Source organism: Coffea arabica, chromosome 2e, assembly GCF_036785885.1.
Source record: "Coffea arabica cultivar ET-39 chromosome 2e, Coffea Arabica ET-39 HiFi, whole genome shotgun sequence".
In the NCBI taxonomy this organism is placed as follows: Eukaryota; Viridiplantae; Streptophyta; class Magnoliopsida; order Gentianales; family Rubiaceae; genus Coffea; species Coffea arabica.
The window spans coordinates 33,983,525-34,044,472 of record NC_092313.1 but is presented as its reverse complement, the minus strand read 5'-3'; the positions used below and the strand labels follow the sequence as shown (position 1 = coordinate 34,044,472).

Below are 60,948 nucleotides of genomic sequence, written 5' to 3'. Positions count from 1 at the left end.
ATATTTTGATCGTACAGGGTAGGTCAAAATTATGATGGAAGTTGTAAAGTTTAAAGTTTAAAATTTAATAAATTTATTTAATTTTAATTTTTGTATATACTTTAAACAACTAGAGAAATATAATATGGATGGTTTTGATTTTTAAAAATAATATTATAATTATGTTTATTAAGGTATAATGGAGAGAAAATCCTCTTAAGGAGTCTAACTTGATAATTACTGAATAACTAACCGAACCACCAATAAAAAGAAAAAACACTACTCAACCCACCAACAACATATACCTTACAATCCAACAAAAAGGTCCCAAAATGCTACTTTCAGCTAGCCAACCATAAGCAAAAAAAAATAATAATAATAAAAATCCATTTCTATTTCCAGCAAAACAGAACAGTCAATCGCACAAAATCATAAAGCCCAAGGGCCTAAGGCCACTCATACATGAAATACTAGCTCAACATGCCCCCTCGATCCCAACAAGGCAGGCACTACCCTTCTCCACATGGTACCAAAATGGTTGCCAAGAGAAACTTACGAGAACAAGAACTATGGATCTAGTGGGTGAAAATCTAGCAAATTGGGGTAAGCATGGCCAACATGGTTGAGCCCCGGGAGAGTCCGAAGCTCTAGAGAAGAAATACAGATGGTAACCAACTTGATGGAATGAATCATAACCAGTAGTGGAGCTAGGATCTGTGGACTGTAGTTGGGGTGGAGGGAAGGGGGCAATGTAGAGTTAATGTATACTCTTATACATTAAATTTTCGGTATGGATGATTGGATACTCTTATACTTAAATTATTGTTTTAGATTTATAATTAACACCATAGTTATATTTAAACTAAAAAAGGATAATTTTTTCTATAAAGCAAATCTTTTCTAATTAAAAAGGATAATTTTTTTTTTCTAAAAAAATAAGCAGATATAGAAAGTTGAGTTGTTGAAATCTATTAAACTGTAAATATCTTTGGATTTCCTCCATTTTTCAATTTGAACCAAAGGTAGAAGATTTGGGAGTTACATAATGCAATACAGTCAAAACATAGTATTTTAGGAAGAAAAGATACTTTACGAGTGAGTATAAACTTATAAATCGGTTTCTATCCTCTCCTTTTTCTAATTTAGTCATTTTTAGTCTATTTTATCGGATACCAAGATGGTTAGAACTCTTTTATACTTTTAGCATATAATAAACAAATATTTAAAATTTTTTTGGGCTAAACGAGTATTTTACATTTTTGTGTCACTCAAATAGATTTATTTATTTTGCTAAATTTTATCAAAAATTTTGTCGCTGCATCATAAATATATACGCTTTCAATCATATTTTTATATTTTCAACAACAGTTTTACTTCACATACATTGAAGCATAAAAATGTACTATAGCATTATTTTAAATTTTTTTTCCAAATAATCTTCTAGCTAAATAAACCCCGTAAAACAGGACGGAAATGACAGTTGGGTCAAAATGATTCATTTTAAATATGTGACAGCCCAAAATACATTATTTGAAATGTGGAGGACTGACAAAGGATAACAAGAAGACATAAAGGGTCTATTTTTGCTATTTTCACTTGTTCGAATTTCTGCAAATCCAAATAACTTTTGCAAATTGCCACTCTCAATCACTCGAAATCTCTAAATTCATTTTTCCCCTCCTTTCAAACTTCAAATGGTACTCAATGAAATCCATGCTCTCTCTTTTTTTCCCCTCTCCTGCTAATTTGCTTGCATTTACGTTCTTAGATGACTGAAATTTTGGTTGCGTTGGAAATTTTGTGGTCAACTTCAATTTCGTAGTTGATAGAGGATGAAACTTTTTGTGTGTGCTTGTAATCTGTTTGTGAAAATGCCTGAATGAAATGGAGGTATCAGTTAAGGCTTTATTCAGATTAAAAATCTATATCTTGTTTCACATATATCGTAAAGCATGAAATATACGGTATTACTGTACCTCCATTTTCCATTTTAGGAATTATGGCCTATGAATGTGTTAGCAGACGTTTTGGAGCATCTTGATAAGAGTAGTGTTTTCTGTATGCAGGGGTTTTCTTAAGCTGATTGATGGACTAAAGTCTTAAAACTTTTGGGCTATAAGAGAGTTTTCTATGAGTGCATCTCAGAGGTAAGTTCGAGTTTTCTATGAGTGCTTTATTGGTAATCTCAGAGGTAAGTTCTTGATATGTTTGCAAAATGAGAATCTGTATTGTCTACCCAAAACTGCAATGCACTGTGCCTCTTCAGTTTGCTCGTCCTTTGTTGGTTCAGTTAATTCCCCTCATTATTTTCATAGGTGATATTTTCTTTTTTTTTTTTGACTTTTTACATCTTAGTTCTTCATATACGTCTAAGCTGAACATTATGAATTGTAGAAGGTTATCCATTTCTTGTTCCTGCAAGTTTTCAGTACCTTAAAAATTCATGTGTTCTCTCTCTCTCTCTCTCTTACTGTTTTTGTGGTTGTATGTGCTCTTTGAGACTCAGAAGACGGGTTTTTATGAATGATCTTGTAACTTGAAAGTTCAAGCTGTCCCAATATTGGCCACCGGCATTGCTGCAGGTTTTTGACCAAAACTGGTTGACAATTGGAATCTTAAATATGTAAAGTCGAGTTTTATGAATGTATGTACTTCATGTGGTATATACTAAATGTTGTACTTATCAAATTTGTATTTGTCTATTGGTATCTTAAACTCGTCTCATGTTGTATAACCCATTGCGAACCAAATAGATGCAAATGGCTCTGGTTGACAATGGTTCCTACTCCAAATCCATTTGGAAGCATTGCTCACCAACAACTGACCACTTATTTGGAAACATCTGGTTGTTTTCATCTTGATTTGATTCACTTATTTTTCTTCATCTTACTGTATGTTCAGGTGATCGTGATCAGGGAGTTTCAAGATGATCTCTTCAAGCCTTTGTCCTCAATTTGTCTGGGTTTGACTGTCTGCCCTGAATGATTAGATGTGATGCTAATTGGGTGATGCTGATGGGTGATGGATGAAGTTATCACTAGTAGTACTACTATCATAGTTGTTTTATTCACCTCATGAGAAGAAGAGGCAAGAGTATATTTCAATGGCACTACTTTTGAATTTGGGCCGATCCTTTTCAATGCAGATGAACATTTTTCTCCCCAAACTCTTGCCTACTTATTCTTTTTCTTCATTTTCTGACTCTGAACACCGGCTACCACCACCACCGCAAATATGGCACTTGGAGACTGAGCCCAAACCCATACTTCCAACAATTGAACCATCAAAAAATGCTGATTTAATATCCCAAATCATTCTCCAACACCACAACCCTTTCCACGCCACAGAATCCTCTTTCCAGCTCAATGGAATCACTCTCACAACCTCCTTAGTCCACCAAATTCTCCTTCGCCTTCATCACTCTTCAAAAGTTGCCCTTGCCTTTTTCCAATATTGTCAGTTCCACCATCCTTCCTATTGCCATGACACCACCGCTTTCAACCTCCTCGTGGATAGTCTCTGCAAAGTCCGCCAGTTTGATGTTGCTTGGCAACTCATTGTCCAGATGGACCAGGAAAGCAACAATCTTAGGCCTAATTTTACCACATTTTATATCCTGATTAGAAGGTTGATTTCTGCTGGTCTCACACGGCAGGCTATTCGGGCTTTCGATGAAATGCATATTTTTATAGACGAAGAAAATAGTGGAAGTTTTTCACAGTTCCGGTTTTGTTTTCTTCTTGATACTCTATGTAAATATGGGTATGTTAAGGTAGCTAATGAGTTGTTTAATAAAGAGAAGTGGAGGCTTGAGTTGAATGCGAAGATTTACACAATTTTGATATATGGGTGGTTTAAGGTGAAGAAAATCGAAATGGCTGAGAAGTTTTTTAAGGAGATGGTGCAGAAGGGAATTGAGCCAAATGTGGTAACTTATAATGTGATGTTAAATGGGATCTGTAGGAAGGCGAGTTTGCACCCGGATGAACGGTTTGAGAAGGTGATAAGGAATGCGGAGAAGGTGTTTGTGGAAATGCGTGATAGAGGTGTAGAGCCTGATGTTACGAGTTATTCCATTTTGCTTCATGTTTATAGTAGAGCACATAAACCTGCATTATCGCTTGAGAAGTTGAAGATGATGAAGGACAGAGGGATTTGCCCTAATGTGGCAACATATACCTCAGTTGTTAAATGTCTTTGTTCTTGTGGAAGAATAGAGGATGCTGAGGTGTTGTTGGATGAGATGGTGTCAAATGGGGTTAATCCTGCAACTGCAACTTACAATTGCTTTTTTGAGGAGTATAGAGGGAGGAAAGATACAGAAGGAGCCATGAGGTTGTACAGAAAAATGAAGGAAGATGGTTCTTTCTGTTCACCAAGCATACATACTTATAACATACTGTTGGGGATGTTCACGAAGGTAAATAAGATGGGACTTGCAATGGAGATTTGGGAGGATATGAAGGCTAGCAGGATTGGACCAGACTTGGACACATATACATTGTTAATTCATGGATTGTGTGCGAGAAGGAATTGGAGGGTTGCTTGTGAGCTTTTCATGGAGATGATAGAGAAAGGATATCTTCCACAGAAGATCACATTTCAGACGCTGTATAAAGGCTTAATTCAATCTGATATGTTGAGAACTTGGAGAAGGTTGAAAAAGAAACTCGAGGAAGAATCAATAACATTTGGTTCAGAATTTGAAACTTTGCACCTCAAGCCTTATAGAAGGTGACAAGTTTACCAAAAGTTTTTGTGAGGTAACCTTAAGATATTATGTATTCACATTTATGCTTAAGTTAATCAAAAATTATGATATTGATGATATTTGTTAATATTCAACAAAGAAATCAACTTCTACAGTATAGATGCTGCTTATGGAGAAAAGATAGGTTATTATTATTATTATTATTATTACTCCTCTCACACACACACACACACTCTCTCTCTCTGTGTCTTGTCTGTTCCTTAGGCGGCGATGGTTTTAGTTAAGAAAGTTTGGAAAGAATAGCACTTGTTTATAAGTGTAAATGAATGCACATCTGTGGTGAAGAAATAAGACAATAAACAAGCAAACATGGTAAACTGGAACAGGTAGTCTGATAGGAATTGCGCCAAATGTTGTTTTCAACAGAAGCTCATGGCTGGCCATTACAAGGCCTTCTGAGGCTTTGAAGGAACTGGAAATTTATGCAAAACAAACTCTTTTCATCAGATAATGATTATGTGATGTAATAACATGTTTAGTCACCTGTAGGATTACCCTAGTTATGGTCCCTGAATGAAAGTTCCATACTAGTAAGCTGAAGTCCAAACACAAATCAGGCAAATAATTAGCTCTTTGAAGTGAAAGGCACAAGATGAGTGAACTCCAAGTGGCTCTGTATAAATTTTTTTAAGTCCAAATTGTTCCATAATACTGGGACTTTGATAGTGTCAAAAGGGGAACATACCCCTCACTAGACAACATTAAATTTCAAAATGAATCCCGACCATTTGAAGTATGTGAGATTTGTTAGAGCTGTGGATAACATTCTCTCTGTTTAATGCCAAATGCTGGACAACTTCACAATGATTTTACGGGCTAGGGTTAAAAATGGAAAATGATAATCTGAAGATGGAGATCATTAACTTAAATAGTAAATCAAGGACAAAATACAAAACAACACAAAACAAACAAAGAAAGCTATGTTAGTTTGAAAGTTCTCCAAAACCAAACACTCATCTCTCTCTGTGTCTCCCTCTTCCTCTCCCTCTTCCCCTATTTGTTTATTTACTAAAATTAACCCACAGAACACAGTATGGGCTGTACGAGGGTGAATATGGTGGAGTGAAAGGAATTTGAGTTGAAGGTGTTTGATGAAAGGGCTCAAAGAAATAATCTTGATGAAGGATCTGACAGGGGTCCAAAGAACTTTCTGTGATACCGTTTTCTCAAGGCTTAGATTGTGCGTTATAAAATACTCAAAGATGCTTGAGGTGGCTCAGTTCCATTATTGCTAAGGGTCTTGCTGGTAATAGAGGTATCCGTTTATGTGTAATAAGTTTTCAACTAATAATTTGAATGGTTCAATTTCTATATTTTATAGTGTTGTGAATGTTGCAGTCAACTTTCTCATGGTGATTTTCTCCAAGAAAGAAACTTAAGCAGGTGATACCTTAGTCATTTTTGGTTCTATCAAGTATTTTAAGTGTAAAGTAAAATGTTGCATGGGCTTTTCCCGAGAAGTGCAAGGTTTTGGTTCACAATCTTGTCCATAAGCAATTTGAATGAGTCAATGAACTATGTTGAAAGTAAAACATACTGATTACGAAAAATCTTTGTTGACCAGCAAAAAGATTATCCAAGTCAGCATATACATCAAAGTTCACCCAATAAGGATATCAAATACAAAAATACTGCAGTGCCATTACTCTTGACTTCATTGAGATATCTATAATTATCTGTAATGATTATATCGAATTTTCTTTAATCTGTAAGCTGCATGATTGGAATCTGTAATATTGTCACTCCACCTTTGGCACTTCAATTACTTCACGATCATTTGTCAAAGTTAAAAAGTGTATGGAGTGAGAGTTAGAAAAATAGAGTGCCAATATCTATATCCAAATGTATATGCAGGTTTGTACAAATTATGTCAACTGGTAACCAGTTCTTATAATTCAATACTCAGTTTAAATAAGTCAAATTCTTCCACCACATTAATGCCAGTGGCAAACAAACGATTTTTAACCAGTTAATTCAATTGACCAAGACAAAACTCGTACTTCATGTCCTTTTTTTTTGGGGGGAGGGCCGGGGGAGGGGGGGGTGGAGGGGAAGAGAGGAGTGGAATCCGTCTCTGAATGATTTTTGCTCTGCCGAAATATACTAACCCCATATTGAGGTGAAGTTTTTTGGATGTCGTAAGTAGGTTATGCCTGAATCTTGCTAGAGCTAAATTCTGAATTTTGCTATATTAAGTAGTAGTGGGGTGAGTTCTTAGAACTAATTTTTTTCGCATTTTGGGCTAATCAAGTATAAGATAATGGTTGGCCCTGTGGATTTGGGGAAGTATGGTTTAATAGTTCATGCAAGTCTGAAAGCCTGAATCTTGCTAGAACTAAATTCTCAACTTTGCTGTATTAGGTAGTAGTGGGGTGAGTTCTTAGAACAAATTGTTTTTGCATTTCAGGCTAATCAAGAATTCTAAGAGAAAAGTTGGACTAGTGGATTTCACAGGGGAAGCATGGTTTAATAGTTCATGAAAGTCTGAAGAGTAATTTGCCCGTGTCATGAAGAGAGAGGGAGTATTTTGGTTGATATGTTCTAATCAAGATGGACAACAGCACCTGTTAAGCCAAATGATTGAAAATGTCTGATAATGTGTTGATAGTATACAGATATTGTACCTTATTTGGTTTGGAAGTAAATGATAAGAATCTTTATTAAATGTGGAATAAATAATGCTTATCTTTATTAATATGCGGATTTGCTTATGTCTATTGGTGAGAAATTGAAAGCTTTCTGGTCAAGACATTTTGCCATGGAGTTGAAGAACATCTCACTTGTAACTTCTTTGAGAGTGAATGCTGGAGAAACTGGTAGCTTCATATGACAAGCTACTGTGCTAAGATGAAAATAAGCAGCAGAGTTAAACATCAAAGGAACACCTGTATGTTCCTGTCTTGCTTCTATCACAGTATGCCAACTGAAGCAACAAATCTGTTAAGACATCCTTGAGACCTTTTCTGAATCCTTCGCAGCTTCAGCTGCTGCAAATGATTTAGTTTCTGCCTCAGCCATCGTATGCAACGCGTAAAGTTGCTTGTTCAACTATATATCCACATTCTTATCCTGCAGGCTTCATATTTTTTCACTTTTGGAACAGGTTTCAACCCTGGAGGGTACCTTCTAGATTCTGCAATTGCTTTGAGCTTTTGCCAGGAATGGCAACACGCAAACGAGCAATCCCTCTTTCTAATTCTGCTTTTTAGGCATAAAACAACTGTCGTGCATATCCATTAGTCTGTTGTGAAATCAGGAGGCATGGAAGGCTTGGGACTCGTTAAAATGGACCTTTCTCTTTCATTTGTCTGCCGATTCAGCTGACCATACGAAGTACCTACCTCACTTAGTATCTTCAAAGGAATTTTCTCCATATATCCATGTAATGCTGTTCATTATGCCTAAGACAACACTACATGTCAGTGCCAAAATTCAGTTTTCTATGGTTAGCTTATGGAAATTCAGACTTAGATGCATTGGAAATCTGTATTTAACTGATAATCAAAACTCTAATTGCGAAACCATTTGGCCTAGTCATCACACTGTTAGGCATCAACTGAAAGCAATCTAAACTAACCACGGATTTTGCAATATAGACTAGGCAGTACAGGAAGATAAGCTAACTCAGAAGAGGAAATATGAATAATGAAATTGAATACCAGAAAACTCACGTCATATAAAATTTCCACTAAAGTAAGATGACAAACCAGTAGATGATGTTAATAATCAATTAGCTCAATTTAGCAAGTTTTTCTGGTGTAACTAGCCTTCTGAGCCTTGCACCTGTAAGCATTCTGAGATTTGTGGACCTCATAGCTTTGCTGCATACAATCATGCTAAGAATGAAATTTACAAGTCTCTGTGTAATTTTTCATGGCTAGTGCGATAGTTGTGCAAATAATGTTTTACTGTCGTATTCTTTAACTTTTTTGCTTCTCCTCATATATGGTTTTTCTATTTGGAATTTAATTGTTCAAAGTAATGTTTTGTTCTGGTTTATTTGCTTGTTTCTGAGTATCGAATAAGATTTTCTTCCACTGGAAAAGGATGGGAACCTTTTCTTTCTTTATCAATAATTTTACAATTACAAAACAAGAAAAAAAAAATCCAATTTCTTTCCAGCTCTTAGGTCATCTGATTGAGAACCTTGCTTATTAAGCCAAAATTTAATAGGGTTTTATGATTGTTGGAGCTCTAAGCCAGAAATTCCCCCTTCAAAAGGCCATACTTTTTCATCTTTGACTGCTTTGAAATCTGTTCTTCATGCTTATCAGAGATATGGAATTCATTATTTAGTTTACTCTAAATAACGACACTTAAATTCCTCAAATATTTGTTCTTATGTCAAATGACATTTTCATGATTTTTTTTTTCACGACTGTTCTACAAGTTTGAACAGTTTTTTTACTAATAAAGTTCTGAATTCTTTTATAAAGATTTAAACCTTGTAAACTTGGTTAGAAATTTGTACTCAGCTTTAAAATTCCTGCGCTCAGGTTATGATCAAGAACAAGACAAAGCAAAAACTAGTCCCGTCTGAGCAGAGTTGTAACGTCTTGAAGGGCATGCAAGCAAAGGAACAAGCTTTGGTGGATTGGATTTCATAATTGTGCGAGTGAATGATGTTTAGTGGCTTATTAGTTGTATTTGGGTTTACGGAATGGCTTATGTTGTGCCTGAGATTCTCCTTCGAGGCATTTATATTATGCAGTCTGTGATTTCTCATGGATTAGTTTATAGCTTCTGTTTATGAACCTGAATTTCAAAGCTTTATGATAAGAAAGGACGAAAAAAGGAACTTGGGCCCCGTTTGGAACCTGAGTTTTTTGAAAATTTGTCTAAAACTTTACTGTAGTGCACTGTTAAAGTTTTCGGAAAAATTTTTTAAGATGAAAAACTTTTTTTTCCTTTTCTTTCTTTTTCTTTTTCTTTTTCTTTCTTTCCTTTTTCTTTTCTTTCCTCTCTTCTTCTTCTTCTTCCTTCCCCCTCCTCCTTCCCCGTTACCTCTGCCTCCCCAGCAGCCATGGTCCTACCAATATTTTTTTTCTTTTCTTTCTTTTTCTCTTTCTTTCTTTCCTTTTTCTTTTCTTTCCTCTCTTCATCATCTTCTTCTTCTTCCTTCCCCCTCCCTCTTCCCTCCCCCGCCACCTCTGCCTCGTTGAAGAACCAGCAGCCTGCACGCTCAAATTTTTTTTTCTTTTTCTTTTCCCCTCTCCCCTTTCTCTGCTCCCCTCTCCCCCTCTACTCCCCTTCACCCTTCCCCTCCCCCTCCCGAAGCCAGAAACCAGCAGTGGAAGTTTTTTCAAATATTTTTTTTTTGCTTTTCTCTCTCCCTCTTCTCCATCTCCCTCTCCCCCTTTTGCCCAATCTGGTTGCGCGACCAGATCGCAGTTAGGGGAAGGGGGAGGGTGGCCAGGGAGGGGAGGGAGAGAAGAAGGGAAGGAGAGAGGGAGAGGGAGAGGGAGAAAGGAAGGAAAAAAAAAAAGGGAACGCCGGCGTAGGCAGGCGCCGGAAGCGGCGGCGGAGGTGGTGGCCGGCGATGAAGGTGTGGTGGATCTGGATGGGGGAGAAAGAAGAAGAAAAAAGGAAGTTTTTTGTGTATTAGATATTTTGGTGTGTAGGTTAAAAAATTTGTTAAGTTTTTTGGGTTCCTGTAGCTAAAGTTGTTAAAAAACTAGTAGTTAAAAAACTTGATCAAAAAACTCGGTTCCAATCTCATGCCCTACTTTGCAACGAAACAAATCTTGCATTTTTTTTTAAAAAAAAATAATCCGTGAAATATGGTGGTGCTAAAAGTAAATGGGATAATTTTAGAAACCTCCCCTGAGAATTGTAACGATTTCACTAGCCTCCCTCCAAGTTTTGAAAATTATACTAATCTTCATTGAAGTTTATTATCTTGTAACATCTAGGTTTAGCCAAAAATTAAAAGGTGATATTAGGATAGAGAAGATAATATGATTCCACCATTGTCTCTTATTTATTAAATTGTTTAATTAATTTAATACCAATCCAAACATAAAAGAAAATATTAGAATTTGCTGTTTATCATGAGGGATGAAATCACATATAATATCAAAAATAGTATATCATTATATATACTTCACTTAATGTAAGATCCAAAGTGCTCTTTTTAGTTACAAATTCATTGTTAAGCGTGGTCAATAATAAATAATCAAAAAATCTATAACCAATATATTACAAAGAGCTAGTTTTAAGACAATAATAATTTAGGCAATCACATATAATATTATAATATCAAAAATAGTATATCATTATATATACTTCACTTAATGTAAGATCCAAAGTGCTCTTTTTAGTTACAAATTCATTGTTAAACGTGGTCAATAATAAATAATCAAAAAATCTATAACCAATATATTACAAAGAGCTAGTTTTAAGACAATAATAATTTAGGCAACTAACCATAACATGTTGACAAGAATATTTATGTGGTTAAAATTCGGCCTCATTGCAAATTTTTGATTATTAGTTATTGAATATGTTTTGTTTTTGGTTGCCCGCCCGGTATCCGAAACTTTGCCCCGACTAATCCGGACCCGACTCACGTCGCGCACCTGGCTATGGTGGGTAAGTCTCCCAACAGGGGTGTTTGCGTACACTAGGACTCGAACACGAGACCTGCTTAAGCGAATCCGAACCGCTTACCACTCGGACCAACCCCTGTTGGTGTTATTGAATATGTTTGATAATGAGTATGTAAGTGAAAAGATTAAGTCGGATCTTCCATTAAGTGGAAAAATATAAAATGATATACTATTTTTTTAATATTATATGTGATTTGATCCCTAATGATAAACAACAAATTTTAGTATTTTTCTTTAATGTGTGGGTTAGTATTAAATTAATTAAATAAATTAGTAAATGACGGGCAATGATGAAATCATATTATTTTTTCTCTCATAATATCACTTTTTAATTATTGATTGGGCTTAAATGTTACAAGCTAATAAATCTCAAAGGAGGTTAGTGTAATTTTTGAAACTTAGAGGGAGGCTTATGTAGTAGTTAGAAACCAAAAGGGAGGTTAGTGTAATTTTCAAAACTTGGAGGGAGGCTAGTGAAGTAGTTAGAAACCACAAGGTAGGTTTCTGAAATTATCCCAAAGTAAATTCCAAAGTTTCTGATGTGGAAGGTGTAGTTTAATTCGTTGGATGCAATTCAGCTGTATCTGAACGCGTTAGTTCTAGGCACTTACGGTACCACGCAAACTAGGGGTGTGCAAAGTCGAAAAATTTCGATTTCGAATTTAATTCGGAATTTCGAAATCGAAATTTCGGTAATTCGGAAGTTAATTCGGTAATTCCGATTTCGAATTGGTCGAAATCGGATCGAATTCGAAAATATAATTTTTGAAATCGGAATTACCGATTTCGAATTGGGTAATTCGAAATAGGAATTTGAAATCGAAAATTCGAAATCGAATTCGAATAATAATATGTATATATAATATAATAGTTTTTAACAATACATATAATATAATACAGTAGTTTTTAACAAAAACCCTAATCTATTAACTCACCTCACTACCTCAGGACTCTTCCACCGCCTGACTCCGCTATCTCACAGACTCACACTCTCACTCACCTTCCTTCGTCCTTCCTAGTTCCTCTGCCTCCAACTCAGCTTTGCCGCTTCTTCCTTCCTCTCACCTTCCTTCTTTCGGCCCTTCCACTGGGGTGCTTTGCCGCCTAATGTGCTGAACCTCCATAACCCGCTGCCCCAATTTCTCCCACCCAGCAAAACAGTCCAAGGCACTGAAGGCAGAAAGCCAAGAACTAAAGCAAAAAATTTAGCTAATCTCCACAGAGTTTGCAAAGGAGGCAATAGCTTGGCTTCTTCTGAAGAATACAGCCTAAAGCGGCAAGGCGGAGACCAGAGACTGATGGGTTTTCATATACTCCCATGTTTCTGCAGCCACAAAACAAAAGTGAAACAAACAATATTATACTAATATCAATTTCTCCGACCTTTTTCTTCTTTTTTTGGCCAGCAGAATAAATTTTTTTTTTTTAAGGAGGAAGAGAACTGTAAGTGACAATTAATTTCACTGATTATTTTGCTAGCTCGATTTTCTTCTGGAGAACAATTCATCCAATCATTTATTCTTATTGGCTGGTCATTTACCTCCTAGTTGAAAACAACGAAATACGACAATTTTTCTGGTAGAAGAAGCCAAGAAGGGAGGATAGCAAAGAAATCGGTGAATTCGGAAGTAACCGAATTCTGAATTCAATTCGGTATCGAATTCGAAATCGGAATTAATCATTTTGAAATCGAATTCAGTCGAAAAAATTTCAGTCAAAATTTCAAAAATTTTCGATTTCAAACTATCGAATTATCGCTTTCGATTTCGATGCACACCCCTAACGCAAACTGAGTTCCTCCAAGGACATAAACAATCAAGTAATGATCCTATGGTACGAAAATAAAATTCTTGAAATTCAGAAAACATAGTAATAAATGCTCACTAAAGTTACAGTTTCAAGCAATTCCAATTTTTTTTCTCGTTTTGTTTGTGCATAAGTTGGCCAAAACATTTTGTTGTAGTCATCATTAACACGTTAAGCTTTAGAACTTCGGGGCCTTTTTCTGCTATCAAATGTTTTACTGTTTTAAACTTTAGGATAGGTAATACTTAACAGTTAACACTTTTCCATACATATGAATTAGATTATACTTTCTTTTTTTTTTTGGTCAACACAGGGATGTCCGAGTCAATCCTTACGGGGCCCGACTAATCCCCTGCGCCTGGAGTACCCTGCCCCCCAAGAGCACCCAGGCGGTATGTGGAGCCAGACTCGAACCGGTGCCACCACGAGGAAGACCCCATGGGCTCACCAGCTGAGCTGACCCCGAGGGGCGAATTAGATTATACATTACTTGCTATATTAAAGAATCTTTGGCTGATCGAGCAATTCATAGGGATGACAATAGAGGTAAGTGCTCGCAAATAATGGGATGAGGGTTGGGGCAGGAGTGGAGGGATTTTTTTCTTCCCTCCCCCAGCGTTAGATAAATCTATATAAAAATTATGAATTTAACCTAATAATTGTGAATTAGTTCGAATTAGTAGTAATGGACCATTACCCTACTAATATGGACCAGTAGTGATTGTAGCAGAGCGATAAATTTAGCAATATCAGTAATGACTGTATAAACATTTGCATAACATGTAATAAGTAGTTTGAGTGCATGTCAAATAGTAAAAAGCTAGCAAAACTTTTGAGTGCATGTCAAATAATTTTAACTTTCATGTGGAAGAAATTTCTATGATGGTCAATTCATCTCTTGTAATAAAAGGTCATTCAAGATATCAATAAAAAAATTGGTTGAGACACAGGAGCATAAAATATAGATCCTCCTCCCTTTGTAAAAGATTTCGTATATGTACACACCACAGATTACTGCCAACACAAAAATAACATTAACCAAAGAGTTCTTAAACTAACCAAAATGAATCAAATAGTGGTAATTAAGTGGCTTCTTACCTGGATGCATCAACCAATTTGGATGACAAATGCTTGAGGAAGTTTCAAGTTTTTTATAGTTCTTTTTGCAAAGCCTGCCGCCACCTATAACTAAAATTTTCATAAAGTAAGATACAAAAGTAGCAAAAAAAAAAAAAGATACAAAAGTAGCAAACTTTAAAAACGAAATTATAAAGATGATAAATTTAAACGTAATAATGATAGAGAACAGAAGTTGCAAATTTCTTGGGCTTAAATTCATCCATACTTTTTATGCTGAATGGAACAATGGCTTCTTGAAGTCATAATTGGAGTATTTGAGAGTCCTAGAGCTCATTACAACATAAATCTTTTTTTTTTTTAAGTCTTCCTGTATGGTGGCTTGTATATCTATATCTAAATAGTTCCATGTTATTATAAAACAAACCTCGCTTTGCTTGCTTTACTGCTTTCATTTTTCATATCTTTCTTGAAAGATTATGGTAGGTTCTTAAATTTTTACTGCAATTCAACACATGATTATTTTTCCTAAATTACTTATAAAGAAGAATGCATGAAATGAACAATCTACAAAAGGAGTACAGCATATTTGGCGTGGACAACTAAAGTTTTCCACAAAACATAATTGTGAGCTTTTTTTTTTTACGAAAATAGAATTTAACTCCAATTTGACTAAAGATTTATGAGAACAATTAGTTTGAACAAATAAAATACTTCATAGTATAAATAGATTAAGGAGTGCAGCGTAAATTCAAATTATCTAAAATGCAATCCCATGTGACTAGAACCAAAACTAAAGATTACAACAAACACTACTAGCCAATCAACCAACAATGGCTACTGACTTAAGTAACCAATTAATACTATCCTGATTTAGTTATTTTTCTAACGTTGATCCATAGTAGTCCATAGACTCCTTATGGCAAAAATATTGTTTTAGTTGTTTTGTAGTGGAATGATCTACTCGTCAAAGAGAAATAGTGATGTGCTCGGATTAATTTTTTTATTTGGTGATTAAGATATAGGTGAACAAACAAGTAAATCAACATAAGCATATGAGCAGATTAATAAAGAATCCAAACCCTATAACATTATGAAAAACAAAAAGAAACATACTGCTCTTTTCCCACTAAATTTATCACCCTTGTTGCTGTTTGCCCCTAGAATATTATTTTTTATATTGATCTCTAAACATTTCAAAAACACAATTTCACACTGTTGAAGATTTGTTGAATCAAATGATTATATAATATTTCCACAAAAAGGAGTAAAAAAATGTATATAGAATAAAGCTCCAACATATGACAACTTTTGTCCCTCAAAATGGTCATTATCATTAAGTATTGATTACTTGGAAATGGAAACGACAGATATGCACTTTCAAAACATTTTGAGAGCTTTTCGCTTTTCGCGATTTGAATTTTATCTAGTTTCTTAAAAACCCTTTTCTCTTTTGAATATATTTCTTGTTATTCAAGTATGGGGAAAAAGGGAAGTTACAACATTCCTTTCCTTCTTTTCTTTTTCATCACATAAAATTCAAATATACTATTTAAATGTCTTCTCTTCCTCTAAGTCCTCTCTCTTCTCATCTCGTATTTGCTTCATTCAGAATAAGTTTTATAGAGATATAATTGGGATATTTGAGACAACAGATTCTGTAGATTAAAGAGTTGGAACTATTACAAAATAAAGCAAAATAATAGTGATGAAAGGTAATGGACAGGCGTGCATGCATGTCTGTATCAAAGAGAACTCAAATATCATGATTTTGTTTTAAGCAAATGTTGTTATTTATGTTCCTACAGCTGAAATCAACTGAATCTTGTCAATTGAAGAAACTTCTCACTGCAGTTATATATTGGCCTAAATATTAAACCTAATTTCCTTGAATTATGACAATAATGTCGGCATAGTGAATAATTAATTCAGTTGTATTTAATAGATAATCAAGTGCAGATAAAGCTCTAGAGTGATCATTTCAATGCCACTAGTTTAATGGTAAATTTGTGTTCACAATAAATGTACTAGTTCTTAACGTGGGTGGATTTAAAGGAAAAAAAAAGGGTGCATTCTTCTAAAAATATCAACCACTGATTACCGGAAAAGACCCCAAACTAGGAAAAATCAATCTATCACTTTTATTCATACAAATCCATATTAGCTAGGACAATTGAAAATTAGATATTTCTTACATGAACCACAGGATTATTCAGTTCTTCAATCTCACGTATGAGACAAGATTCATAAGAAGGCATCACATCACACCTATAGGACTCTATTTAAGGGCTGAAATTTTCTGCAGCAAAGAAAGGGTACATGTGGTCCCTCTCAAAACTAGCCACTTCTTCTTCAAGCATGTTCACCCATGCTTCTATTCCCTCCCCACAACTTGTACTCATCAATACAACCGAGTTCTTCAAGGGAAAGGTGGTAGTGCACACCCATGTCGGCTTTCCCCAACCATAATTGTGACAGCCCCACCTTCCCCTAAGGCGAACCAAAAGGGTTAGCGGACTGCCTGCCCAACTCTCGTCAGGACTAACGGTTCAGTTCACATCGATCTAATACGTTCCGGAACATACAAACGCGCGTAAACAAGTCAAAATGTCAAAATAAAAAAAAATGAAACCGGAGTCGGCCATGAATAGTAACCGACACGTCAAAACCCAACCAAACATCAAGCAAATATCTACATGTTGAAATTAAGCATATACAATCCAAAGTAGCATACAAAAGTTATTCAAAAGTGGATACATGTACGGTTTGCCAAATCAAAAGAGAAACGGACCCAAAAGTACATTTAGGGTTTCAATCAAGGAGCTATACAAAAGATATGTCCATCTAACTCAATTCGGCAACCAACTATCAAATCCAGTCCAAAAGTATTTATTTTCCTGTAAGGAAAACAAAAGGGAATAGAGTGAGCTTAAGCCCAGTGAGATAATACCACTCAAGCAGCAAAGTTCACATAAACATAAAGCTTTTCATTCCAATTCATCAAAAGTAAGCAAAGGCACACATCAATAGTGATGATAAAAGGATACGGGCGGCTCTCAAGAGCCCTTTTCCTCGTTTGCATTCTTGATCGAACCTCATTGACCCTCCGTCAATGTTTAAGAGTAACCAACCGTAGGCTCCACTTTACTTCCATTCCTTCCACCCAACATACCCCTACCGGGCCCGAACTCCAAACAGTAGAAATTTGGTAATACTCGAGTATACCGGAATCAAGAGTCTCACTACTACAAGATTCCATATAACAGTCCCCATGGCTCGTCAATTTTCACGACCAAACCCTCGCCGGCTCGATCCAATCGACTACCAATGGGGTTGAGCTCAGTCGTATCAGTAATGGTCGTTGGATACTCGTCCAAGCGACACCAAATTCATGAACCAATTCAGTATTTCATGTATCATTCAATCATTACAGTAAAACAGTAGACAGTCATATGAGATACCAAATGGGTGAGGGCGATCAAGTACACCCTCACTCAATTAAGTTCAACGGAGCAAATAAGCCTTCAAGGTATCAAGTTCACATATACCAAAGCCACATTGTAAACAACAAGTGAGTGGTACACTCACCAATCAAGCAAATGATATTTCATGCACTTCCGCCTAAGAGTGTCTTGCACCACCGTCACGGCCTAGAACATTCAAATAAGCATAATAAGACTCAATTACAAGTCATAACCAATGCCAAATACCACCAAAATAAGGTTCCACTAGAATGTATAAGCACTAGAGTAAACCAGGAAAATCCGGAAATGGCATTAAGCTCTAACAAAAAAAAAACAGTTTTTTGACATCAGTTTGCGGTTTTGGCACCATTGGCACTACGATTATCAGATGGAGGTGCAAGATACACCGTTTCGAAACTAAGAGATAGGGTTACAATGTTGAAGAAGGCTACTCTATCCAGTTTCGAGTGTAACCAGGTCAAAAATGTAATATACTACACCAGAACCGTAAAAACAGGTTCACAAACCACATTCTGGTTCAAACATCATAAGTCAGGCTACCTAAGTCCAAATCAAGTAATTCCAAAGCCATCCAAAAGCTAAGATACATGGATACAATTCATCAGAAGACCTCAACAACCAATTCTGAAGTATTCCTAACCAAAATAACCAATTACAGACGCAATTATCAAATTCGGGTAGAAACAGGGTAGCAGGGGTAATTCAGTCTTTTCATAAGCTACGCTACTCCGATTGGCCTAAAATTTTGCAGCCATCTCTAAAATATCATTCCCTACAACTTTCATGTTTTAATCCAAGGCTAATTCGGCCTCTAACCATGATGAACAGTGCCGGGCAGAATGAAGGAAATGAAACCCTAGCTTTCCAAATTTCCTTCCAAAACAGAAATTTCCTGCAATTAACCACTTTTTCCACCTTCTAGCTTCCTTAAATATCATTTCCAATCATCATACATGACCACATAATAATAATCATATGAAAACAGAAAAATCACCAATAATTATAAAACTTCACCAATTCAACCAAAATCAAGATATAATCCACAAAATTACATCTTAAACTACCACAAATCATGAATTAAACATCATTAGATGGAGGAGAGGGGTTCCTTCACTACTCACCTTAGCAACACAAGAGAGGGAGCAACTAATCACCTTAGCCTTCCAAACAACTCCACTAAACACCTCACAATCACTCACTTAAGGTTTTCTATGGAACAAAAGCAAGATTAAGTGGTTGATTTGGTAGATTTGAGCAAGATTGAAGCAAAAACTTGAAGAGTTCTCTTTCTTTCTTTCTTGGAGAGGGCCGGCTATGAGCTTGCAAATTTGGAGTGAATTTTGGTCAATTTTTGAGTTATTTTAGTAAAAGGGTAAAAATATGAATAGTAGTCAAAAGTAACCACTAATCATATGGTGACACTTGTCACTATAATTAATGCATCTCTATCTCTTTGTTTCCTCTCACACCAATCCAAATAGCAACCTCTAATTATCTCATAACACCCAATAATTTAAACCCAGTATCCAAAACTTAACCTAATTGGCCGAATTTTTCTGAACTTTTCGCACTAGCGGGTCCCACGTCCGGTATACGCTCTTAATTTCTCAAAACCTAACCGATACTAGAAAATCATCTAAAAACTATATTTACTCATAAAAATTATCGGAAAAAGTTTCCTAATAAAGAAAATGCAGAAAACATGCCATTAACGAGAAAAACCCTAGAAAATGAGAAATTTATGGGTTCTCACAATAATCCACTTCATACACAGGAAACCTACACCAACTAGTGATGCAAACTTCTAGCTCACCCTTGGAGAGTAGTTCCGCTGCTTTCTTCAGAGTACCTAAATGCTCATCTCCACTCTGTAGTTGCTCCACATAATTGCTATCGATGTTCCTCAATGTGTTACTCAAAACACGAGCCAGATTCGAATACCCTTTGTCTTCCTCGGCAGTCAGAGTTGTGAGAGCATGGATCCACAAGTTCCCAAAGGCGTGATCAGGCAGGGGAGGATTCATCCTAGGCCTCAGGTTCACAGGATTGGCAGCTGCAACAATCTTGTGTGACTTGGAATCTGCCCTGGATTTTGATAACTCTACGAAATGCTTCCAGAAAAAGACTGAAACGACTTCCACCCGCGTAGATTCGTTCACTTGTGATTCAGGAGAAGCAGCAGCTTGTTTGAGTATTCCCAGCTTTTCCTTGTCAAACACAAAACGTTTGGTAGCAATCTTTTTGGTACCCGTCGTTGGTGTCAAATCGCAGTTGGCCAAGTCTCTTGGTGGAAATAAACTCGCCAAATCGAAACTACATTGAGGAATTTCGGCATCTCCGCGGCAGCTTGCAGCCCATGCATTGATGAAAGTCACTGAGGTAATGCCATCGGCTATTATATGTGATATTTGTACGCTAATGGCTAGGCCTCCACAGTCAAAGAGATTGCTTTGAACAGCTAGAAGGAGAGTGTTAGCCTTGTTCATGGGAAGGCCTCCACCATTAAGCTCAAGTGGCAGATACTGTTTCATGTCCTCCGTGCTAGGCTTTTCTGTGACCTGCAAGAGATTAGAATGAACTTGAGCCTCAACAAACAAAGCACCAGCGTCGTTGCAATCGATTGAAACATTGTTACTGGAAATTCTTCCAGCTAAGGGATAAAATTTAGACAAAACATTGGACAATGAACGCTTGAGGAACTGAGAAATTTGGGCATGATCTTTGTAAGTGTGCAACTGGCTAGGCTGATAGAAGAAAATGAGTGGGATGTAAATTGGCGGTGCAAGTTGATCTAGTAAGGATATATTATGGTTTCTAAGGTGATGGGGCGTTGGTGATGAAGGTTTAATCATCTCTATTGATAGTATCTCCAGGTTGGCCGCCATCTTATTAGTTACTTTTCTAGCTTCTCTATGGCAAAAGTTTGGGAAAAAAAAACAATCCTCAACGATTTGCTTCTCTATACTTCGGAAAGCAAGTATTGTGGCTTCCCCTATTTATAGGATACCATTATCAATCATTAAATACAAAAAAAATAAAAAATAAAAAGGGAAAAGAAAGAGGATCCATTCATTTTCAGTAGGTTCCACAAAACTAAGGACGTGCTCTCAGTTAATTGTTTTAGTTGATTATAAATTCTAATTTTGAATAATCAGTTTGTTGGTATTTTCTTTTATTTTTGTATTCAGAATGTAGATTTTTTAATAGCTGAACAATTAAAAAAAAGGACCTAAAATCCAAAATCAGACAAATAATTGCTTTTGCTAATTCTAATCAATCACTTCTCGTAATCAAATTTTGAAAAAATTTAAAGCAAACAAGGCCTATGTTTGTTTACTTGTATGGGTTAGGAATACTGCCAAAACATTTCCTGTCGTGGTCAAACCAATTAATCCATAGACGAAATATTTCTCCACCATACTCTTCGCGTCCTATTCTCCGCCTTTCTATTACTTTGAACACTTTCCTACTTCCCAAATCCTCCATGTTCCTCCTAAATTACAATCCACATCAAGAATTCAGAAATTTACGTTCTTTTGTTATTGTCTCCCATCATCTTTCTCAATTTTGTATGGAGATCGTCATAGATATTTTACTTTCTGACATCTAATACAAAACTCATGAAGTAGACACATTTGTGTACTTTATGAAGCAGGAGGAATAACAACGTTTTGGATGGTGGACATTTTAATTTAATCTGAAAATATTTGAAAGTGTAGGATCCATGACTCCCAAAATAGTGATGTATCTAAGATTGGTGCTTTAGGATTGTGAACCCAGATTTCTAACTCAACTTGCTTATCTGAGCTAGTTACGAACTTTTCCAAGACGATTAGTGTTGGATTCATGTTTCCTGATATAAGTTTTATACTTTAGAAACGTTGTTGCTATTTAAAGTTGAAAGGTTAAGGGGCTTTTCAAATGGAAGTTTGGCTTTCTAAAGTTGGAAGAAATACAGTTTTGGTTACTAATGTCTAGCGCATATACAGTTTTAGTCCCTAAAAAAAATAAATTTGGCTCCCAATTTTTAGCATTTCCACAATTTTAGTCTTTAACAAATCTGGTCCTCGATTTATCCAATTTGAAGCAGATAAAGAACAATTGAAGGGTTTTTTTCAATTACTGATGGAATTCAGCCACGTGCCCTTATGTGGCCATTAAATTGAATTTGAAAATAAAAGAGCAAAATAGCAGCTAACTTTAGATCATAATATTTAGGACTAATAACTTGAGTGCCAGCATGTCAATGACTAATTAACTAGAAAAAATAAGAAATTTGTTAAACTACAAATTTGAAACTAATCTCTTTATCCCTACCGCTCCCAAATAAAAAACACTCGGTTTTTTAACCTAATTTAACAAAAGAATGTATTTTCCTACTTAATTAGTTTTTCTTGCGTCATATGTGAGTTATTCTTATTGCTTAAAATTAGCTGTAAAGATGGCAATGGGTAGGGAAAAACCCCATACCCGCAAATGCTCGACTTGATAGTTAATTCAATTAGATGACCAATAGGTAGTCTGTTAGGAAGGTTTGATATTGATGAGGGGTTACCAACGAATAATTTGATAGGGTTTAGCACGTACACATACGCGCACACACACACATAAAAGCATTAGGTATATATACAAACATATGTGTGTGTGTGCGTGCATTAGGTATATATATAAAAGACAAACATAAACCCATTTATGTGTGTGTGTATGTGTATGTGTGTGTGTCGAGGAATTAATACTTCTATAAAACCTGCTTATTCCCTTTAGTTTATATTCAATTGGCACATATGTTTGTCTTGTATATTGTTATTTGTCATGCTTTTTATACAATTACTTGTTGGAAAATATGGGATAGTTGTTTAAATCTTCTTGTTTAGAAGACTGTTAAATTTACCTTTTATAAAATGTTAAATTTCTTTATGATCTATTTAATGGAACGTGTTGATTTAACATGAGATGTATTGATTTTTGTTTGATAAAAACTAATTCTCTCTCTCTTTTTAATTATTCAGATTAGTGAGTAAAGGGCACTCGATAGATAATCTGAACCAGAAACGAGAAGGTTTAGTAATGAGAACTAAAAACCCATGATTTATAAAATTATTCTATTTATTATCAAAAAAAGTAATGAGAACTAAAACCCGCAGGGTTATTCGATAGGATTTGGTAAAAATTTTAGATACGTGGGTTAGGATTTGGTACGAGAGATTTTTAAGGGTACTCGGTCGCTGTCATCCCTAGTTTTACTTCTTTTTTTTTAATGTAACATTCAATTTAATGAGTATGTGATTGTACATACTATGCATAATAGTCAGCGTCAACAATTAATTTTAAACAGAAAATAAATCAAAAGAAATTGGACTCCTCTTTCGTCTCCTCTTCCAACTCCAAACGACCCCTGAGTCTCCTGTCCCTTCATCACGAATTGGAGCTCAACTACTCCAAATAGCCGCTTCCCCAGCTCAAACTCCATAAAAGCAGGTGTTGTAGAGGTGACAACTGACTGTTAGGCGATTTTGCTTTGGAAAACTACACATGGATCAAAATATTACTATCGAGGATGGAGATGTAAAAAGTGGCCTTGAATTGGTGAAATCAGTTTCAGATAAGCATCTTGATCTTTTGAGACCATCAGCCCGATATTATTCAATTTTTAAAGGGCAAGTGGCAGATGCTACTGACCGTGAGAAGGGTAAATATACCCTGATCAGAGATGCAGATGACTTCCAACCAAGCATATATGACAAGCCATTACCCTGTTTTGGTTGTGGAGTTGGGTGGTTTTCATTTCTATTAGGATTTGTTTGCTCAATAATGTGGTACTATGCCACATTGCTGTATTTTGGTAATTACTACAAAAAGGATCCTAGAGAACGAGCTGGGCTTTCCGCATCTGCAATAGCCGCAATGGCATTTTCTATTTTCTTGTTGATCATCTTAGTGGTGGTTCTACTTTTTTAGCTCCCGCCTTGACAGTTGCACGTGCTTTGGAGGCATTTGTGGGCAAGGGCGTGTGATATGGGGATTTGTATATTTTTCCTTAATTCAGCTGCGATGTCTGATGTAGATATGATTTCTTAGAATCAAATCACACATGACTCCATTTTTCCACCGATCACTATAAAGAGGAAAAAAACACACACAAAGGAAACAGAAGAAAGAAGGGGAAATGTAACCCACCATCGAAGAAACGACTACAAAATGTGCTAAAGCTCTGTTATAGGAACCGTGATTGAGAGAGTGTATTTTAGGAACAATAATACTACACTATGTTGTTGAATAAATCATTTGTTTCGTGCAAAAAAAAAAAAGAGTATGTGATTGTACGTGTGGAGAAATCAATAATTGGAGAAAATCCATCAATCGTTCTAAATATGCTTCAAATTGGAAATATTTAGAACCAAATTTATTTTTGCTGAACCAAATTTTAGAGATAAAAATCACGCAGGTGCCAAACACTGGGTTCTATATTTGTTTTTGTCGAATCCTTTGAGACTAAAACAGCACAAGTGTCAGACATTGAGAACTAAAGATGTATTTGTGCCTTGCCAAAGTTTCAAGGGCCAAAGTATCACCTGCGACTGCTGGCAATTTAGCATCGGATTCTCACCCAAAAAAAAAAGAAAGAAAAATGGCATTGGATGCGATGAATGGAGTCTCAAAGATGAGACGACCGTCAACAAAATACTTGACATATTCTTTCGTTTTGTCATTTGATAAAGTATTATATATCTTGCAATACACTTTATAAAATTTTGAAATTTGAATTTCAGAGTCCCACTGTGGATAATTTTGAAATTTGAATTTGAGAGTCCCATTGTGGATGAATATAAAATTATCTCATCCGTGTACGACTTCATATGTTTCCTTGATAGTTTGGGTTTTCTAACAAATGTCTCAAGGTATGTGTTTAAAATTTGTGCACAAGCATCCAGTCAATAGATGGTCATGTGACTCATGTCCTATTGTTGTCAATTATCCAATCAATCCAATGGTTCAACTTACTCTCCAAATGCACTTTGTTTTGTCAATTATCCAATCAATCCAATGGATCAACTTATTCTCCAAATGCACTAAGTTGCGAGCCCAATAGGAACTCCTTTTCTCTCTATCTCTCCTCTTGTCGACTTCTCTTTGCTTTTTTTCCTCTTTTGATTAATAGATGGTCACGTTTAGTTAACAAATATTTGGTTCTCAATTATCCAATCAATGCTTGGTTCAACTTACTTTCCAAATGCACTAAGTTACGAACTCGCAATAGGAACTCCTTTTCTCTCTATCTCTCCTCTTGTCGACTTCTCTTTGCTTTTTTTCCTCTTTTGATTAATAGATGGTCATGTTTAGTTAACAAATATTTGGTTCTCAATTATCCAATCAATGCTTGGTTCAACTTACTTTCCAAATGCACTAAGTTACGAACCCAATTGGAACTCCTCTCTATCTCTCTTCTCATCCAACTTCTCACTAATTTTTCTCCTATTTTCGAAAATCTACCCATAGGGAGGGAGGCCATAGTAAATCCAATAGGAACTCTCTTCTCTTTGTCTGCTCTTCTACTACAACTTCTCTTTACTTCTCCTCTTTTCAAAGATAGTCCCATTGGGAGGGAGATCACGCCCATGAATTTCATTTTGTTTTATTTTTCTAACAAAGTCTCTCCTAAGTGGAGTTTGATGTTTCTCTTAGTGATTCTTAGGGAAATTTCTCTGTTATACTAGGAATTCCCATGGGGATTTTTGTGTTTTTGTCCTTATTTTATTGTTAAATATGAATTTATTTCAAATTTGATTGTTAGATATGAAATTTTTTGGATCTTGGATCTATTTTGACATATTTTATCATCATTATTGGAGTTCAAAACCAATGACTAACAAATCTAATGATTGTAACATGTACAGAAGGGAGTTACAATGATTTATCAATTAGAAGACAATTTTGAAATTTCTTACATTTTTTAGATATAATTCATAATTTTTTAAATCTATTACATTTGTTAAATTATAGATATATGATTACTAGTGTATGTTTATCTTACCATTAGAGCAGCAATATAAATCAAATCTTTCTCAAATCTTTTTGGATCTTTGTTCTATTGTGACAGATCTCATCTTCATTATTTGAGTTTAAAACCATTGACTAGCAGATATGGACATTGCAATATGCATAGAAGAGAGTTACATTAACTTATCTATTAGAAGACAATTTTGAAATTTCTTATATTTTTTAAATCTAATTTAAAATTTTTTAAATCTATTGTATTTGTTAAACTACATATTTGTAATTTCTAGTGCATGTTTATCTTACCATTAGAGCAGTGATGCAAATCAAATCTAACTGAATGATTTCAAGCAATATGCTAATGAAATTTGCTTTTTATCCAAAAAAAAAAAGACTTGCTCTCGAAATGACATAATTATATAGGGTTTGCATTTTAGGTGTCTAATGAAGTTAGAATCTATAGATAGGCTTGTCAATCCCTAATGAAGTTAGATAGATAGGTGTCTAATGAAGTCAGAATTTATAGATAGGCTTTAATCTACCTAAGAATACCATGATTTTCACTTTAATCCCTAATCTTTTTTCCTATACTACTTAACTCTTGCAAAACAAACTACCTCTTTATTATGTTAATTTTTTCTTTTTTTCTTTTTTCTTTTCTCAGTTAATTTTAACCCATGATTTATTTTTGATTACTCTAAGTTAGTGGTAAAGGTCGAAGGAGAGAAGTAGATTTATTAGCATATATATTAATATTTGATAACTTTTGAAAAAATGGTAAAGAAAAGAATCTAATAAGCATAAATACATTAGAGGAAAAAGGAATAAAAAATGTTTAAATAAGCAGCATGTGAATGTGATTGTACAAAACGAATAATTTATTTTGAATTGTTTGATAATAAGGATATAGAATAAATTTTTTCTTTAATTTCCTAGATTGAAAATTAATAAAATTAATTGGAATGCAATCGATTGGTCATTGACTAATTTTGGAGCTTCTTCATACTTGCAAATTGGAGAATAGACATCCACAATTTTTTGTTAAGATGGATTACACAAAATAAAAGAGTTACAAGTTATAGTAGAAATCGCTACATGTTAGAAAATGATAATAGAATGTAAATTCAATTAAAATTTGATTCTTTGACAAATATAAATCATAGAAAAGGAAACTAATGGATTTTTTTATTTGTCCAAAAAAATTTTAAAATAGAAAACTAATTTGACAAAAAAGAAAAGAGAGAAGGAAAAAGAGAAAATATCAACATAATGGAAAGGTAATTTTGTCTCACCATAGATTAAGGTGACACCAAAAAAAAAAGATTCTAGGGTAAACTGAGTATTAAGGTATATGTTGGGGAAATAAATTATAAAGTGTAAATATTATATATACTAACAATGCATACACTATCACCGTTAGATCCATGACACATATGCAAAAGTTAAATTTTAAATTCAAATTTTACATAGTTGTCATTCATGGGTTTAACTCATGTCAAAGATTATATTCTTGAGCTCAAGTTCTATTTAATAAGGTTAACAAATGTGTGGCTCATTTTTTTACTCGTAAAAAGAAATTGAAGTTTTAAGTCTTAATCAGGCTGGGCCAAACTCATATCATGTATCCACTTACATGATAAATAAATACAAGGGATAAAATATATTGGAAATGTATTCAATCGCCAAATAAGTTTAAATATATTTTTCCACTGACATTGCAAGCAAGTCAACTTTTTTTGGGGAGAGGGGGGGGAGGGGGATGGGATGGGAAAAGAAAATGCATTAAATTAAATTAAAGTAAATTATGTTCATATATAGTCACCTAGAAGATATACAAACCGCCACCCAGCCATAGCTTTCATGTCAATCAACAAACATCAATTCATCACTATTTCTCTCTCTTTAAGGTTGCCAATAAAAAAAAAAAATCACTACAAACAAATACAATTTTCCAATTCATTCTAAACTTTAGTTCATATTGGTACAAAGAGAAAGTGATTTTCCAAGGTTCCAACTATGTGAAATCGGGTGAACTATACTTGAAACAAGTATTAGTAATAATTTTATCTACATGAGTAACAAAAGAGCCAAGGAATGTTTTCATTTTCACGTGTTTTCACAGTTGTCACGTGCCCCTTTTTTAACCCTCCCCTTCATTCGCGCGATACGTGGGCGCCTCTTCTAATTAAGTCCTAACCTGCGATTTTGTTTCTTGTCCGAATAGTCTCTAGGACTTCTATTCTTCTCTTCAAAAGACTGGGGTAGATGATAACTTAGATGAAGGTTTTGACTTAAGTGAATTATCAAATGAAATCTTGTTTGATTCTACTTGAATGTTGAAATCCTCTAATATTTTGGTTCTTTAATGAGGACAACACTTCCTAGTTTTTACATGATTACACACTCAGGTGACAGCTTTGAATTAAATGAAATTTCTTCTCCCTACTTGATTTTACATAGTTGAGTAATAAATATGGTCAATAATTATAATACTCTTCTCATGATTATTCTTTTGAGGGAATTATTATTATTTTTACTTTGAAAAAAAAATAAAAATAGAAAAAAAAAAGAAAAGAAAAGAAAAAAGAAAAAAAAAGAATAAGAATTGTTCTACTTCAATGGTTCTTGTACTTAGTAACCAGGAGTCTTTATCTATAAATGTTGACTTTCACGTAAAACGGTACTAGAATTAAGAGTATGCAAAGCAACTTGAATATATGAAGTGTTGAGTAACCGGTAATTTTCATTTAAAAATGTTGATCTTCATGTCAAAATGCACTTTCACAATTTGAGTAATATTTAGCTATATTATATGAATAAAATCCCTCATTGAACTTGAGAGAGATATGATCATGGATTTAGATAGCATTTGTATTAACCATATGAATTACTTACTTGTGAAATTAGATAAGGATGAGAAATTGAGTTGAACTAGTCAAAATTATGGTATAATTGGCTCTTCTTTACTAGACATTATGAGTACTTGAATTTAATTGAGTGATTGCATAATGGTTATTTACCTTGTTTTGAGGAATTAAAGTTGAATTGTGGACATATGTTTATTTTCAAAATTTTGAATCATTGTTGGTTTGTATTTCTAATTGCTTGAAAACAAGCAATGGTTCAAGTGTGGGGGAGTTTGATAAGTGTGTATTTTTGAGTGTTTTAAACGTGTTTTATTAATTAGTTTTGGTGTGTTTTAATTAGTTTTATAGCTTATGAGCTAAGTTTCTAGTGAAAATATGTATTTTATAGTTTAAAGTATAAAAATTACATTTCTATAGATTTTAATGGCAAAAACTTCATGATTCAATCATCGAATGGCATAAATTGAGAAGATAATTAGATGATTGATGATGATTTAAAGTGATAAAAAGATAATATGAAGTACAAAAGATGAAATGCAATCAAGGGAGTTTTTTAGCTTTGACACCTGTTGATATTTCGGTTATATATTGAGTTACAAGTATTGGATTGAGGTGATTTTTAAACCATTTTGAAGCTAAGAGATGGCTCTACATTTGGAATGAAGATATTGAGATCCATTTTAGTCGTTTTCATTGTCAAAATATCAAAATATAGAAGTGCAATTTTGTTGTCGAAAGCTGAAACAGGGGATTGACTAGTTGAGGGTATTTTGGTTATTTTTTAGTCTACAGATCTCCAAATTGGATGATTCTTGATGCATTGGAAAGCTAACCAAAGGGCTATAACTTCTATGTTTTGTATAAGAGCTAATTCAGCATCTATAATCGAGAAAATATCAGTTGAAATTGGACAAAAAACAGAGCAAGGATGAAATCTGTCCAAAATGAGCAAACCTGCAAAAAGAACAAAACGGGGGGTCAATACGCAGGGTAGGTCGCGTTTTATAGCACACGTAGTCTCTAATTTCGACTGCAACTTGCTCTGCAACTTGTGCTCTATTCACACAACTGTTTTGACCAATTTTTTTGCAAAGATTCCAGTTGGAAATGAGTAGATGAGCATGGAAATTTTGAGAAGCAACCTTTGAGAGTTTCAAGAAGCAATTTTGCCAACTAGAAACAACTCATCTTGAACTTGAATCTCTCTATAAATAGTAGCCTTTGTGGAATATTTTCACAACTTTGGAAGGTTATAGAAACTCATCAAAAAATGTAGTTTTCACTAGAATTTTTTTAATTCATTAGTTAGGTTAGTATAGTATAGAACAATTTAGGTAGTTATGTGTGCTATCCACTCTTGTGTATTGACTAGATTAGGATGAAGATAGAGTTGAAGGAGGAAATAAAGCTCATGTGACAAGGGTTCTCTCTTCTCCAACTCTTTATCTTTTGTATTGGATTCTTAAATTTAGTTATTATACAAGTTTGGATTTGTATTTCAATATGTGATCTAAAGTTTATGCCTTAGGTTTTGGTTAAACTTTCTATGATTGTTTGGTGCTAACTTCTTGGCTATTTGATGCTATTATTCTGATTGAGTTATTTAGCACTTTTGCTCTTATAATCATGATTAATTGGCCATTGATTATGATCATCTAAAGGTGTTATTTCTTCAATGAAAATTGAGATTTAACACTAGTTTAAGAAGTGCTAAATCTAAGGAGTACACTCACGAAAGTAGAGGTGCATCTTTGTGGCTTTAGCGATTCATTTCATATAATTTCATAGAAGAAATAAACTTGTAATTAATTTCATAACCACGAGAGTAGGTATGGTTTAGCTGCAAGTATAGTTGATTCACTACGAGAGTAGGTTTCACATACATGAGAAAATTACGCCATAACTAGCCAAGATAGTAGTGTTTAATGATCCAAAATTATACTTGCTTGAGTAGTGAGGGATACCATAACTTAAAGAGCTTTCATTTGTTATTTTGTTGCACATTTTAACTTAGTTTTATTTCCTTCAATTTGTTAATCGTCTAAATAATAAAGGAGTTTGAAAACAATCGGTAATTGACAATCTTCCATGTGGAATTGAAACCTAATGCTCCTATACTCAATAAACGACTCGTATACTTGCGAAAATTCGCATGTGGGGTATTTAGAACTTAACAAATATAAAACTTGACTATGGATGAGTTAATTTTTATATGTATACCCTGCACTCATCACATCCATAAATATCTCTATAATTTTCTCGATGTAATCAGAGAATATGGCCATTATGCAACATTAAAATATAGTAGAGGCGTTGCATAGATCAAATGGCATCCTCCTAAAGGCACATGTGCCATAAAGCCAAGTAAATGTGGTCTTCTGTTGATCCTCCGAGGCTATAGCAATTTGGTTCTAACCTGAAAAATCATTAAGAAAACAATAAAATTCATAACCTGCTATTCGCTTCAAAAGTTGATCAAGAAAAGGTAAGGGAAAGTGATCTTTTTTTGTAACCGCATTTAATTTCTGATAATCAATACACACTCTCTACCCGACCATAAGTCGAGATGGAATCATTTCATCATTTTTATCCATGACCATAGTAATTCCACCTTTTTTAGGGACAACATGAATAGGGTTAATCCCAATACTATCAGAGATAGGAAATTTATACCTGTATCGAGTCATTTGAGAATTTCATTTCTTATCACCTCTTTCATATTTGGATTGAGCCTTCTTTGCATTTTCACAATCGATTTGCAATTGTCTTCTAATAGAACGCGATGCATACATATAGAAGGACTTATACCCTTGATGTCCGAGATTGTCTATCCAATTACCTTTTTATGCTTTTTTAGAATTTTTAGCAATTTCGTACATTGTTCCTCATCTAGGTGAGCACTGACAATTACCAGTAGTGCCATTTTCTCCAAAAAAAAAACTCATATCTTAGATGATTTTGAAATGGTTTGAATTCTAATTTGGGAGGTTCAATTTTCGAAGGTGGTGGGAGCTCTTTTCCTTGACCAATATTTTTATAAGTATTACTCCATTTATAAGGTGTTTGAAAATTCAAATACTTGATCAATTCTTCATTTTCTTCACAATCTCTCTCTTGCATCCCTAAACTCATTAAACAAAATTCAAGAGGGTCGAAGTCAAAATTAATTCAGTTCAACTCTTGGATTAGTTTATCAATGGTGCCAATAGAACAAGCATGATCGGTAAAAGAAGGGTATTTTTTCATTTCATTCAAATTGAACTCTACCTTATTTTCATGTACTTGAAACTTAAATTTGCCATTTTTAGCATCGATAATAGTACTTGCAGTTGCTAAAAATGGTCTACCAAGAATAATTGATATAGATATATCTTTTTCTATATCTAATACAACAAAATTCATGGAAATAATAAATTTTTTCACTTTAATTAACACATTTTTCAACACTCCCAATAGATATCTAATAGACCTATCGAATAATTGCAAAATAATATTAGTGTGTTTAAACTCGTACAAACTTAATTGTCTAACCACCGTTAAAGGAATTAATGATACACTCGCACTAAGATCACATAATATTTTAGAAAATTCAATATTACCTATAGTGCATTGTATGGAGAAACTCCCCGGATCTTTCAATTTTGACGGTAACTTATTTTGTATAATGGCACTGCACTCCTCCGTTAATGCTATTTTTTCACAATCCTCTAATTTCCTGTTTCGAATCATGATCTCCTTGAGAAACTTTGCATATGAAGGAATATGCAAAATAGTATCAGCAAAAGGGATATTAATATGCAATTGTTTAAAAATTTTAACAAATTTCTCAAATTCTTTATCAAATTTATTTGGTTTGAACCTTTGAAGGAATGGAACCATTGGAAGTATTGAAATGGTAATGGAAGATGAGAGTTGATCTTCACTTTGCCTTTCCCTATTATCCTCCCCCACACTATGCTCTTTGTTCTCCCTCTCAATTTTCTCTCCTTCACTCTCATTCTTTCTCTTACTTTCAATCATTGGATGGTCCTCTAATTGCTACCACTACAAAGGGTAATGGCTTTGACGTGCTTCCTCGGATTCACTTCCGTTTTACTTGGTAATTCTCCTTGATTTCTATTGTTGATAGAATTGGCTATTTGACCTATTTGGACCTTCACATTCCTATACAACCCGGTCAATTGATCCAATCTTACCTCTAATTACTCAAATCTTTTCAAAGTGCTCTTAGCCAATTTTTCTACCGCAATCTCCTAACCTGATTTAGTGTCCATCTGTGATTGCTTTGGTTGGAATCCTAACGGATTAATCAATTTTTGAGGATTGTTTTGATCCTTTTATCTAAAATTTGGATGATTTCTCCACTTGAGTAGGGGTTATTTTGAACATTTCTATTAAAATTATTGACAAATTGAACATGCTCAAAATCAGCATACACATTAGTTTCCTATTCACCCTCATACATAGAACAACAAGAAACATGTATATTAGATGAAGCAGTCGGACCAACTCCAGCTTGTCTACTTAACCGTTTCACCACATTATTCATTTAAGCACTTAACATATTTAGAGTATCTATTTCAATCATACCTACTTGCCATTTAGAATTACCTTACTCGTTCGCCTATTGATAGTTGTTTGCTGCCAATTCATCTATTAAGTTTTGAGTTTATTGGGTCAATTTACCCATTAATCTCCACCTGCGGTTGTATCAATTGTAGTTTTAGTTGAGAAAAATAAACCATTATAGAAAATTTACACTATAAGCCAATCAAAAAATCCATGATGTGGATATTTTCGTAACAAATCTGTAAACCTTTTCCAAAGTTCATACAATGATTCACCCTTTTGTTGGTTAAAACTAGTTATGTCCATTCTAAATTTAGTTGTTTTACCAGGTGAAAAATATTTGTTCAAAAATGTTCTAGATAAATCATTCCAAGTGGTGAAAGTATTAGGAGCATAAGAATGCAACCACACTTTAGCTTCATCTCACAAAGAGAACAGGAACAACCTTAGCCTTATTGCATCTTCACTAATTCCATTCATTTTAATGGTATCACATATTTTCAAAAATGTGGTTAAGTGTGCATTTGGATTCTCTACGGCTTTACCTCCAAATTGAGATTGTTGAACCATTTGAATAAGTGATAGTTTAATCTCAAAATTGTTAACGTTTACTGTTGGCCATTCTATACTTGTTTGTGATTCTTGTGTTCCTGGTAGAGTAAAATTTTTAAGAACTCACCTATTTGTTTCGTTTTTCATCATTTCTTCATCAAAAGGCAACTTTATAGCGATTCCCTCGATATATTGAACCTCTCATTCCTCTTGTTGTATACGCCTTCTTTGTCGTCTTAATGTTCTTTAAATTTTCGGATCAAAAGGTACAACCACACGTAACGTCCGGTGCATACACTACAAGCAAGAAAAAAAAGAGATAATGTAGTAGTTATATCACAAAAATAAATAAAAATCCTAATATATCTATTGACAAAGTTCAACTAACTAATAAAGAAAATATCTAAATTAATAAAGTTTGTTAGGCCCTGATATTGCCGTTCTCCAACAACGGCACCAAAAACTTGACGAGTTCTCAATATAAGTGTAAGTTTAATCCAAAATACACCCGTTTGACTACAGGTGTATAGGTCAAATAGTAGTTTATAGCATATATCAGCTCAATCCCACGAAGAGCAATTATTACAAGTACTAGGTCCTTTACTTACGGTATTATTTAGACTATTTATCAAATGAAACGAAATACAAATAACAATACTTATATCTAACTATTTTAACTAAATAACTTGCAAGATAACAATAGAGAAATTTCACTAAATACTTGAGTTTAGAGAGATAGAGTCCACTTATGGCACAAAGATATAAGTGAATAGATATACTTCTTATTACTACTCTTGTTTAACTAGAGATTCATTTCCAAATTTACCAAAACTCACTCTCATAATGTAGTGATTTAAAATAGTCTAGTTTTCCCTATTCTCATAGTGAATAATTAGATCTACTCTTTTATTCTTCATGAAATGCAAAGTTAATCCATTTAAGTGTACCTCTATTCTCATGAGTCTATTCCTTAAGCTCTATTTATGTTGTTCCATCATTATTACCAATTTTCATTGAATAATAACAACTAAAAACTTGCTATTGGTGATCAAACAACAACAAGTAATAAGCATGCATAAATGGAAAAGTTAATACAAGAGAGAGCAAGTGTAAATTATATTCAATACATATCAAGTAGCCATAAGTTTCATCTACTCTTTAAATCTAGAAAATAAGCTACTCGTGTAATATAAGACAATAAAGAGTATAACTTCATTGTATGCAAACGTACTGAATCACAAGTAAAGAGAAAGACAAAGAAAGTTTGGCCAAGATGGTGAACAAGCTCCCAAATCTTCTATTTCTTTAACAAAATGAGTGATACAATGAGTTCTCCAAGTTTTCTTACAAGCTTTTAGCTAAAGAGAAGAAACAAACTAAAAACTAAGCTCTATCAAGAACTAGCAAGAACTTCCAAGAACTCCCTCACTCTTCAATGATTCTTACATATATAATGTTAAAAGAGTCAAAAGTGAAAAATTATGATACCCTGGATTTTTGTGTAAGAAGAAGAAAGTGTGGCGACTTGAAAATTTGTTCATATTTTCTTATAATTCCATCTTATTTTGAATAAACTATTTTATAATTCTTTTACTACTACTTTACTTCCTCATTAGTTGTAGTATATAAGAGAATCAAGAGTTTTACCTTTAGTTTTATAGTTAGCGTAAATTAGGATTTTCGCGTATTTTGGTGGTGGATTAATTGTGGAGGTGTGTGTACTAAATTTGATGGATAAGAAAAAGTATTAGGTAAGAAAAAGTGTGTTATTAGAAGTGTTAATAATAAGTGAGTGAATCACAAGTGAAAACACAAGTACGCGCGAGTTAAGGAAAATAGGCTTGAACCGACGTGCGCCGTTTGTTACCGATTGAATACACCACTTAAACACTACTTTATTACCTTAATCTTCTTGATTTTATTTCAGAAATATCAGCCCTAAAATATCCTTGAGGGGGGCCGAAAAGCTTGAGCAAAAGAAAGAGGAAAAGAAGAAAAATTTTGAGATTGAACCATGCGGCGACACTTGGCGGTAATCTAACCAACTTTGACCAAACCAATTTCCTATCTTCTTATCTTTCTCTTGGCTCCATTTCTTCTTCATTTTCATCATGTTGGCCAAGCTCTAGGGAGAGGAGAAGAGAGAAAAAATTCCCAATTTTTCCAACTTGATATCTTACTTGATTCTTGATAAAATTAACGTGAAACTTAAATCCACTCCGATCAATCTTTGGGAAAGCTTGGAGGTGAGATTGGTGGAACTTTTGGGAGGAAGAAAATTCTTGTATCATAACTTATTTTGGGGGTTTTGAGGTATTATGCTAGAAACCTCTCCTTTTTCTTTCTTATTTTGCAATTTAAGCAACACATGACTTGATTGTGATGGATTTTCTGGAAGATTTCATGGTCTTCCCTATTAGCTTATAATTTTCAGGTAGGGTTTGTAATTTTCAGTTTTGATTAATGTTGTTTATCTAGTATATGATGTTGATGAGCTTGGATAGGGACTTGGGGTAGTTATTAAAGGCATGAATGTTACTTTTAAGCATTGAAACATCAAATTCCAGCAATTGTAGTGATTCTGCCCTATTTTAGAATCAAACTGACCTGCATATTCGTCCATGATAACTGCCGAATTAGTCCTTTCTCAAAACATGAAAGTTGTAGGGATTGGAGTTAACTATCTACGTGAAAATTTTCAACTCAATCGGGGCACTGTATCTTGTGAAATGACTAAAATATCCCTGACTTCCTAAATGCCCTATTGCACGGGCAGCTTTCTGTTTTCTCTGAGATTTCACATTTTGACCTTGAAAATGCTTGAATTGGGTGTCAATATCTTCATAGGAAATGTAGGTCTCTGTCTTAGCCTCGAAACGCCATAAAATTTGCCCCAATCCGATAAGCGTAGCTTCCATAAAATGCATGTACTAGATAAAATTTATATAGTATATGATGCTGATGAACTTGGATAGGAACTTGGGGTAGTTATTAAAGGCATGAATGTTACTTTTAAACATTGAAACATCAAATTCCTGCAATTGTAGTGATTCTGCCCTGTTTTAGAACTAAACTGACCTGCATATTCGTCCATGATAACTGCCAAATTAGTCCTTGCTCAAAACATGAAAGTTGTAGGGAATGAAGTTAACTGTCTACCTGAAAATTTTCAGCTCAATAGAAGCACTGTATCTTGTAAAATGACTAAAATATCCCTGACTGCCCAAATGCCCTATTGCACGGGCAGCTTTCTGTTTTCTCTGAAATTTCACATTTTGACCTTGAAAATGCACGAATTGGGTGTCGATGTCTTCATAGGAAATGTAGGTCTCTGTCTTAGTTTCGAAACACCATAAACTTTCCCCCAATCTGACAAGCATAGCTTCAGTTGTGACCAAAACGCCAAAAGAAATCAAACCTGCTACTTAGCCATTTGCCTTTAAAACTGGTTTCCAGTTTTGATTTTGATGGTGCATTGCTAGAATTGCCTTGTATTTGGATGATATGGAACCTAGTTGAAGAGCTATTGTGTTAAGATTGTTTATGTGTGAATTTGGGCTGAGTTGAGGAAAATAATGAAGCCATAAATGACTAGAACATAGCTAAATACAAAGAGCATGCCGCCCAAATTTTCACTCGAGGGTTAGGCGTATGTACTTGTGACTTGAACGAAGACTTGAGGTCGAATTGGACTTGGTTTGTCTAGGGTATTCGAGTTTTCTTTGACAGAAGTATATAAGCTGAAATTTCGCCGGAACTCGTACCCTTGAAAAGTGAAAGTAGCGATCCTTTCAAAATACAATTTTCCCGGTCTTTGACACCAAGTGCGACTTCCAAAGTCTAAATAATTTCTTGATCAAAACTAAACAAGCGAGCATGAATTTTCTAGAGTTTGATAAGTAACTTGAATACTACTTAAACGAGTTTCATGTACTTGAGTTTCTTGAAGTGAAACTCCTGTGTTTCGAACCCTAGTTGATTTTAAACTCTTGCATAATATTTTATTGTAGATTTGGACTCCATCCAAGGAGTTGCACCTGGGCGTGACCTTGAAAAGCACTAAACCTTTGGTGAGTGCTTCCAAGTGCATGTTTTTACTTGATACTTGCGTTTACATGTTTTACCAATGTGTTTCGACAATATTTGACTTGTTTCAACGGACAAGGGTGGACTTTATCGCACTTGTCCTAAACATGACTTGTTACCGTGCCTTGAGTACACATGACTTGATATACTTGTATATGCGTGAGCACTCTGGAATTCCAGAAACCCTAAAGCTAGTTAATCGAGTCGAGTCGGCAAGAGCCTGGTCGATTAGATAACAAACCCTAGGTCTCTTGTTTTGTCGAGTGGAGTGATACCTCCTCGACTAATCGGTATACTCGAGTATTACCACACGTGTTTATCTGAACATTCGGGCCCGGTAAGGGGGTTGAATGGTGGATGGGTTGGCGTCAAGTGGGGCTCTACTGGACTGGTTACTCTACTTGAAAGTTGACGGAGTGTCAACTACTACTTGATCAAGTTATGGCGGAACTATTTTGAAATAGCGGCTGTATCCTTTTACTTGATATGTTAAATATCCAGTGATTGGTTTTACAAAGTGTTATTACTCAATTTCTTGACTTCATGTGCTCGCTATTTTAATACATGTGATTTTAAATCTTGGTCAACTTGCTATTTGGGTCTGCATGAAGTTTTGGAGCCTCACTGAGCTTTAGCTCGTTCTATGAGATTTGTTTTCCTTACAGGGGATACGAGCAAGGGCGTGGGGATTGGTAAAGGCTAGCAAAGTCTAGTTTTTTTTTTAAATTTTTGCAATTGTACTCGCGCTAGTGCTTGACTAGAGTTGGATGTATTTGGATTTTGAAATATTTTGTGCAACGGGTATTTATGAGCCTTGGAACTGGATTTAAGTATTAATGTATATTCTAAACTTGGAAATTGTTATTTTATTTTCTTTCTATGGTTGTAAGTTGTTTTCTTTCAGTAAATGAGTGAGTCCTAGCGAGAGTTGGGCAGACGGTCCGCTAAACCCTTGGGTACGCCCTAGGGGGAGGTGAGATCGTCACAGATGGTATCAGAGCTGCTTCGCATGGTCTCTGCGCGAGGTGAGTTTGGGCCAAGTGGTGATATGATTCCAATTATATGAATAAGTATAAAGGACTACGTGCTCTTCATGAGCGTAAGTTGTGAAATTTAAAATTTATAGGCATAAAACCTTTATCATGATACTTGAGGTAGATAGATATGTATGCCAGGTAGGAATCTTAAACTTGGATGATTTGCACTTGGGAGCGTATTGCCTGAGATGTGAATTCTCCTAGTTTCGGATTCTTGTATCAGAGTACCAAAAGTGGAGAATACTAGAATATGGGTCGATATCTCGATTGAACTTAAGATAAAGTTGGATGGTAAAATTCAAGGTATGAAAGGTTCTAGTAATGGACTTGAAATTGAACTTATTAAGAAAAGTGGATCAGTGAGTGTTGTCATGGATTAGTCTCATGCACGGCTGGTTAGCGTTTCTGTAGATGATAACTAGATTTGTGATCGTTGCGAATGTTAAGGCGCTAGTATTATAGTTTGTTTTATTTCTCCCGTACCTATGTACTCTTATTTCGTGTTTCTATGATTTTATTACAATTTGATTACGGTTATACATGAATTTCTTTTGAACTCGTTTTAACTTTTGCTTGACTATCTTTTCTATTTTCTACCCTTCTACGATACCGCATAGGAGCTTGACTTTGATTTCTATTTAAGTTTTGAATTATTTATGAAATTTTTGGAGACAAAAGTGTAAGTTCTACACTTGCACATGAATTTTGGCGGAATTAGGACAACCACCCAGACGGAGGATGGAAAGGCACTATTTAGGGGTTAGAAGTTATAGTTTCTTCTTGAGTGAGTTTATAAGTAAGTGTATAAGAGAGTGTGAGTTAAGGTGTGGAACTTCTACTAAAGGAATATAAATCTACATTTTGTTTCATGGATAAGTGATAATAGTAATTCTCGTGAAAAGACCCAAGAATAAGAATAAGTACTTATGTTTAGATTTTTTATCTACCTCAATAGGGTATAGTTAAAATTCATACTTCTTGGGTAACCTGTAAGCGAAAGAATGAAAGAGTGATATGGCTATAGTTTTCAATTGTAATTGGTTATTCATTCCGTTCTTTTGATTTTCATGGCAGGCTATCATTTGACCTTAAGGGAATTGGTGATATGACAAATTTGGAAGGTATGCATAATGAAATAGACACCCTTCGGATGGAGGTAGAATTTCAAAAGAATTTGGTTGACTATTGGGAAGGACGATGGAAACAAGAATATGCGGAGAAAATTGAACTGTTACACAAGAACATAGAACTGAAAAAGAAATATGAAGAGATCCCAGAAGAGGCTTTAGCGGCGGCACAAACTAATACATTCACGGAGGCTCTTGAGAAAGTCCAGAGGATAGAGATTGCAAGGGTACAAGTGAAAACTTTTCATGCTAGAAAGAAAGACGCGTCTAGTGGAGACCAAGGGCAAGAACAAGAGGATCTAGGTATGCCACGCTCTAAGGTGGGTCAATGAGTTGGGGGTGTGAGAATTTCGGAGACATCCAAGAGAGTTACTCCGAAAGGAGCCCCAGGTGGAGGAGGACAACTGAGAGGTGTCTCACAAGGAGATCAAACCTCAATCCATCGCTTTTTTTATGGATATTGTGGGAAAACCAACCATACTGAGAATAATTGTTGGAGAAAGATCTGAAAATGTTTACGGTGTGTTAGTGCTAAGCATCATTTTGCAACCTATTCTCTCAAGTTAAACCCTAAACAACCAAATGTGGGAGGAAATAAATCCAGAGTGCCTACTAGAGGATATACATTAAACCACCAACCAGTACTTAACCCGTCTACAGTGGTAGAATGTGCGATTCATGTTTTCCACTGTCTTGTTAAAATTTTGGCTAATGGTGAGACCTAAGTTATTTACGAATAAATGTATAAATTTCGAGGACGAAATTCTTTTAAGGAAGGGAGAATATGATACCTCGGATTTTTGTGTAAAAAGAAGAAAGTGTGGCGATCTGAAAATTTGCTCATATTTTCTTATAATTCCATCTTATTTTGAATAAACTATTTTATAATTCTTTTACTACTACTTTACTTCCTCATTAGTTGTAATATATAAGAGAATCAAGAGTTTTACCTTTAGTTTTATAGTTAGCTTAAATTAGGATTTTCGCGTATTTTGGTGGTGTGATTAATTGTGGAGGTGTGTGTACTAAATTTGGTGGATAAGAATGACTATTAGGTAAGAAAAAGTGTGTGATTAGAAGTGTTAATAATAAGTGAGTGAATCACAAGTGAAAACACAAGTACGCACGAGTTAAGGAAAATAGGCTTGAACCGACGTGCGCCGTTTGTTACCGATTGAATACACCACTTAAACACTACTTTATTACCTTAATCTCCTTGATTTTATTTCAGAAATATCAGCCCTAAAATATCCTTGAGGGGGGCATAAAATCTTGACCAAAAGAAAGAGGAAAAGAAGAAAAATTTTGAAATTGAACCATACGGTGACACTTGGCGGTAATCTAACCAACTTTGACCAAATCAATTTCCTATCTTCTTATCTTTCTCTTGGCTCCATTTCTTCTTCATTTTCATCATGTTGGCCGAGCTCTAAGGAGAGGGGAAGAGAGAAAAAATTCCCAATTTTTTCAACTTGATATCTTGCTTGATTCTTGAGAAAATTAACGTGAAACTTGAATCCATTCCGATCAATCTTTGGGAAAGTTTGGAGGTGAGCTTGGTGGAATTTTTGGGAGGAAGAAAGTTCTTGTATCATAACTTATTTTGGGGGTTTTGAGGTATTATGCTAGAAACCTCTCCTTTTTCTTTCTTATATTGCAATTTAAGCAACACATGGCTTGATTGTGATGGATTTTATGGAAGATTTCATAGTCTTGCCTATTAGCTTATAATTTTCAGCTAGGGTTTGTAATTTTCAGTTTTGATTAATGTTGTTTATCTAGTATATAATGTTGATGAGCTTGGATAGGGACTTGGGTAGTTATTAAAGGCATGCATGTTACTTTTAAGCATTGAAACATCAAATTCCAGCAATTGTAGTGATTCTGCCCTGTTTTAGAACTAAACTGACCTGCATATTCGTCCATGATAACTGCCGAATTAGTCATTGCTCAAAACATGAAAGTTGTAGAAAATGGAGTTAACTGTCTACCTGAAAATTTTCAGCTCAATCGAAGCACTGTATCTTGTGAAATGACTAAAATATCCCTGACTGCCCAAATGCCCTATTGCACGGGCAGCTTTCTATTTTCCCTGAAATTTCACATTTTGACCTTGAAAATGCACGAATTGGGTGTCGATGTCTTCATAGGAAATGTAGGTCTCTGTCTTAGTTTCGAAACACCATAAACTTTGCCCCAATCTGATAAGCGTAGCTTCAATTGTGACCAAAACGCCAAAAGACATCAAACCTGCTACTTAGCCATTTGCCTTTAAAACTGGTTTCCAGTTTTGATTTTGATGGTTGCATTGCTAGAATTGCCTTGTATTTGGATGACATGGAACCTAGTTGAAGAGCTATTGTGTTAAGATTGTTTATGTGTGAATTTGGGCTGAGTTGAGGAAAATAATGAAGCCATAAATGACTGGAATATAGCTAAACACAAAGGGCATGCCGCCCAAATTTTCACTCGAGAGTTAGGCGTATGTACTTGTGACTTGAACGAAGACTTGAGGTCGAATTGGACTTGGTTTGTCTAGGGTATTCGAGTTTTCTTTGACAGAAGTATATAAGCTGAAATTTCGCCGGAACTCGTACCCTTGAAAAGTGAAAGTAGCGATCCTTTCAAAATACAATTTTCCCGGTCTTTGACACCAAGTGCGACTTCCAAAGTCTAAATAATTTCTTGATCAAAACTAAACAAGCGAGCATGAATTTTCTAGAGTTTGATAAGTAACTTGAATACTACTTAAACGAGTTTCATGTACTTGAGTTTCTTGAAGCGAAACTCCTGTGTTTCGAACCTTAGTTAATTTTAAACTCTTGCATAATATTTTATTGTAGATTTGGACTCCATCCAAGGAGTTGCACCTGGACGTGACCTTGAAAAGCACTAAACCTTTGCTGAGTGCTTCGAAGTGCATGTTTTTACTTGATACTTGCGTTTACATGTTTTACCAATGTGCTTCGACAATATTTGACTTGTTTCAACGGACAAGGGTGGACTTTATCGCACTTGTCCTAAACATGACTTGTTACCGTGCCTTGAGTACACATGACTTGATATACTTGTATATGCGTGAGCACTCTGGAATTCCAGAAACCCTGAGGCTAGTTAATCGAGTCGAGTCGGCAAGGGCCTGGTCGATTATATAACAAACCTTGGGTCTCTTGTTTTGTCGAGTGGAGTGATACCTCCTCGACTAATCGGTATACTTGAGTATTACCACACGTGTTCATCTGAACATTCGGGCCCGGTAAGGGGGTTTAATGGTGGATGGGTTGGCGTCAAGTGGGGCTCTACTGGATTGGTTACTCTACTTGAAAGTTGACGGAGTGTCAACTACTACTTGATCAAGCTATGGCGGAGCTATTTTGAAATAGCGGCTGTATCCTTTTACCTGATATGTTAAATATTCAGTGATTGGTTTTACAAAGTGTTATTACTCAATTTCTTGACTTCATGTGCTCGCTATTTTAATACATGTGATTTTAAATCTTGGTCAACTTGCTATTTGGGTCTGCATGAAGTTTTGGAGCCCCACTGAGCTTTAGCTCATGTTATGAGATTTGTTTTCCTTACAGGGGATACGAGCAAGGGCGTGGGGATTGGTAAAGGCTAGCAAAGTCTAGTTTTTTTTTAAAATTTTTGCGATTGTACTCGCGCTAGTGTTTGACTAGGGTTGGATGTATTTGGATTTTGGAATATTTTGTGTAACGGTCATTTATGAGCCTTGGAGCTAGATTTAAGTATTAATGTATATTCTAAACTTGGAAATTGTTATTTTATTTCCTTTCTATGGTTGTAAGTTGTTTTCTTTCTATAAATGAGTAAGTCCTAGCGAGAATTGGGCAGACTAAACCCTAGGGTACGCCCTAGGGGGAGGTAGGGTCGTCATAAAAATGATATAACATAAAGCTCCTCTTTTCTTCCCTAAGGAATCTTGAGCATGTGCAACCGAAATTTTGAACTAAATTTGAATTGGAAAGCAGTGTTAAAATAGAACAAGTTACAGAATAACAGGACATAAAACGCGACCCTGCAATACGCGACCTAAGCCCGCATTTTCATGGGTTGCGTATTGGCTTCTGTGATATTTTCTTGTTTCTTTCACCTCTATCTCTCATTAGAAGCTCTAGCCAAATCCTAAATAAATATCACTAGAAAGACACAACATAATGATAAAGCATCTTATTCTATTATAATGTTTTATCACATTGAAAGACACAACACTACTTGATACTCGAACTAAGATCGACTTGGTAAGAATTCGTTCAAATTTGGTTTGCCAACTAGTCAAGTCAAATTTGAATAATGTTTTATCAGAGAGTGTAAATGAGAGACCCTCCCACTTAACTAAAAAATTTATCATTTTATGTTCGATAGTTTTCAAACTCAATTTAAAAAAATTCATTCAAGTTCAGTTCAGCAAATAAACAAACCAAATTTGAACAAAATTTCAAACTCGTTAAAACAGTCTAACAAACTTGAACACTAGAGTGTTCGATTTGATTAGAATCATTTATACCTTTAACGAGGAAAATAGAATTGGACATCTGATGTTCAAAAGGAATCTTATTTATGCAATTATTAAACAAACCTAAAGTATTGTTCGAGAACATATTCATATTCGACTTAATTATTAAACTAATCTAATTTAGTGTTTGAATTTGATTTGTTTATTATGTGGTCGAGCCTCTTTTGAACTCAACAAGTCGAACAAAAGCTTCTTCGTGAAGGGCTCGAATCATTAAAAGTACTCATTTGGCACATAGTAATGTTTTTTAAATGTCTAATATTTGTACTGCTAATATGTAATTTATACAATTGCTAATGATGAAGATCTTATTGCATCTAATAGATGCATAAGCTTATGGTGCATCATATTATAAGTTACACAAAATAGTTTTTCTACACAATTAAGTTTAGCTATGCACTGTTGCTATTTTTATTAGTTAGATCACCAATCATTACTAAAACATAAGATTTTAGTGTCAATGTCATATGTGTACAATAAAAGTTTAGCATACTAATTTTAAATATATTTATTTTTTTAGAGAAAAGAAGAGCCACACATGAATTTATTAAATTAAGCAAACCTTTTCAAAAATTAACTAAATATAATAAAATTGGAGTTTGTTTAATAACAAAAACACTTTCATCAATTAACTAGTATTAACCTGTATAAATTTGTATTCTTAAGCTTCAACTTTTTTACTTCTTTTTCTGCTCACACACAACGCACTTGCTAATACAGCAATACAAAGTTGTAGTGCACTCATCCATTTTGCTCAGTTTTTTTTTTTTTTTTGGTTGCTGTTTATTAATATCCGTTCGAGTTCATATTTCGTATTGCATTCGCCTATGAACACTGGATGATTTGTGTATTGTGATAAGGACTCAAGAACACAGGTTGAGTTTGATTGGAGGGTAAACAGTCAAAATAGGATTAGTTTCCGTGGATAGTGTGTTATGGTGTTAGTTTCCCTCGATTCAAGAGAACTTATTGCAGTTAATCATTTGCCCACGTATTAATATTAACTTGCTTGAATTACGAGAATATGTCTGAACAACGAGTACTTAGTAGTAATTAGATAACAATCAACAGCAAAGAGCTTGGATTTCTACAAAAGAATAAGATCAATAAGGGAAAAGGGACTACTTTCAACCTTCAATTACCGATCTTCCTCCATAGGAGATAGATCTTGGCCTCAAGCGAAAATCTCCCTTCCTTTTTCTCTATTTTTATTTCATGTTTAGTAAAGCCTCTTCTAAGATATACTAATGAGAGTTTTCTCTCTCCTAATATTTACTAGTAAGAGTTTTCTTCTCTCTTAAACTAATAGTGGGAGTTTGGTTAGTTTTTATTTTTTATTATTCTTTTCTCAGAGTTAAGAGTATTTTCATATCTATATGTTAGATATGAAATTTCTTAAGTTTTATAGTCAGATTTCAACATCAATTTTGAATTTGAACAAGTTGGTTAACAAATTTAAGAGAATAGACATGCAGCTCGTGTAATTGGTCAGATTTTATGATTTGTGATTTACAATATAATCTTTTATACTTTATAACTCTGTTAAATCATGATTTGTGATTCATATTATAATCGTTTATATTTAATAATTCTATTAAATCTAATGATTTTTCAAATCAGATATATTTGTTACATGTTCTATGTATTTTCTGTTATTAATGCAGTTTTATTTTGTCAAACAAATGGTGCTAAACGATTTTTAGTGAGTTTATTAATAATATTGGTTTATGTTTCATCCAAAAAAAAGAGACAACAATGAACAGCAGATCGAGTTTTACAATGATTTGTCTAATCTCACTGGTTAGTTTGTCCTCATCTTAAAAGTACTAGTTCTCGACGTGGGTAGGCTTTTTATCCCCAAAAAAAAAATGTGTGACATACAGTTAATGATATTTTCTGATAATATCATCCGGTCATTGCAGGGGAAGACCCCCAAACAGGGTAAAGAGAAAAAAAAATGAAAGAGAGGGGGAAGGGGGCTGATTCTTTTTTTTTTTTATTCTCGTGGGTTTATTGTTAAATGTGCACATGTAAAAAAAAAGAAAAGAAAAAACAAAGATTAATCACGTTGGACAAAAACCAACCTAGCGAGACATGAACATTGATAAGTGATTGAGATCGTGAACGTAGTTCTTATTCATCAATTAATCACATAAATCATATTAAGGGTAAAATATAGAAAATCCCCTTAAGGTTATACAAACATATAGAAAAACTCTCTATAGATTCAAAACATACACTTCGGTATCTCATGATTTGGACTAATTTAAAAAAGTGACGGAAATCGTCTTAATTAACGAGTTTGAAATATACGTGCTTTTTTTGTGAATATTTGTACTAGAAACAAGCAAATTTTCAATTGATATACCTATTACACCCTTAGACTTATAATACAGAAAAGCTCCTGGTGGTTAAACAAACCTACAGAAAAAGGCACTTGTAGTTTCAAATGATACAATCCAGTATCTCGTGGTTTGAACTAATATAAAAAATTGACAAAAATCATTTAAATTAACGAATTTGAGATTGCTTGACATGAAAAATAATTTTTTAATTCAAATTTCTAGTTGATATACCTATTAAACCCCTTAGAACTCATAAAATTTTCAAAAACAACCCAAAACTCCCAAACACAACTCACCTTATTTCTATACATAAAATAAATAAATAAAATTTTCCAAATAAAACTTACCTTATCTCTATACATAAAATAAATAAATAAAAAAAACTTCGAAGTATAAGTTACCTTATTCCTATGCACAAAATAAATAAATAAAAGCAACATGTACCCATAGGGGCCTTTTTTGTAAGTTGACTTAATCACAGGAGTTTTTCAGTAAGTTTGCTTAATAGGATGGTTGTTAGAAGGTTTTTTATTACTTATATATATTAGGGTATTTGTATCATTTCGCCTGCCTTCATTAGTTTTGACGATTTTTGTCAATATTTTAAATTAATTCAAACTATGAGAGTTTGAAATGCATGATTTGAAATCATAAGAAACTTTTTTGTATGTTAATTTAACACCGGGCCTTTTTTATATTTTACCCTCATATTAATCGTAAAGCATGGGGCCGTACACTAGGAAAAGGACCGCAAATTTGGAAAAGAACGATGGGACATGCACTATGTGGGGTATAGGTATAGGGCTAATTGATCCGAATATTGGTGTATAAAAAAAAAGTCAGACACTTGTGGGTCTGACAGGTTCGACGTACAAATCTATGGGTGCCGGGCTGTGTCAGCCCGGCACCTGACACCAAAAAAAATTTTTTTTTTTTTATAGTTGACACATGGGTGCCGGGCTGACACAGCCCGGCACCTGACAAAAACTGCAAAAGCTGGCTGCCGGGCACACTCTGCCCGGCAGCCAGTGAAATTGTTTAAAAAAAAAAAATTCGGCCAGGTTGAAAAAAAAAGCTGGCTGCCAGTGAAATTGTTTAGAAAAGAAAAATGCGAAACAAGGTACTAAACTATAGAGCCTTCTTTTTGTTGGGGAAGAAAGAGGAGGGGTTACAGGGGCACTGTTGGATATACGTAGAGGCGGTAGGGAGTTGGGAATGGAAGCTAAATTGCGGAGGAAAGAAAGCTCCTGTTAAGTGAAAAGAATGTCAGCAATTTGTTAAGTGAAAAGAAGGCAGCTCCTGTGAAGCAAAAAAGCTGAACCAAAAGAAAAATTTACGTACGATAACTGTTAGCCATTTAGTCCGGGTAATTTAAATATTTGAAATAATACCTATGCTAATAAAATAAATATATAAAATTAATGTAATTAGCATAGCTTAATTTCGAAACTAGTGATATTAGTTTAATGCAATTCATTTTTTGTTAAGATAGTTGATAATTAGTTTACGTTATGTAGTATACAATTATTTTAATTAGTTTAGTGGATTAATTAGTTTAATTAATTGAATGAATTAATTTTAAGAGGTCTGATTAAATGAATTTAGATGTATTTGGCGAGGTTAATTAATTGAATGGATTAATTGAACGAATTTGTGCAATTGAGTTTTGATTAAGATAGCCATTTAGTCGGGGCAATTTAAGTATTTGAAATAATATCCATGCTAATAAAATAAATACATAAAATTTATGTAATTCGCATAGCTTAATTTTGAAACTAGTGATATTAGTTTAATGCGATTCACTTTATTTGTTAAGATAGTTGATAATTAGTTTACGTTTTTTAGTATACAATTATTTTAATTATTTTAGTGGATTAATTAGTTTAATTATTTGAATTAATTAATTTAAAGAGATTTGATTAAATGTATTTAATTAAGGTGCGGGGCTGACCCAGTCCGGCACCTGACATCTTTTTTTTTTTTAAAAAGGCACCTGATATCTTTTTTAAAAATAGGGAATCTGTCAGGTGCCAGGCTGATATCTTTTTTTAAAAAAAGGAACATATCTGTTGTTTATAAACCTGTCTGATTTTTTTTTTTTTACACCTATATTCTAATCAATTAGCCACAGAAGAATGCATTTCTGACAATATTCTTCCATCGACGGAATTAAAGTAAATATAAGAATTAAACATTGGTTACATTTCTATGGTGGAAAGTTCACTTTTCTGCGCACAATAAGCAGAAGCAATGCAAATGTGGAGATGCATAAAGAAGTATATTGGACACTCGAAAAAACGAATTATGCATGGATGAAAAATATTATATATATTAAAATTATAATAAAAGGCTGTTAAAAATTTATTCATTATTTAATATTCAATACTTATATTTGGTAAATTAAAATAATTAATTAAATATTCTATTATATTATAAGTAACTATATATCGTTAAGTCGATTGAATAATATGTAAGCAGTTTTTTTTTTTGGTATTTCAAGTAGTTGTCTATTAAGTTTTAATTGAAATAAAGATTTTATAATTATTTGAAATTATGCAATAAAAAAATCAATGTAAGATAAACATAAATGTAAGATTTAAAAATAAATGTAAGATGAACAAATTGTATGATTGAAATATTTGATTTAATATGCAAGAAAGACAAGAAGAAATGGCAAGAATTTTTTTAAAATTAATGTGAGTTCTTTATATTGGTAATCACCTTTATTTGTTATTTTAATCATAATACCTGATTATAACCGATTATAATACCTAATACTATTTACAACTAAAGTTACTATATACTCAAACTAAAATTTTCTATTTCACTAAATTTTCTTTTATATATGATGCACGTTTCATCATTTGTTAAAACAAATTAAATGATAAAACAAATGATAAACAAATGATAAATTTTAACAAATAAATGTTTTCTGAAACCTAAACCCCAAACCCTAAAGAAGAATGCATTTCTGAAACCTAAACCCTAAAACCCTAAACCCTAAACCCTAAACCCTAAACCCTAAACCCTAAATGCCTAAACCGTAAACCCTGAACCCTAAACCCTAAACCCTGAACCCTAAACCCTAAACCCTAAACCCTAGACTATACACATCGTAGAAGTACAAAATAATGTAACCTTAAAGAAGGAACCCTAAAGAAGAATGCATTTCTAAAGCCTAAACCCTAAAACCCTAAAAACATCCACGGAATTAAAGCGGAGAGAAGAATTAAACATAGGTTACATTTGTATGGTGGAAAGTTCACTTTTCTGCGCACAATAAGTAGGAGCAATGCAAATGTGGAGACGCACAGAGAAGTATATTGGGCACTGGAAAAAGGTGATTATGCATATATGAAAAATAGTATATATTTGAAAATTACAATAAAAGTCGTCTTAAAAATTTATTCATTATCTAATGTTCAATACTTATATTTGGTAAATTTAAATAGTTAATTAAATATTTTATTATAATATAAGTAACTATATAGCGTTAAGTCGATTGAATAATATGTAAGCAGTTATTTTTTTTGGCATTTCAAGTAGTTGTCTATTAAGTTTCACTTGAAATAAAGATTTTATAATTATTTGAAATTATGCAATAAAAAATCAACATAAGAAGAAAAAATGCATAACATGACATTGTACAATCGTGAATTTAAAAATAGCGATAAGCATTATAATAATAAAAGATTAAATTAACGCTAAATCCCCATATTCAAATATTTGAAATTGTAAAACATGCAATTGAAATGATCATATCAACGGTTGGTACCCCTTTTGCCCTTGCCTTTATCACCTGGTGTTGTAGACGGACAGCAAAATCTTTTAGGCTTTCGTCTGCAACGATCACGAAGAGCATAGGGTCCTACGTCATCCTCCTCCTCCTCATCCGACTCAACTGTCGTACTGCTATCACCATCGTGTTAAGAACGATACGTGCCAAAATTCCCCATCTGACCGTAAGTAGTAGTAGATATCGGCTGGATCGACGCAGGTACGGTCATAGTCTGTCCAAGACTGTAATAATCGGGAAGGTCTGAAATGGATGGGACACCACCCGTTTCGTTCAGAAAATTGAATATTGGATGTAGGTTAGCAGTAGAAGATGAGGCCGCTGCAGTGGCAACGTATCCAAATGGAGGCTCGTTTGACGAGGATGGAAAATGTCCCCCAAATACAGGCAAATATGGAGAGGGCCTGGAATATACACCAAAAGGTGGAAACTGTGGCAAAGGCGTGGCATCTAGAGCAATATGCTGTGAGTGCGGGAACGATGTCACCTGAGGGGTAAAGGCCGATATATTCTGTCCAGGTGACACACCGTGGATGTCTATCATCGGCACAGACACAGATGTGGTGAATTGATTACTAGTCGGGTTGTAATGCGACTGAGTGCCCCCCTCGGTCATTTGAATGCCCGTCTCCTCAATGACTTCGTCCTGCAACCCATGCCTATGGCGTCGACTTCTACTAGATGATGGTCCACCTTGTGTAGGGACACGTCACACGCGAGGTTGGATAGGAATTTCTGGTGTCACATGAGGATTATGATTGAAAGAATCATAATCACCAACAACCATGCGATCAAAGCGCTGGAGATATTGCATTGATCCATATGCTCCATCAACAATTGTTGCAAGACGTGGATGAAATCGACTTCCAGGGTCATCAAGTTCAAGTGCATCATGTGATTGCCGACCAATGCGCTGCATAGTATTCATCTGACATATACAAAATAGGAGAAAACATGATCATCCATTGTCCAAAAGTAAATAAATTAAATTTGGGAGATAGTAGTAATTTACTAAATACTCAAACTGGCCCGAAACTCCATGCAACATTTGTCCAACTTGTGCCTGCTGCTGGATAGGCGGCGTAATGTACAGAACGGTGTGATTGTAATACCACTCCAGATAATTATTGGAAGGCCTGAACGTGGTTGTAGGCACACCAGGTACTTGTGCTTCTCCACGCGCATTCCAGTATCCTATCCAATCCCGATGAAAATGAGCCCAATTTCTTCCAGGATAACCGGAAATCTCCAATTGGTGTAAACCTCGATTAGTGTCAACTTCTTCCGGAATTTCCTGCCTCATCCCAAATTGGCGCATGACACGATCTGGACAATGTATTTCGACGATGTGCCAGAAAATAAGAGGGACTCTTGCCCGCCATATGCACTCCCCTCTTCTGCAATAATCAGGTAGACTAGCCAGTACGCCATCGCTATACGGCATCCAAATAAACTGCTACCATAACCATAATTTAGATACGATCCAAAATTAAAAACGAGGGACTATAAAATATAATTTATTGATATGTACGACGTTATACCTGATCCAACCGCAATAAGGCTAGCTGCTCCCGATAAGATGTAGTGGATCGGCTATAAGGGTCAACCCCTGTTCGTTCAGCGGCCCATCTACCACCTCTAGGAAAATCCCCAATCCCAGAATATGGGAGTACATCAGGACGAATCACGGGAATCCGCTCCCACGCCCAAAGCTGTACTAACAAGTACGGACCTCCAGATGTGATTGCAGAAACACGTGATGCGTGGCACAATCGTCGGTATAAACACGCCAACGTCGCAGATCCCCAGCTATACTGGCTCATGGCATCCAAATCACGAACATAGTCTAGCCAATTTAAACTGACGACGTTCTGACACGAATCTGCAAATAGCAATCCACCCAATAGAATTAGGATGTTCATCCGGGCATACTGGCGAACCATCTCATCAGAAGCATCTGCAGGCAGTGGCGTACTCAACCGTCGGGATATGGATGATAACTTCAGACGACCGTGGTTAAGCATGTTATCTTCTGGCCAATATCCCAAAAGGTCGTTAACCAATTGTTTGCGGTCTAATGGACTACGTTTCGTCTGTACTAATGTGACGGGTAGACCATCAACGCTTAAACCCCACAAAACCTCCACATCCTGCAGAGTCACAGTCGCCTCTCCCATAACTGGAAGGTGAAAAGTGTGTGTCTCTTGCCTCCAACGCTCCACAAGTGCATTTATAAGACCATGATCTACTGTGAGATAACCGGCTCGGCGAATGCCATAAAAGCCAGCAGCATCGATGTACTGTGCAACCCGTTCATCTAAATGTATAAGAGGTTGAAAAAACCTCTTGTCACACCGCCGAACATCTAAATCCACACCTGTGCCTTGGAAGATCGCAGATGACCTATGTTCTGCTTGTAGATATAAAACAGTGTCATCCAAGGGACCGGGATGAGGGGGTGCTGTGGTTCTGGCCCATCGCTCCATTTTAAATCCTGCTTTCAGATACAAATAACATAAAAAATAATACATCCAAATTTTACACTTTAATAAATGCATCACAACCACAATACATCCAGAGTTTAATATTTATCACGACCAACTACCAGTTCACAATAGATAATACATCAAAAGTTTATGCATTTAATACTATCAAATATCAAAATCCAGTTACTTATTAGTACAACCGTCTACCAGCACTGAGACATCTCAAGTTATTTATGAAAATAACCGGCATATGGACAATTAGGGGCAGTGTGACCCGGCTGTAAGCAGTTACTGCATCGGCGTGGTGCATAAGGGCATCTTCTATCCATTTGATTTCTGATCCTAGCAGTTCTCAATGGTCCGGGCATCTTTTGTTTCAACCGATCTCCATTGACATTCAGCTTTAATTCCGCCGAGATCCAATATTTTTGATCCCGTAGCGGCTGAAAAGAACCACTGAATGTAGCTTGATAAGCGGGAAACGTATGTTCATGAGCGACAAGCGTCATTGGACTAATACCACACCTATAACACGCTGCCATAGCATGTGAACATGGGAAGCGTAGTTCTCTCCATTTTCCACATGTACAGGTGCGACTTCCAATGTCGACAGTCTGGGCATGACCTCCTTGTCGGCTTTGCCTCCTAGCAGTTGTGATACAGTAAATGCCTCTCTGGTGATACAGTAAATGTCTCATCATCGGAACCACTAAGATTGGGCTCCGGTTCGGAGTCCATGTCAACATCTACAAACTGATCGTCAGTAGATGGCTGTGTATCAAACATTGGTGCCGATTCAATATTCGCACCTCGAGAATGAATGGTTGAGGTGTGAATTATCGATCGAGCACCTGTACAAGGAGGATCATTATTCGTCTGCCGACCAGTACCCCTTCTTCGCCCTCTATGCCTTTGTTCGACATCTGCTCCAGCTAGTTGGGTCATTTGACTCTCAAAATAGCCAACTGGCTGGAATAAAGATATATGTTCGAAACTGCTACCGCCTCGCTCAAGATTACCACTTATAATTTGTAAACCATCGGTACCATGTTCTTCTAAACCCAATAGCTTCTCGACCTCCACATATATTTCGGTTGCAAGTCTACTACCAGATTGTAAGTAGTACAGACCAGCAACTCCATTGTCATTTACCAAAGGCATTGCACCAAACTTGCCATTTTGGAGACAACTCCGATATATCAAACTAATCTTATAGCTGTTCCGATCTAAACCCATACTAGTGTATATTCTGTCTACCAATTCATCATAACCCACCACCTCTGTCAGGAACAACGCATCTTTCGGTATAGGAGGATCATATGAAATTGACCCCTTTTTGTATATAATTTTTCCTCCCCAATATAATTGTATCACCAGGCAATTATCACTTGACATGTTATACCTATTACGGACGAGTGTTGATAACATTGTAAAATCGCATTGCTAAGCTTATTTGAATAATCAATTAATTGATCGAATCAAATATGTATAATTTATAACAAATAAATAAATAATTATGAGTCCACAATTGTAACAAATAATAACCAGTAATATAACAAATAACAACAAAAAATGCATTATAATTAAATAATTCAACCATTTATAACAAATAAACGTATCATTTAATAAATAACAAAGTAAACCTAATTAACCACCTTAATTACTACATTTAGTTATAAAAATTTTACCTTATGCTAAGTCTATCATGCACCTACATTTCATATTGGGTCAATTAAATAACCATTCTAATCAAATATCTTACTAATATTAAAAACCCTATTTTAAAATGATTTTATGCTAATTACATTATGTTTATGCATTTAATGTATTAAATGTAGCAATTATTTCAAATACTTAAATTATCCCCACTAAATAGCTATCATAATCAAAACTCAATACATGCCTCGACAAATAAATCTAAGTTCATTTAATCGACCTCTTAAAATTAATTAATTACAAAAGAGTGAGAGTTCCTAATTTAACTAATTAAACCACAAAACTACTTAATCTAATCAGATACTAAATAGCACAAGCTAATTATCAACTAACTTGCGGAACAAAGTGAATTGCATTAAACTAATACCCCTAATTTTGAAATAAAGCTAACCTAATTACATTATATTTATGCATTTAATGTATTAAATGTAGCAATTATTTCAAATACTTAAATTATCCCCACTAAATAGCTATCATAAGCAAAACTCAATACATGCCTCGACAAATACATCTAAATTCATTTAATCGAACCTATTAAATTTAATTCATTCAACTAATTAAAAAGCAACTAATTAATCTAATTAAATCACAAAACTAATTAAACTAATCACATACTAAATACCGTGGACTAATTATCAACTAACTTGCATAATAAAGTGAATTGCATTGAACCAATAATACTAATTTCGATATTAAACTATGCTAATGATTCCAATTTTATGTACTGCATTTATTATAGATTTACATTCATTTAATCAATCACTTTAAATACATTTATTAAACAAATTTAAACAACTAATTAATCTACTTAAACTAATTCAATCACTAAACTAATTCAACTAAGCGTGTACCGTGCTTCACTAACTAATATTAGCAAACATACGTAAATTACATTATCTGTTTACAATTGCTTCAACAATAAATTAAATATTTAATTAATAACATATTATAACAAAAACATAAAAATATTTATCAACAATTCACTAACATAAAGTGACAAATTATAACAACTTTTATATAATACAAATCACTAACCTTTTTTGAATCCAAAAAACCGATTGCCTCGGAAGCACCGTGAATAATGAGTCCGGCCACCTTAATAGAAGCACCGCAATTAATCAGCACGGCGATTAACAAAAACACGGCACCAAGCGCCTGATGTCAATTCTGCATAAGAATAAAGTAATTATTAGGAACACCAACAGAACCACAAGCCAATTCTACTGCCAAACAAGGTAATAATCATTTGTTAAATAAGGAGGACTAAGCAAACAAACACTCACGCTTTGGACCACAGGACAGTTCTTTGCCTACGCCCAACTCTGCAAAATGTAAAGTCAGGTGCTCGTGTGAAAGTGTCTCTGCAAAATGTAAAGTGAAGTGCTCGTGTGAAAGTGTGAGACACTGAGAAAGAGAGAGAGACTCCGACTGAGAGAAAAGTTAGAAATATAAACTGAGAAAGTGAGAGGTAAATTGAGAAAGTGAGAGGTGCGGACGATGAGGAAGTTTCGTCTAATGCATATATAGAGCATTAGGTCAAATCTAGCCGTCCGTTTGGACGGCTAGATTACAAAGTTTCCATTAAAAAAAAAAAAAAAAAGAACCACCGGTAGCACACAATTATTGTTTCACACAATTATTGTTTCACGACCTGCTAAAGTCTAGTGGAGCATAGTCGGTATTGTCCAGTTATTAGCCTGATTCAGCTTTTTTGCTTCACGGGCAGCTGCAAGCCCCAGCTAGTTTTGTCCACAAGCCTGCCAAAAGGGGCAAATCTGAAGCAAAACACTGGCTAAAATTCACGGGAGCTACTCAGGTGTAAAATTTCAGCCTGGCCGAATTTTTTTTTTTTAAACAATTTCACTGGCTGCCGGGCAGCTGCCGGGCAGAGAGTGCCCGGCAGCCAGCTTTTGCAGTTTTTGTCAGGTGTCAGCCCGGCACCCATGTGTCAACTATAAAAAAAAAAAAATTTTTTTGTGTCAGGTGCCGGGCTGTGTCCGGCACCCATAGATTTATACCTCGAGCCTGTTAGACCCACAAGTGTCCGACTTTTTTTTAATACACCAATATTCGGATTAATTAGCCTAGGTATAGGGCTCGTATTACATGGAAATTTAGTAACGGTTATCAGCAATGCTATTAGACCCGGACCGAACCCATCAGTCCGACCGGTCCGATTGTGAAGTGTTTTGGTCAAAAAATCAGTCAAAATCGACCAAATCAGTGACCTGGTTCTCAAACTTTTATTTGTCTTATTTTTTCCAAATATAATTTAAGTTACCTACTTTTATTTATTAATAGGAATAAGAAAATGCCACCAATTTAATTTAATGTAAACACCAAAACCACTCTCTTTTCTAAATAATCTCTATATCAAGAAGTTTTCATCTCTATCATCTTCTCAATTTATCATCAGTAATTGCAACTTGCATTATAAAGTCATATTCCAAACAAAAAGATTTCGAATTAGGTGTGATTTGTTTTAATTTAGTTTTTCAAGTAGTTCTAAAGAATGGATATAATTTAGACATGAATTCACATTTTCATATATAATTTTTAGTTGTATATTTATTGCAATCCTAACATTTTTGGAACATTTTGTATGGTTGGCCGAATATAACCAAAAACTTAATTCAATATTTCTGAAACTTATAAAAATATAAAATAATTATGACATCATACTCACAAGTCGATATTCAATCCGAGTTTAACTATATTGGTTACCAGGATCCTGCATTCCTCTTTCAACTATAAGTATCACTTAGGTACCGTTTGGTTTGAATGCAAGGAAGGGAAAGGAAAGAAAAGAAAGGAAATAAGAGTAAAGGGTAGTGGTTTCCACCTATCTTGTTTGAATTGAGTAAAGAAGGAAAGGAAAGGAAATATTGAATTTTTATTTGGATTGAAAAAGGCAAAAAAGGAAGGAAAAAGATCAAGTGTTAATTTATGGAAAAAATAGGGAACAAACAATCATTTAAAAAATTTTAAATTATTTCAATTAATTTAATTTCATTACCCTCTATTTCCGCCCACTTTTGGGGGAAAACCATAACTCCAGAAAATAATTAGACTCTTTCCCACCCTTTCCCTCATGAAAAATTAATCCAAACAATAAAAATCAAACCCCTCCAATTCCTCTCCTTTCCTTTCCCTCCCACTCCCCCAATCCAAATGGTGCCGTAAGGAATGAGGCTATTGATATAGTTGAAAGGCTGTAGTGGTGATTGCGCTCTCCCTCTATTTGGCCAATGATTTTCCAAGGGGAAGAAAAAACAGAAAGAAGTATTATTGACCATCTTCAAGCTGTTTTAACACTAAGAGAAACCAAGTTTGAAGTTGGCATCTTCTTGTATCTAAACAAAATAGTGAAGACACTGAAGAAACAACCTAGAAAGCGCTATAAAATTCCTCCATGGACAAACACTTCTTCCTTTCCCTTTGGCAGATGCCATTTTTTACAACCCCCCCCCCCCCCCCCCCCCAAAAAAAAAAAAAAGAATGTAGAGTGAAATTTGCCAATGAAAAACTATACACTAGATACCAATTTCTTGCAACTAAATGCCAAACTCATGTACTGTGTACGTCACCTTCTACAACTTACAATCAGCCTAATCACCAAGCAAATGGTTTTGTGCCTAAAGGACCGACAAAGCAGAAGAATTTTAGCAGCATCTTCTCCACTTTGCTTGTGGGAATAACATGAAGACTAAAAGGACAAAAAACAGCCCCAATTACTTTGTGGAACTGTGACAACTCCAGCAAAGGAGGAGGTCAAAGAATTGGCAAACCTCTCATCCAAGACCTAGCCATGTTGAAAAGATGACAAAGCAACTGAATAAATGTAGATATATACACGAAAACTAAATACACAACTTTACTCTCGCTGGTAATAATCTTCAGACTAATGTCTGATCAAAGCTTGATGTCCGGCTCCATCTGCCTCGCAAATAATCTTCCACAGAGATAGTTTGCTCTGTGCTGCTGCTAGAAACGGAATGATCCTCCAAATTGAGCAAGGCAAGGTTAATAAAGGATTGAATATTTGTTGAAGATTGCTGACCCTCAACATCAACTTCGTCCATACCCTTAACCTGTTGCCTTGCCCATCTAGTTGTTTCTTGGTCACCTTGGAGGAGTTTTGCAACCTGTTTGTGTAATCAGATAAAATGGAAAAATAAATACAGCAACAACACACGGACACAATATGCAAAATAATGCCAACATAAATTGGTAAACTGGCTTACAATGCTGATATTAGGACGAAATTGAGGTCCTCGTCTGATGCAAAGACTTGCTGCCAAGACCATTTTCTCAATCCGTTCATCATCATAAGCATTAACCAAGCTTGGGTCTAACAAGTCAGCAACCTTGCCTCCCTTCAAAATTTGTTTTGCCTGGATATTATAACAGCAAATCATGAGAACTGAAGAAAAGCAGGAAAACTACAATTTGTTGATATTCAAAATTTACCTTTTGAGACTTTAACTGGTTTTAGGAGTCTTATAACGAATATAGGAAGTACATACATCTTGAAAATGTTTAACTAGTTTCATTGGATTATGCTTCACCTTACCCTCTGTTTATTTCACTTTTTCATTTTTCCAAACTACAACTTATTACAGAATCCCAAGTCCCAATATTAATACATAACTTACCCATGTAACCAGACTTTCTGGGCCCTTTGGATGCCCATTGTCAATTGGCTTCCGACCAGACAGAAGCTCAAGGAGCACAACACCATAAGCGTAGACATCAATTTTGTCAACCACTTTCCCGTGCATAAAGTACTCTGGAGCCAAATAGCTGCCGAAAAAAAATAGTTACTATTTAAATAGACAGACCACGAATTGGAAGTGAGAACATCTTACTCACCCAAATGTTCCTGCAACATCATTGCTATTAATCTGATATGAGGAACTTGAGGATGACATAGCAAGTCCGAAATCTGACAGCTGGAATACCAAGATACAAACATTTAGGGTAAGCAACAGATGGATCGGTACCATACTTCAAGTACATAACTATTGACAACATGTTTATCATACCTTGGGTTCAAAATCCTCAGAAAGAAGAATATTTGAAGATTTCACATCCCTGTGAATTATAGGCACAGCAGTTCGATTATGTAAATGTTCCAATGCCTCAGCAACACCCAAAGCAACTTTACATCTCTCTTCCCAACCGAATGTATTACTTTTCTTCTGAGTACCTATTTTCCAAGATAGCCAATTAATACCACAATCTCATATAGATGATTTGCTGCAAAAGTAAAAGCAGTTATATACCATGAAGATTATCTTCTAGACTTCCTCGGGATAAAAGATCATAAACCAATAGTAGATTGTTATCCTCAAAACAGAACCCAAATAAAGATATTATATTAGGATGATTCAATGACGTTATGATCTCTATTTCTGAAACAAATTGCTTGAGAACATCTGCTGATGGCTTCAGTATTTTCACAGCCAGTTCCTTGCCATCTGGAAGAACCCCTCTATAAACTCGACTGCTTCCTCCTTTTCCTATCATATTATCTGACATACAGTAAAGCAATATAATCAGTAACATACAGTAAAGCAATATAATCAGTAACATACCTGACCAAAAAAATAAAACACACACACACAAACTAAAACCAACAGAAAAGAAATTATTGAAAGGAATCAGTACCAGGGCTAAAATTAGATGTCACTGATAGAAGTTCCTGGTAACTGAACAATCGACATTTTGATGAGTACTTCTCAGAAAGACCTTCAAGTTCTTTTGGAATAATCTCCAAGGCAGAAGCAGGAAAGTGTTCACTTAGCCAATTGTGAGCCCCAAACGGTACTGTTGTACCCTTATCTTCATCCAAATCAGAACAAAGAAGCTTGTCTTTCTCAGAAACATTGTGTTCATGATCAGGGCAGATAACTGCAAAAGATTGCAGGCTGGGTAATTTCAATATCCATTGCATTACAGAAGACTTCTTGACAGAGGATAGTGCAGATGACTTTGGGTTATGCAAAAAGGCCTTTCGGAGCAAAGCCCACCCAGCCTTTGGTTCAGGCACTTTCTGAGTTTGAACGGGCACCAAAGCCATGGGGTTGTCCACTTCTAGAGCACTAGA

At 34.9% G+C, this 60,948-nt stretch overlaps 4 protein-coding genes and 1 non-coding gene across 8 annotated transcripts in view; 3 read left to right on the top strand and 2 right to left on the bottom strand.

Moving 5' to 3' along the window:
• The first annotated feature begins 1,527 nt into the window (after window positions 1–1,527).
• Window positions 1,528–4,849, top strand: LOC140004558 (pentatricopeptide repeat-containing protein At2g13420, mitochondrial-like). Of its 3 annotated transcripts, none has more exons than XM_072080439.1 (3): window positions 1,528–1,676; window positions 2,046–2,126; window positions 2,881–4,731. In XM_072080439.1, exon 3 carries the CDS (start codon window positions 3,083–3,085, stop codon window positions 4,715–4,717), a length of 1,635 nt encoding a protein of 544 aa, XP_071936540.1. In that variant the 5' UTR covers window positions 1,528–1,676; window positions 2,046–2,126; window positions 2,881–3,082; the 3' UTR covers window positions 4,718–4,731. The 3 variants fall into 3 exon arrangements, with proteins under 3 accessions (XP_071936540.1, XP_071936541.1, XP_071936539.1); XM_072080440.1 differs by having other exon boundaries at window positions 1,550–1,869; XM_072080438.1 differs by lacking the exon at window positions 1,528–1,676 and having other exon boundaries at window positions 2,113–2,170; window positions 2,881–4,849.
• Window positions 4,850–19,465: 14,616 nt separating this feature from the next.
• LOC113728995 (stemmadenine O-acetyltransferase-like) lies at window positions 19,466–20,611 on the bottom strand. The gene has a single exon (XM_027253327.2). It carries the CDS (start codon window positions 20,609–20,611, stop codon window positions 19,466–19,468), a length of 1,146 nt encoding a protein of 381 aa, XP_027109128.2.
• Window positions 20,612–23,027: 2,416 nt separating this feature from the next.
• On the top strand, window positions 23,028–23,756 carry LOC113729124 (uncharacterized). Its single transcript, XM_027253451.2, has one exon. It carries the CDS (start codon window positions 23,259–23,261, stop codon window positions 23,682–23,684), a length of 426 nt encoding a protein of 141 aa, XP_027109252.2. The 5' UTR covers window positions 23,028–23,258; the 3' UTR covers window positions 23,685–23,756.
• A 9,609-nt stretch (window positions 23,757–33,365) lies between these two features.
• Window positions 33,366–33,472, top strand: LOC113733603 (small nucleolar RNA R71). Its single transcript, XR_003459106.1, has one exon. It is a non-coding gene; the product is annotated as a small nucleolar RNA R71 (small nucleolar RNA).
• A 24,878-nt stretch (window positions 33,473–58,350) lies between these two features.
• LOC113727236 (protein kinase STUNTED) overlaps window positions 58,351–60,948 on the bottom strand; it is a 4,158-nt gene continuing 1,560 nt past the window's right edge. Inside the window, exons 3-9 of one of the 2 annotated variants that reach the window (XM_027251272.2) lie at window positions 60,510–60,948; window positions 60,125–60,373; window positions 59,885–60,048; window positions 59,712–59,791; window positions 59,495–59,642; window positions 59,084–59,233; window positions 58,351–58,984 (exon numbers count right to left, since the gene is read on the bottom strand). The exon at window positions 60,510–60,948 is cut by the window's right edge and continues 369 nt beyond it. In XM_027251272.2, the coding sequence (XP_027107073.2) occupies window positions 58,736–58,984; window positions 59,084–59,233; window positions 59,495–59,642; window positions 59,712–59,791; window positions 59,885–60,048; window positions 60,125–60,373; window positions 60,510–60,948 (1,479 nt within the window). In that variant the 3' untranslated portion in view covers window positions 58,351–58,735. The remainder of the gene's footprint in view (window positions 58,985–59,083; window positions 59,234–59,494; window positions 59,643–59,711; window positions 59,792–59,884; window positions 60,049–60,124; window positions 60,374–60,509) is intronic. The other variant, XM_027251271.2, reaches the window with a different exon arrangement.

Excerpts from the sequence above, each read along its gene's own strand:
- LOC140004558 (XM_072080438.1), top strand. The coding sequence starts at position 3,083 with ATGGCACTACTTTTGAATTTGGGCCGATCCTTTTCAATGCAGATGAAC.
- LOC113728995 (XM_027253327.2), bottom strand. The coding sequence starts at position 20,611 with ATGGCGGCCAACCTGGAGATACTATCAATAGAGATGATTAAACCTTCA.
- LOC113729124 (XM_027253451.2), top strand. The coding sequence starts at position 23,259 with ATGGATCAAAATATTACTATCGAGGATGGAGATGTAAAAAGTGGCCTT.